Source organism: Aquarana catesbeiana, linkage group LG08 (genome assembly GCF_042186555.1).
Source record: "Aquarana catesbeiana isolate 2022-GZ linkage group LG08, ASM4218655v1, whole genome shotgun sequence".
NCBI lineage: Eukaryota > Metazoa > Chordata > Amphibia > Anura > Ranidae > Aquarana > Aquarana catesbeiana.
In genome coordinates, this window is record NC_133331.1 from 196,594,701 (window position 1) to 196,655,648 (window position 60,948).

The 60,948-nt window shown below is 45.4% G+C and overlaps 1 protein-coding gene across 1 annotated transcript; it reads left to right on the forward strand.

Moving 5' to 3' along the window:
* Nucleotides 1–31,542: 31,542 nt before the first annotated feature.
* Nucleotides 31,543–54,837, forward strand: VDAC2 (voltage dependent anion channel 2). Its single transcript, XM_073596779.1, has 9 exons — nt 31,543–31,698; nt 39,991–40,062; nt 42,928–42,977; nt 48,608–48,760; nt 49,544–49,596; nt 49,684–49,911; nt 52,357–52,507; nt 53,442–53,499; nt 54,222–54,837. The coding sequence occupies exons 2-9, from the start codon at nt 39,996–39,998 to the stop codon at nt 54,311–54,313; spliced, it is 852 nt and encodes a 283-aa protein (XP_073452880.1). The 5' UTR covers nt 31,543–31,698; nt 39,991–39,995; the 3' UTR covers nt 54,314–54,837.
* Nucleotides 54,838–60,948: the final 6,111 nt, after the last annotated feature.

Consider the following 60,948-nt stretch of genomic DNA (forward strand, 5'->3'; position numbering starts at 1 on the left):
TAGACGCCTTTGCCAATCCTTGGCAGTTCAGTCTATGTTACGACTTCCCTCCAGTGAGGCTGATAGCCGTGGTTCTTCAAAAATTTTTGGCAGAATCAACGGACCTCATCCTGGTGGCGCCATTCTGGCCAAGGAGACCTTGGTTTGCCAACCTGAAGAGACTGGCCATTCGTCCCCCGTTATCCCTTCCGGTCAGGAGGACTTGATTTCTCAGGGCCCTATTCTACATCCGCAAATACAAAACCTCAGTCTTACAGCCTGGTATCTGAGGAACAGCTGTTGAGGTCTCAGGGATTTTCAGAAAGAGTGATTAAAACTCTTCTGGAGTGTCGTAAGGCGGTAACAAGGACAATTTATGCCAAAGTATGGAAGAGGTTTAGTTCCTGGTTGCAGGAGCAGGGACTAGAGCATCCTGGGATACCAGCAGTCCTGGATTTCCTTCAGGCAGGTGTAGAACTGGGTCTTTCTATCAGTACTTTGAAAGTTCAAACCGCTGCCTTAAGTGTTTTCCTGCAGACCTCACTTCAGCAGAAACAGTTCGTTAAAAAAAAAATTCAAGGCCCTGGCAAGATCCAGGCCAGTGAGGGTAAGGGCCTGCCATACCTGGGATCTATACTTGGTCCTCAGGGCCCTCACCAGAAGTCCCTTCGAACCCCTGGAAGAAGCAACGCTAAAATGGATGGTGCTTAAAAGGTTTTTTTTTTATAGCGATCACATCAGCCAGAAGGGTGAGTGATCTGCAGGCTCTCTCTATTAGGGAGTCATTTTTGTTGATTTTGGAGGATAGGATCGTACTTAAGACTGACCCTAGTTTCCTCCCTAAGGTAGTATCCATGTTTCATAGAACGCAGGACATTGTCTTACTGACATTTTCTTCCTCCTCAGAGACAGATGAGGAAGGATCTTTGAGTTTATTAGATGTTAAAAAAAAAGTCTTTTATTTTATTTAGAAGCCTTGAGTAGCTTCAGGAAGTCGGATTCTCTTTTTGTTAATTTTGTAAGGGCCCGCGAGGGTTATAAGGCGTCTAAGTCTTCCATTGCTAGATGGATAAGATTGGCAGTTATAAAGGCTTATGAGTTAGAAGGGATGCAAGCACCATTAGTTAAGGCACATTCTACCAGGGCAGTCTCAGTTTCATGGGCAGAGAGGGCCAGTGCCTCTCCGGAGGACATCTGCATGGCAGCAACATGGTCCAGCTACTCTACGTTTGCGAGACATTACCGTCTAGATTTATTGTCTGATAAAGAACAGACATTTGGACGAAAGGTCCTCCAGGCAATGGTCCCGCCCTGACAAAGTAAGTTTCTTGCTTATCATCTCAGAGGCTGTCCTGGAAGACGAAAGGAGAAAACCGGAGTTAGACTTACCGGTAACTCTTTTTTCTAGGAGTCTTTCTGGACTTTCAGAGCCTTCCGGTAGTTCTTGGTTAAACTGAAGAGGGAGGCCTGGAGGACCACCTTTTAACTAATTGGGTATATGTGTTTCCTGTCCCGGAGGGAGGAGCCCTATGTCTGAGGCTGTCCTGGAAGACTCCTAGAAAAAGAGTTACCGGTAAGTTTATCTCTTTTTTTACTCCCCCTCCTAAAAGATTTCAGTTTGTTCTTCAACTGATTTGTACAGTTTATAGGTCACATTAAAGGTGGAAAAAGTTCTGTAATGATTTATCTTTGTCTCATTTTTTTACATTCCAGAAACCTGAGATTTTAACAGGGGTGTGTAGAGTTTTTATATCCACTGTAGGGGTTCAAGATTAAGACCTATTTAGAAAAAAAAACATAAAAACATTTTAAGCAATAGCCAGCATGGATTCATGAAAGACAGAAGTTGACAAACAAATCTGATTTATTTTTATGAGGAGGTAAGTAAAACCTTGGACAGAGGGGTGGCTGTGGACGTGGTATACTTGCATTTTGCAAAAGCGTTTTACACAGTTCCCCACACACGGCTAATGTGTAAGGTAAAGTCTATAGGCTTGGAAATATCACTTTGTAAATTGATAGAAAACTGGCTTAAAGACCGAATTCAAGACCGAGTAGTGGTTAATGATTCTTACTCTGAATGGTCTTGGGTTGTTAGTGGTGTACCCCAAGGTTCAGTGTTGGGACCCTTACTTTTTAATAACTTTATAAATGATATAGGGTCTGGGATTAAAAGCACCATGTCAGTGTTTGCAGATGACACCAAGCTATGCAGTGGAATAACATGCTTACAGGATGTCTCCATCTTACAAGCCAACCTCAATGCACTGTTTAATAGGGCAACTATTTGGCAAATGAGGTTTAATGTTAATAAATGTAAAGTTATGAACTTGGGGGCTAAACATATGCATGCATCATACATACTAGGGGGAGTACAACTGGGGAAATCAATGGTAGAGAAGGATCTGGGTGTTCTGGTAGATCATAAGCTAATAATGGCATGCAATACCCAATTGGTTGCTATGCGAGATAGGCCAAATGCAATATTTTAAATTGCATTATTCTATCTCATGCCGCAGCGTCTCCATAGAATTTACCCTGCGATGGAGCCTACCTGTTGGCAGTGTGGGGAGGCACCTGCTGTTTTCTTTCATTTTTTTTTGGGGGGGGGGTTGTCCCCATATTTAGGAATTTTGGGCTGAGATTGTCTGATTTATTCTTTGGTCAACTACGATAGTTGTCCTCCAAACGGTTGCTGTCGGTCTCCTGGGTTTGGTTAGCAAGTTGGCATTTGCCAGGGCTGCTAGGACCCTACTGGGTTTACTCCTTTTTATGCTTGGAAAGCAATTATGTTAGCCTGGAAGTTGGAGAGGCCTCCTTGCTTACGGTGCTGGAAGAAATTAGTCAATTTGATGGTACCGCTTTATAAAATGACTTGTCTTTCTTGCGCATGCCCTAAGAATTTTCACAAGGTGTGGGACATCTGACTTAAGTCTCCCTCCACTGCTGTAGCCAGATCTGGCACAGATGGCAATATGATGGCATGCAGTAGCGGAACTACCAGGGTCGCAGCAGGTGCACTTGCGACTGGGCCCGGCATTCTGCTACTGTAGGAGGGGCCCGAGACGGCAAGAAGGACAGCTGAGTGAAGAGCCCACTCCGGGCACTCTTAATCTGTGAGGCAGTAGCGGAACTACCAGGGTCGCAGCAGGTGCACTTGCGACTGGGCCCGGCATTCTGCTACTGTAGGAGGGGCCCGAGACGGTAAGAAGGACAGCTGAGTGAAGAGCCCACTCGGGCACTCTTAATCTGTGAGGTGAGGAGGGGGGGTGCGAGGGCTGCACACGGAGCGTCTGGATCTTCTCCTGTCTGACAGCAGAGATTGTTATTTTCACTTGTTTGATTCCCCAACACTGCAGTTCCAGTCACTGAACTTTGCCTTATCTCTCTTTCTTCAACTAGTAATCACTCCCCTCCAGCCCTCAGCATGTTCTCTTCCTGTCACTTCACCTTCTTCTTTGGTCCCATTTGATTCACTCAACTTCTCCAGCAGTCTGCATCTCTCTCTACCTTGTCTGCACAATCATGCAGTAAGTTAGCAGCAATTCTCCTGAAATGTTTTTCCTGTTACCTTTATCCCTTCCCTTCTCCTATCTGCTTAACCCCCCATAAATCTGCACTACACACATCTCTGCAGCAGCTCCCCTCCCCCCCCCTCAGCTCTGGACATTCCACACTCCCATATATCTGACACCCTTTCTATCCCAGTTTACTCCTCTAACTGTACTGTCCCTATATTGAAGCCTTAGCACTTTCTCTGCACTCCTTCATGAACACATAATCTTACTACTTAGACCCCCACATATTCACTATTTTCTTATCGCTAATGCACCTTTTCCACGGGGCGGGCTCTGCCAGAAGTCCACCTGCTCAGCACTTGAGGAGCAGGCAGATGGCTGGTCCGTGTCCAATCTGCTTATGCAGAGCGGCCACAGACACACCTTTTTCTTCTCAATAGGCAGTCGGATGTAAATGGACTGCCTGTCCGTTTAGACCGGGCTGACATGTAATCCCATCCACCAGACGAATGGAGAACTGATCCCCATCCGTCTGTTTTTAGCAGATTGGATTGGATGTAGGCAGATGTAAACAGGCACATGTCTATTTACACCCGCCACTCCATAGGAGGAGAATGGAGGGTCCAGTCGGGTCTGCCTGAAAAACTGACAGTCTGACCCAATTAGTCTACTCATGTGAAAGGGGCCTAAGGCTCCATTCACACTAGCGCGTTTTTTGATGCATTTTGCATTTTGCAGAAATGCACGGGAATTTTTTAACATGGGTTCTATGGAACATGTTCACATCAATGCCTTTTTGTTTCTCTGCATTTTTGGAAAGGGTCAGGGACTTTTTTTCATGCAAAATGCAGCGTTTTGCATGTAATAGAATTCAATGGACAAGCATCAAAAACGCAAGTGCACCGTTTTTGCAGTGTTTTTGGTGCGTTTTTGATGCGTTTTTGCCGTTTTTTTTTTTTTTTGTTTTTTTTTAATTTTTTTTAAGACTGTAAAAAAAAACTAAAAAAAAAAAAAAAAAAACGCAAAACGCGAATCGCGGCAAAAACGCCGCAAAAACGCTGCTCAAAAACGTGGCAAGCATGAAAAAAAAAAACCTCCAAAAACGCTCAAAAGCAACATGCATAGGTGTGAATCGAGCCTCATAGTGGACTCACTCAGTGTGCTGCAGTTTGGGCGCAGTGTGATTGTATGAAAAGTTTACATGCGTTTTCACAAAGGTACATCAAATTCCTACATGCTGCAAATTTGCTGTGCTTTCAGAAAACTCACTGCCTATTAGAATTCAATGGGAGCGCAGCTATAACTCCATCTAAAGCACACATACAATCCCACTGCGGCCAAACTGCAGCACACCGATGTGAGCCCACTATAAGGCCCCTTTCACACTGGGGCGGTTTGCAGGCGTTATTGCGCTAAAAATAGCGCCTGCAAACCGCCCCTAAACAGCCTCCGCTGTTTGTTCAGTGTGAAAGCCCAAGGGCTTTCACACTGAAGCGGTGCGCTGGCAGGAGAAGAAAAAATCTCCTGCAAGCCGCATGTTTGGAGCGGTGTATTCACCGCTCCTAAACCGCTCCTGCCCATTGAAATCAATGGGACAGCGCGGCTATACCGTGGTAATACCGCGGCTATAGCCGCGCTATACGAGGGGTTTTAACCCTTTTTCAGCCGCCAGCGGGGGGTTAAAACCGCACCGCTAGCGGGCGAATACCGCGGTAAAACAGCGCTAAAAATAGCGCTGTTTTACCGCCGACGCCTCCTACCGCCCCAGTGTGAAAGGGGCCTAAGGCTTGTGGTTTTCTTGACACACGCAGAAACACACTGGCCTTTAGTAGACACACAGCAGTGCCATTAATTGTTAAATGGCACCCCAACACATCTGCTAACCCAGGCATTTTCACACGCACCAAACCACATGGAGCCACATGGTGTCTCTATCTCAAAAGTGAGCTATCGGGGGTCTGTTTAGAGCCCTGATGTTTCACCAAATGGCTGTTAAACGTGTAAAAAAAAAAGTCAATAAAAAAATTCTGTTTAAAAAATGTAAAAAAATAAGAGCTTGCTTTGGTCTCTGAAGAGCAATCCACATTCAGATTTCTCTTCATAGATCATTTGACAGATAGTGAGGAGGTGTTGTATTGCCTCTGCACTGCCTGCTTTAACCCTTTAATTCTGCACTAGCATGCCATAACCATGTGCATTGCACGCAGTTGTGGGGCGCTTGCAGAGCAGCACCATTCACTTGAATGGGTCAAGTTAAGCAGGGGGTACAATTCATACTGCATGTCAGTGGGAAGTGCCCTGGGTCCGGAGGAAGGGGCCCCTGGACCGATGGAAAGGGGGGGGCCCTTCATGGTTCTTGCACCAGGGCCTTGAAGGTTCTAGTTACGCCTCTGTCCTGAATTGTTGGGCTACATAGCATAAATACAAATTGAACCTGGGCCAGGGGTAGTACTTGTACTGCCTTTAATAATCGGTGCAGCCCTGCAAAGTGGCATCGTGCTGACAGTGCTATTAACGGCAAAGGCTGCTGATTTTAGGCATGCGATTTGACATGTTGAGTCGCATGCCAAATCACTTCAATATGGATGTGCTATCTCTATTCAGATTTGTTATATTGTTGCACATCAGACATATACAAGAACTAAGGTTGTCTGTCCTTTATGTCTTACATATACTGCCTTATTGGCTGCATATCAGAAGGGACACAGCAAGGTGAACAGTGAAGGTTGCTTGTCCTTTTCTGATTTGTTTTTGCTGCCTCAGCAGGGAGACACATTGAGGATGGTGGCGTCTCTGCTCAGTATTGGTATATTGCTACACATCAGACATACACAAAGATTGAAAATTGTTGTTTGTGTCCTGTATGTTCTATATTGACTGCCTTATCGGCTGCATATCAGAAAGGCACAGCAGTGAGCGGTGTCTTTTCTGTTTCTCATTGTTCTACCTGGCTGCTTCTTAGGGATACACAGCAGGGGGTTGTTGGCTGCACTCCTCCAGGGAGATACAGCATTAGGGACCCCTCGCTTGTTCAACCTGAAAATTGGAAGTTCCCTGCGACCTGTGTAATCTTGAGGTCTGTGGATCCAGAAAGCAGGGTCTGCTTGGTGGCACTGCGACCTGAAGTACCCATTGGAAGCCATAGTGTAGGACTTTTCTCTTGCGTTTTTGTGGTCCCAGATTGGGTCGCACAGGTGTGGGAGCCCTAAGCTTATCTGTCCCTTCTGGTTGAGGTTTTGCTACACAACAGGAATAGACATCATGGAGTTATTGCCTTACTTTGCAGTACACCAGAAAGATCGCAGCTAGGAAGGCTGTCTGTTTTTATGTTGCTGCACAGCAGAAATACTCAACATTGAAGCTTGTTGGTGCTTTCTGTTTCAGATTGCCTTACCTTACTGCACTTCAGAAAAACACAATGCTGCAGGTTGCTTGTGTCCTTTCCGTGTTGGTTCTATGTGACTGCACTACAGAACTGCATAACAGAAAAGATATTGTCTTGTGTGCCATATTGGTCTTATAACTGTATTTGGTGGCTCGTCAGAAATATGCAACATAGAAGTTTGGGTCTTTCTGTCTTATATTTATGGCCTTGCTTTGCTGTACATCAGTAAAACACCACCGTAAAGAGGGTTCCCGTCCTTTCTGTATTTATATCAGTTATGACCTAGCTAGCTGCACTTCAGAAACATGCAGTATTTAGGGTTTGCGTGTGTCTTAATGTTTTTACATATTGGCTGCACATCAGAAAACCAGACTGTGAGGACTGTTTGTCTACATGGAAGTTCAGATTTGGGTATCTCCCATACTTGATATGTTGGTTTAGCTAGCCACACTCGGATACACAACATTATTGTCTATGCTTGTGTCCTTTCTGTCTAAATCTATTGTGCTGTGCCCACAATCTATGATTTTTTTTTTTTTTAAATTTGTGATATTAATAATGCATGTATCACCTTTTGTATTTCAGCCCTCTTTCCCATGGAGGGGCCAGGAGTTCTGGCTGCAGACGTCACATGTCAGAAAGCCTCAGCCCCTTACATTCAGGGATGCTGGAACCATTTCCTAGGGTTGAAGCCCAGTAGGGTTATCGGACACTGGAGGAAGGCGATAAAGAGTTACCCTGTTTAGTAAGAACTTGGGAAGTTCTGTTCAGAGGAGTATTATGGCCTGAAGATGAAGTATAAAGATGTATACCCGACCAAATAGGTTATGGCTCGGTGCATGGCCTTCATCTCGCCCTTCTAGTAGAAATAGGTGTAGCAGTATGAGTGTTCTACTCCTACTATGGACTTTATTCTCCTGAAGTAGGCACTCAGGCGTAAGTAAAGCCACAGAGTGGGCATGCCTTAAACCCAGGGATCAAGCCTCTGTTAATCTATTACCCTTAAGTAAGCTTCCCTTTAGTCTTTGCTGACGTAAAGATAAAAATGTCTGTTAGGGGCCCACCTTCTTCTTCTTCTTTTTTTTTGCAGTTTTAATTCCCTGAACAGGGTAGTGTTAAGACAGGCCCTCTTAGTGATCAATGTATTGTCCTTGTCTTACAACACAGTTATCTGATTAATCTTTAGGGGTTCTAAGTAGCACCTACAGGCACAATAGGCCATGGTTGTTAGATGTGTGAGACAGGCAACTTTGCTAACCTACAAGTTTAGCATGTTTTCTGATTCCATCTTTTGGAGCCCACTCTACCTAGATCCTGCATCCGAAGCGGAGAAGGCAGGGACATTGGTGGAGTAGACCTGCAGATCAGCCGCATGATCCAGCTAAGATACCTTCATCAACCATATGGAGTGGAGGTAAAACTCACTGCAGAACCAAGGTTCGCCAAGAGGGTCTTGCAGTGGTCCCACAGGTAGGCCTGAAGTACTTGATTATCCTCTCAGGTGTGCCGTCCTGGAAGATGACTAAGAGAAAATTGACAGTTACTTACCGGTAACTGTTTTTCTAGGATATCTCCCAGGACAGCAGGCCTACTTCCCACCCGTTGGAGGAGGGAAAATTGTAGAACACTAGAAGGCAAGTGCCTATGAGGAATGATTTCCCTTGTGAACCAGGTTCAGGAGTTACTTCTCTACAAACTGAGGATCAAGGGGAAGGGTGGGGACTTAAAACAGCTGTTGATCGATTGTGTTTCCTGTAGGGAGGAGCCTTTCATCTCAGGTGTGCCGTACTGGAAGATATCCTAGAAAAACAGTTACCGGTAAGTAACTCTCAATTTTTGCCCCTCTTGCTTCCCTTATTTCTCTCTGTTGCCATCCAATCCCCCTTGCACCTTTCGATTCTTCTGCCAGCATGAGCCTAATACAACATAACCAAGACAACCACAATACCAGGTAAGGGCCAACTTTGGGTAAGTAAGAAGATGCGGGAAAAAGAGTGCGTTATTCCCTGACGAGTGTGCTTTCTTGTCTATTGCAGCCCCGGCCACACACACTCCTGCTCTAGGAGCTCCAGAGGCCCTCTGGATCATCAGGATTTTTCCAGGGCAGAAATTGACTCCTTCAGTCTTGGCAGACCCCAGTACAAAGGGTGCAAATGTACGCTTAAGAGAATGCACACAGCTTCTCCTCCAAGGGCTCAGCGCCCAAAAGGCAAATTTTGGTCATGTGGAGATGACCCTATGCCAGGAAAGCTACTTTGCAGCAACTGTTTCAGTCAGCTTGCCAGAGACCAGGAGTATGAGAATCAGCAGGTGTCAACATTGCTCAAGAAAGTAGTCCGTGACTCCCTGGCAGAATTTTCCGGTCGTCTCGGATAACCAGGGACAGAAGTGGATGAACAGAGTGTGGGCCCTGCACCAGGTCTAAACCAAGCCATTCAACCCTCTCTAACTAGAGGGGTACCAGGCACTTCAGGGGTGACTCCAGCCCAACGGATTAGGCGGGCTGTTTCTCCAGACCCAGTATTAAAGCCAATCTTTCAGGAAGAGGGAGAAGATATACCGCCTCCCCCTCGGCAGAGGATCCTGAAGGTTCAGGGTTTGATTTTGCAATGATACCACCATTCATTAAGGCAGTAAAAGCTGCACTGGAATAGGAGGATCCGGAACCACCTCCAAAGATGGAGAAAACTTATTATTCCCACCATACAATCTGATTTTAAATTGTGTGGCAATAGCTGCACAACACGCAGTAGGTGCCTTTATCCTTTCAGGGCACCCCAAATGCGATGCGATTCTGCAGTGATTGTCACGTGGGAGAATGCGTCTTTAAAAACATTGTGCGATGCTTGTCGCCCCTAAATAGGAGCAGGTGCTTCTTTTTGCAGGCGTAGGACAGCCAAGTGAATGGGCCTTCCCCATGCGAGTTGCAACATTGCGTGCAAATTGCTCTTTGAAAATCGCATGGTGGAAACACTTGTCCCATCTATGTGATAATCTCAAATGCCTCTGAAAAGTGAACTAAGCAAAGATCGCTTTTCAGTGTAATAGTAGAGCCTACTGCAAGTGTAAACAAGCCTTTGGGTTTCATAGGAGGAACCTAAAGAAACAGGTAGCTACCTTACCTCTTATGACAGAAATAAAAGGCCTGTTTCAGGAGGAATGGGAGAAGGGGGAGAGAAAATCCTCCTCAACCAACAGGTTGCAGAAGTTGTATCTACTCTCACAGGAGGATCTGGCTCCTCTATCTAACCCACAAACGGTGGATGCGGCGGTCACCAGACTGGCCAAGAATGTGACACTTCCGATGAAAGACTCTTCCTCCTTTCACAATATCCTAGATAGACGCATTGACATGGACTTAACAAAGTTTTACCTCGCGGCAGGTGGTGCTTGCAAGTCTGCCATTGCTTTAACATCCATAGCAAGCCCTATGCAAGTGTGGGCGCAGAACTTGGAGTATGCGATCAAAAACCAGCTTTACAAAAAGAAAACAGAAAAGGGATTCTGCAAAGCAGTTCTTCAACGAGGGCCCACTAACGTTATTTGATTATAAATCTTTATTAGTTATCAAAAAGTTGAACAAATTTAGAAAAAGCAAAATGTATTACAGATAACTCCTCCACACCAGATTACAGCTACCGATAACATATAATTAAAATAAGACTGACGTCTTAAGGGACTTGGGTGGCCACCATACCTATTATACACATCTCACACTATCATCAACCATACACATGCAGACAAAGATTTTAGACCCGGGTCCGATGTATTTTCATTAGTCCAGACAAGCTCTAACTGAAGCGGACATAATTACGGCATCAAATGGGTGTATAGTAGAAACAATTGCCTGCATGAGTGATTTAAGGAGATGGATCAAGAGTCCACTTACAAGTGTAATTCCCAGCTGGGATTGTTTGCAATGCGGTGCCTGAGTTTACAGCCAAACAGCAATTATTTATCTGAACTTCCAAGTATCCCCAAGCATGCTCTGAGGAAGCCTGTGACCAGGTGAAACGCGTAAGCATCGTGCCACCGTGTCTGTGGTGACAGGGACCTCTGGTTGTACACATACACCTTGAACCCTCTCCACTTATTCTTATACTGTGCTATTGCCAGCAGCCGTATAGCGTTAAGCAATTCTGAAAGGACCCTCCCCATCCACTGATCATCCATTGAACCTGGATATTGCTCTCCACAGTGTGCTCCGTATAGCCCCTGAACACTGCTTGGTCTAGGGACGTGAACTCTGCCGCTCACCGTAGGCTGTGAGGCTGAACCAAACAACGCAAGTGCAGTGTCTTTCAGTGAGCGAGGAGACCATGAACGGACGGGAGTCTGCAGCAGGAGAGAGAATCAACTATCCCAGGATCTTCTATGGGTGAGCTTCAAATATATCCCAGTGTTTGGGGAATGAATACATAGTAATCAGTGACATTTAAACTACATTGGGGATACTTGGAAGTTCAGATAAATAATTGCTGTTTGGCTGTAAACTCAGGCACCGCATTGCAAACAATCCCAGCTGGGAATTACACTTGTAAGTGGACTGTTGATCCATCTCCTTAAATCACTCATGCAGGCAATTGTTTCTACTATACACCTATTTGATGCCGTAATTATGTCCGCTTCAGTTAGAGCTTGTCTGGACTAATGAAAATACATCGGACCCGGGTCTAAGATCTTTGTCTGCATGTGTATGGTTGATGATAGTGTGAGATGTGTATAATAGGTATGGTGGCCACCCAAGTCCCTTAAGACGTCAGTCTTATTTTAATTATATGTTATCGGTAGCTGTAATCTGGTGTGGAGGAGTTATCTGTAATACATTTTGCTTTTTCTAAATTTGTTCAACTTTTTGATAACTAATAAAGATTTATAATCAAATAACGTTAGTGGGCCCTCGTTGAAGAACTGCTTTGCAGAATCCTTTTTCTGTTTTCTTTTTTGTAATGTTTGATTAAGCTCAGAGGACAATCACCCCATGTCCGGTGATATTTTTTCCGTTCAATACTGGGGTTGATGAAACATACAGGTGTTTTAAATTTGAGTGGGCAGCAGGTAAGCCCTGAATGAAACTCATATTCACCTCTAGCCAAGAAGGCTCCCTCAGGTACCCAGAAGCCCTTTTAACGCCATGCCCGCCCATGAGGCAGTTGGAGCCAGACTGCTCAAAGGGCCCAGTTCTGGCAAGACCACTGCCAAAATCTGCGGATTCAGTCCACAGTGGCGCAAAGCCATTATTGGCTGTTCAAACGACCACCTCCAAAGCGACCTCAAGGGCTGAATCAATTTATCCAGATAGAGACTCAAAATAGAATCTCTCCATACCATAATCCAGGTTATTCAACTAAGAGACTGGAGGATTTGAGTAGACTTGCAGGATGCCTACCAGCAGATCCTTCGGTCATACCAGTAGTTCCTCAGATTTGCATTGGAGGACAGGTATTACCAGAGCCAGCTGGAGCCTACACAGAATATGATCTACCTAGGTGCCCAATTCAATACTCAGACAGTCACAGTTTCTTTGCCACTTCAGAAACTCCCAAAATTAGGAAGAAGTTCCGACAGGCATTTTCTGCACCAGTAATGTCAGCATCCCAGTGCATTGTCTCGGGACAATGGCTTCATGTATCCCGATGATCCCCTGGAAACTTAGTTTTCCAACAAGGCTTCCTGATGCAGTGGAAGAGAGTTCGTCTAGCCCAGCCAGTCAGGATCACAAACCAAAGTCTCTGGTGGTAGACGAAACAAGGAATGCTAAACGGCATCGTCTATTAGGGCCGAAGCCATGGATCATTGTTACCACAGATTCCAGCGCAGCAGGGTGGGGCGCCACCTGCAAACAACTCAAGATCCAGGGCAGAGGGGAATTTCCCACTTGGGGCCTAGTTTCCAATATTCTGCAACTTCGAGCAGCATACCATGGCGTTGGCCACCTTGCTGCCTCACATACAGGGTTCCTCAATCTTGCTCTGTCTAGACAACATGGCAGCAGTGTCCTACATACAGCAACAAGGTGGGAAGCATAGCCAATCCCTCTTGAGATGTGGAAACGATTATGACACTAGCACAACGATATCTCCCAGATTTGAGGGCCATATATCTTCAAGGCTGTCAGAACTTGGAAGTGGAACACCTATGCAGACAATTCAAGGATCCCAACGAATGGTCCCTTCACCCCGAAGTGTTCAAACAGATCATCCACGAGTGGGGATGTCCACAACTGGATCCTTTTTGCCTCATCAACCAACTACAAGGTGAGCCGATTCCTCTCACGCCACCTTCATCCATTAGCGGAGGGGATGAACGCCTTGACCCATCCTTGGGTTGCGCAACTGGCCTATGCCTTACCTCCAATTTCTTTAATCCTGAGGAGATTGTTGACAGAGAATTTGACAGTCATTACAGTATTACCTTACTGGCCTCACAGACCATGGTTCTCTCTGGCAATGGATCTCAGTGTGTGCCCACCAATCACTCTGCCAGTGACTCCTCCTCTCCTGTCACAAGGAGATATACTACATCCGCAAACCATCACAACTGGCCTTAGTGGCCTGTAGATTGAAAGGCAGGGGTTACAAGAGTTAGGATGTTCTCCAGAGGTTATAAGAACTTTACAGAGTTCCAGAAAGGGGTCAACCAATGCCATCTACTCCAGAATATGGAATAGGTTCACAAGCTTTGCAGCTGGACATCAGTTTGACCCTAGTGACCCAAATGTATCTCAAATGCTGTCTTTCCTGCAATCCGGATTGGATTTGGGGCTCAGCCTAAGTTCGCTTAAGGTGCTTTTTCAGCCATCTCGGCTTTTACCCAAAAGAAAGGGGCAGGGAACCTGCTGGTGGAGCACTTCATGAGAGCAGTACTTAGACTACGCCCTTCCAAGAGAAATAGGTTCCCTCAATGGGACCTGGCAGTAGTCCTCAATTTTCTAGCAAACCCTCCTTGTGCTCCGACAGCCTTAAAAACTGCTTTTCTAATAGCCATAACTTCAGGGGGAAGGGTGTCAGAACTCCAAGAATTAGGGGAAGCCAAACCTTATTCCATGTTCTTCCCAGACAGGGTTGTGCTGAGACCATTGGATCACTTTGTCCCAAAAGTGGCATTGACATTTCATCTCTCCACTGAATGGGTGCTTCCAGCCTTCCCAGCGGAATGAGATGCTGATCTGCACAAGCTGAACATTCCAAAAGTCCTCAAAGCCTATCTCCAGGCTACTTCTACATTCAGATGTTCTGACAGACTTTTCATCATACCTACCGGAAAATTTAAAAAGGAAAGGAGCCTTGGCCAGAACCATCTTGGCCTGGATAGTAAAAACTATTCACTGGGCATATAGAGCAGCTGGGAAGGATCCTCCAGAGGTGGTTAGAGCCCACTCAATCAGGGTGATGTCTTCTTCTTGGGCGGCATGGGCAGGAGTGTCTCTGCAGTCTGCAAAGCGGCTAGCTGGTCATCACATCTTACGTTCTTAACAGTACAGGGTGGATCCAGCAGCTCTTACTACAGTAGAGTTTGGGAGGAAAACTATCCAAGCTTCTATGTCTATTGTCAAATAAAGACTAAGTTTTCAACATTAAACCCTCCCTCTAAAAAGTTCATTATGTATCATATGTATGCTGCCATATTGGCATCAAGAAAATGGAAAATTGTTTTAAATGCTTACCGTAATTTTCCTTTTCTGATGCCAATACATGGCACCATACGAACCCTCCCTCTGATCTTTGTGCCTTATATGGAGAATGGGGGAGGTAGCTCTCAGTCAGACTTTTAAAGAGCTAAACAGTGGTGATCAAATACCACCAACACAAACTTCTATTTGTGTGAAAAAATTATTAAAATTTAATTTGCGGACAGTGTTGCATGACTGTGCAACTGCCAGTTAAAGTAGTGCAGTGCTGAATAGCAAAAAATGCTCTGGTCATGAAGGGGGTAAAACCTTCCGGAAGTCAAGTGGTTAATGTTTGTATGTCTTTGCACATCATGATGCATGTGGCTTCTGGTCAGGTTCTCCCCCTCCCATATGGGGTCTTCCTTTGAGGGAGCCCCACCTAGTACTTGGCCCAGCAGGTCTCCTAAAGAATAGGGTGCGGTCCACCTGCTTTCCTCCGGTGCATCGCGAGTACCCTAGTCCCCGTCGGGAGTCTTGCGCCCTGGGGGACCAGTGTCAGGGTCCTTTCTCTTTAGAGGAGGACCAAGTGTACACCCTGTGCATTTATTTGTTCCTTTTTTTTTTGCACACGGTGTTCGTTTTGAGTGTGCGCACTGCACTGCAGAGCTGACAAAAGAAATCTACTTTAACCGCTTCAATACCCGGCCATAGTTAAATGACGTCCACAGATGGGATCTCCCATCCTGGGTGGACGTCATATGACGGCCTCGGCTTTCCGCCGCTACTGCGGGCCCCCGGGGGCCCGCAGAGCAGTGATCGGGGTACCGTTGTGTCCCTCAGGACACAGCCATTCCCCGATAGGGGTATTGAAGTGGCGGTGGCGGGTGGCGGAGCGTCGGTAACGGCGGATGTCAATGCAGAGCGGCATTGGGAAGTGGCGTGTATTGTGCCGGTTCCGGCGGATGCAGAGCGGTGATCGGGGCTGAGGCTTTTCCCCTGGATACAGCTCAGCCCCGATCACTGTAGCCAGTGACATGGCTCTTCATCACATGACCGGCTGTGTCCAATCACAGCCGGTCACTAATGTAAACAGCACTGTGAGTAACTGCTGTTGCTGGGCTCTTCTCCTCACACACCGATCCAGTGTGAGGAGAAGAGATCAGCTAACAGTGAGTTACCACATATGTACTACTGTGCCCAGATCGCCCCTCCTAAATAAAAAGAGTACCTGTCACCTCAGAGTACCTGTCACCTCAGAGTACCTGTCACCTCAGAGTACCCGCCACCTCATCACCTGCCACCAGAGTACCCGCCACCTCATCACCTGCCACCACAGTACTTGCCACCAGAGTACCCGCCACCTCACCACCAGAGTACCTGCCACCAGAGTACCCGCCACCTCATCACCTGCCACCAGAGTACCTGCCACCTCACCACCTGCCACCAGAGTACATACAGCCAGTCAGCCACTATGTCCAGAAAGGTGTACACCCCAGAAGAGGCATACCAGATACTGAGTCTGACCGATGAGAGCAACGGGGAGCTCTCACCGCTCAGTTCAGATTCTGGTTCTGATTCGGAATATGAGCCCCCCGAAGGCAGGACATCAGGATCCGAATCAGAGGAGGAAGTAGTCCGTCCAAAAAGACGACGGTCTGAACACCAGGCAGCTACCAGCAGTGCCAGCGGCGGTAGACCCCAGGAGGAGGGGCCCAGTACAAGCGCTGCTAGACCCCAGGAGGAAAGGCCCAGCACAAGTGGACGCCAAAGAAGTAGGGCCCAAACCCATCTTCCAGATTTCTTGGCAAACCCATTGTGGCTGCCTTCTACCACAGGGTCAGCCACGATCCCTCCTTTTACAGCACAGCCGGGTGTGCAGGTCAACACTGCAGGATTTTCACAAATGGATTTTTTAAATTTATTTTTCCCTAACAAATTGATTCAAGGCATCGTGGACCAAACTAATCTCTTTGCCCAACAATTTATTGCAACCAACCCCAGCTCCAGCTATGCCCGCCCTTTTGAGTGGAGACCGCTAACAGTAGTGGAGCTAAAATTGTTTTTAGGCCTAACCCTGAACATGGGGCTTACAAAAAAAATGAAATTCATAAGTATTGGTCGACCAAACCCATCCACCATATGCCAGTTTTTTCATCAGCCATGTCCAGGTCCCGATACGAAATCATAATGCGCTTCTTGCATTTCAATGACAACTCACAGTGCCCCCCCCCCCCCCCCCCCGAAATCACCCAAACTTTGACAAACTATATAAAGTTCGCCCCCTAATTCATTTTTTTTTTCCAGAAGTTTGCCGAAGTTTATGTCCCTGAAAAAAACATATCTGTGGACGAATCCCTGGTGCATTTCACAGGCCAGCTGGGAATCAAGCAATATATCCCCAGTAAGAGGGCGAGGTATGGCTTGAAGCTTAACAAGCTTTGTGGAAGTGCCACCGGTTATGTGTACGCATTCCGCGTGTACGAAGGCAAAGATTCCCAGCTCCAGCCCCCTGGGTGTCCCTTGTACATGGGAATAAGTGGGAAAATTGTTTGGGAGTTGGCATTCCCACTCCTCCAAAAGGGGTACCATATTTATATGGACAATTATTATACGAGTTTGCCCCTTCTCCGCCACCTATAGCTCAAACAAACTTTGGCCTGTGGTACAACTAGAAAAAACCGAAAGGGCTTCCCACAGTGTCTTGTCACCACAAACATTCCAAGGGGGCAATCGACAAGCTTGAGGAACGAAGAAGTGTTGGCTGTGAAGTGGAGGGATAGAAAAGACGTGTACATCATGTCCACCATTCACGATGACACCTCGGTGGAACGTCACAGAAGATGCGGTACCGTTCGCAAGCCTACCTGCATCACTGAGTACAATAAATACATGGGGGGGGGGGGTTAAACGATCAGTTGTTGCAGCCCTATCTTTCAACAAGAAAATCCTTATTCTGGTACAAAAAAATCGCAATTTACTTTTTTCATTTGGCCCTTTTAAATTCTTTCATAATCTACCAAAAATCCACAGAAACACCCACCATCTTCATAAAGTTTATTGAAGACATTGTCACTGCCCTGATTTATCAGCAAGTATCCCCCCCCAGAAAGTATTCGCTCCGATTCTGTCAGCAGACTACATGAGCGCCATTTCCCGGACCATATTCCACCAACAGGATCCGGAAGACGACGCCAAAAAAAATGTAGGGTGTGCACCAAAAAAGGAATTAGGAAAGATACCAGCTTCCATTGTACCGACTGTCCCTCCCAACCTGGCCTTTGCATCGGAGAATGCTTCAGGCGATATCACACTCTGGAAAATTATTAGTCCATATTTCTAATACTGCCATTTCCCCGTTTTTAATTTCTGTCCTGAATATTTCCCTTCCTCAACCAACCATATCATTGCCTTCCATGTGAACCGACCCTGGCCTGTTTCCCGACTATGCCTCTGCCTACCGTCTGCATTGTTTTTCCGCCATGTTTTTGCCTTTCACGTGAACTGACCCTGTATCGACTATGCCTCTGCCTACCGTCTATTTCTGCCTTTTACCTGCACTGACCCCGGCCTGTTGACCATGTTTTTGCCTGCCCCTTGGATTGATCTTTCACCCTGCTACACAGGGGTCTCACATATGTGAGGGGCTCCAGAATATTGTTAGGAGTTCAGAAAACCAGTTTTTGGTTTTCTGTGTTTCCATAACAGGGTCTGGTTGCCCGGAGGCTTCAAAGCGATTTGGGTGGGAGAAGCCTCTACCCCTGTCCCTATTCTTTCCTGACCGATGCCCTAAGCTTGATGGTACTGCCTGCTCCCTGGACAAATACTCTGGCTGTGCTGACCATACCTCTGCCTGCTGCATGTACTAACTATGGACAGTATTCCTGCCTGCTGCATGGACGATCCTTTGATCCTTTTGCTGCTGCTGACCACATCCCTGCTGCTATCTGGACTAATGCTTTGGCTGTGCTGACATCTCTACCTGTACTGACTATTCCTGCCTACTGCCTGTTTTGCTGTCGCTGTCCACGTTGCTGCCTGCTGCCTGGACCGATGCTCTTCTCTGTGTACCACTGCACTACTAAAACGGCAGGTAATCTTTTCTTTACCCTTTACTCAGCAGAATGTATTTTGGTTTGTAATTGGTATGTACAGTACATGCTATGTGTTAGAAATATGAAGGGCCTTCAACAATGTGATAGGTTGGCAGGAATTTGTGTGTAATGTATGCTCCTAGAACAACTGACAGTGCTACTTGGATGTTGGGCCTCTGTATGTGGCCAGGCTGTGTAAAAGTCTCACACATTTGGTATCGCCATACTCAGGAGGAGTAGCAGAATGCATTTTGGGGTGTCATTTTTGCTATGTACATGCTATGTGTTGGAAATATCTTATGAATGGACAACTTTGTGTAAAAAAAAAAAAAAAAAAAAAAAAAAAAGAAGCGTTTTCATTTTTTTCCCACAGTTTCCAAAAACTTCGGGAAAAAAATGAACCATTCAAAAGACTAATTATGCCTCATAGATTATATGTTGGGGTGTTAGCTTTCCAAAATGGGGTAATTTTGTGGGCGTTTCCATTGACCTGGTGCTCCAGGGCCTTCAAAAGTGTAATAGGTTGTCATCATATGAGATGTGCAATTTATGCTCGTAAAACGCCTGACGGTGCTAGTTGGATGTTAGACCTCTGTATGTGGCCAGGCTGTGTAAAAGTCTCACACATGTGGTATCACTATACTCAGGAGGAGTAGCAGAATGTATTTTGGGGTGTCATTGCAAGTATGCATATGCTGTGTGAGAGAAATAACTTGTTATTATGACAATTTTGTGCAAAAAAAAAAAAATTTCCAAGAATTGTGGGAAAAAATTATAACTTCAAAAAACTCACCATGCCTCTTACTAAATACCTTGGAATGTCTGCTTTCCAAAAAGGGGTAATTTGGGGGGTATTTGTACTTTCCTGGCTTGTTAGGGCCTCAAGAAATGAGATAGGCCTTCAGTACATCAGGTGTGATCAGATGTGATCATTTTTCAATGATTTGCCCCATAGCTTGTAGACTCTATAACTTTCACAGAGACCAAATAATATACACTAATTTGGGTTATTTTTACTAAAGATATGTAGCAGTATACATTTTGGCCCAAATTTATGAAGAAAAATTACTTATTTGCAAAATTTTACAATAGAAACTAAAAAAAGTATTTTTTTTTTTCAAAAATTTCTCTTTTTTTCGCTTATATTGCAAAAAATAAAAAAACCAGCAGTGATTAAATACCACCAAAAGGAAGCTATGTTTGTGAGAAAAAAATGATAAAAATTTGGTTTGGGTACAGTATAGCATGACTGAGTAATTGTCATTCAAAGTGTGAGAGCGCTGAAAGCTAAAATTTGGTCTGGGAAGGAAGGGTGTATAAAAGCCCTGTATTGAAGTGGTTAAAGCATGGTTCTCTAGCAACAGCTTCCAGTAGGTTGATACTATGTCTGCTCTGCACCCATGTTTACAATGAAGGGGTTAGGTCTCTGAAAAGCCACACTATCTAAGCCACCTCTCAGCCTACTGCCCATAGTTCAAAGAGGAAGGTTTACTTCCATTTTAACTGATATCATCTGCAGATGATCTGTAGATTAATGAACATAATAGATACAAAAGTAACAGTATGCTACACTGTATCTTTCTGTAGTCTGGGCAAGTGTTATTTATAAACACTGTTAGACTGATTTTATTTGACAGCTAAAGTTGCTTACCTGCTGTACACAGCAATGCCTCGCCCCGCTCATGCGTACTGGCAGTGCCGATCCTGACCTCCCTGGGGCCTTAAGCAAAATTCTGCTAAGGGGCCCTCTACCTGACCCGTGATGCCGTGAGCTATGTAAACCATTTGCCATTGCCACACAGTCACACCTGACAGTCTCCCCCTACATCAGGGTCCCCAAAGAGCCTCCCCCTACATCAGGGTCCCCAAAGAGCCTCCCCCTACATCAGGGTCCCCAGAGAGCCTCCCCCTACATCAGGGTCCCCAGAGAGCCTCCCCCTACATCAGGGTCCCCAGAGAGCCTCCCCCTACATCAGGGTCCCCAGAGAGCCTCCCCCTACATCAGGGTCCCCAGAGAGCCTCCCCCTACATCAGGGTCCCCAGAGAGCCTCCCCCTACATCAGGGTCCCCAGAGAGCCTGCCCCTACATCAGGGTCCCCAGAGAGCCTGCCCCTACATCAGGGTCCCCAGAGAGCCTGCCCCTACATCAGGGTCCCCAGAGAGCCTCCCCCTACATCAGGGTCCCCAGAGAGCCTCCCCCTACATCAGGGTCCCCAGAGAGCCTCCCCCTACATCAGGGTCCCCAGAGAGCCCCTCCTTACATCAGGGTCCCCAGAGAGCCCCCCCTTACATTAGTGTCCCCAGAGAGCCTCGCCTCTTACACCAGGGTCCCCAGAGAGCCTCGCCTCTTACACCAAGGTCCCCAGAGAGCCTCCCCTTACATCAGGGTCCCCAGAGAGCCTCCCCTTACATCAGAGTCCCCAGAGAGAGTCCCTCCTTACATCAGGGTCCCCAGAGAGCCTCCCTCCTTACACCAGGGTCCCCAGAGAGCCTCGCCTCTTACACCAGGGTCCCCAGAGAGCCTCGCCTCTTACACCAGGGTCCCCAGAGAGCCTCGCCTCTTACACCAGGGTCCCCAGAGAGCCTCGCCTCTTACACCAGGGTCCCCAGAGAGCCTCGCCTCTTACACCAGGGTCCCCAGAGAGCCTCGCCTCTTACACCAGGGTCCCCAGAGAGCCTCGCCTCTTACACCAGGGTCCCCAGAGAGCCTCGCCTCTTACACCAGGGTCCCCAGAGAGCCTCCCTCCTTACATCAGGGTCCCCAGAGAGCCTCCCTCCTTACATCAGGATCCCCAGAGAGCCTCCCTCCTTACATCAGGGTCCCCAGAGAGCCTCCCTCCTTACATCAGGGTCCCCAGAGAGCCTCCCTCCTTACATCAGGGTCCCCAGAGAGCCTCCCTCCTTACATCAGGGTCCCCAGAGAGCCTCCCTCCTTACATCAGGGTCCCCAGAGAGCCTCCCTCCTTACATCAGGGTCCCCAGAGAGCCTCCCTCCTTACATCAGGGTCCCCAGAGAGCCTCCCTCCTTACATCAGGGTCCCCAGAGAGCCTCCCTCCTTACATCAGGGTCCCCAGAGAGCCTCCCTCCTTACATCAGGGTCCCCAGAGAGCCTCCCTCCTTACATCAGGGTCCCCAGAGAGCCTCCCTCCTTACATCAGGGTCCCCAGAGAGCCTCCCTCCTTACATCAGGGTCCCCAGAGAGCCTCCCTCCTTACATCAGGGTCCCCAGAGAGCCTCCCTCCTTACATCAGGGTCCCCAGAGAGCCTCCCTCCTTACATCAGGGTCCCCAGAGAGCCTCCCTCCTTACATCAGGGTCCCCAGAGAGCCTCCCTCCTTACATCAGGGTCCCCAGAGAGCCTCCCTCCTTACATCAGGGTCCCCAGAGAGCCTCCCTCCTTACATCAGGATCCCCGGAGAGCCTCCCTCCTTACATCAGGGTCCCCGGAGAGCCTCCCTCCTTACATCAGGGTCCCCGGAGAGCCTCCCTCCTTACATCAGGGTCCCCAGAGAGCCTCCCTCCTTACATCAGGGTCCCCAGAGAGCCTCCCTCCTTACACCAGGGTCCCCAGAGAGCCTCCCTCCTTACACCAGGGTCCCCAGAGAGCCTCCCTCCTTACACCAGGGTCCCCAGAGAGCCTCCCTCCTTACAGCAGGGTCCCCAGAGAGCCTCCCTCCTTACACCAGGGTCCCCAGAGAGCCTCCCTCCTTACACCAGGGTCCCCAGAGAGCCTCCCTCCTTACACCAGGGTCCCCAGAGAGCCCCTCCTTACACCAGGGTCCCCAGAGAGCCCCTCCTTACACCAGGGTCCCCAGAGAGCCCGCCCTTACACCAGGGTCCCCAGAGAGCCTCCCCTTACATTAGTGTCCCCAGAGAGCCTCGCCTCTTACATTAGTGTCCCCAGAGAGCCCCTCCTTACACAGGGTCCCCAGAGAGCCCCCCCTCTTACATCAGTGTCCCCAGAGGGCCCCCCTCTTACATCAGTGTCCCCAGAGGGCCCCCCTCTTACATCAGTGTCCCCAGAGGGCCCCCCTCTTACATCAGTGTCCCCAGAGGGCCCCCCTCTTACATCAGTGTCCCCAGAGGGCCCCCCTCTTACATCAGTGTCCCCAGAGGCCCCCCTCTTACATCAGTGTCCCCAGAGGCCCCCCTCTTACATCAGTGTCCCCAGAAGGCCCCCCTCTTACATCAGTGTCCCCAGAAGGCCCCCCTCTTACATCAGTGTCCCCAGAGGGCCCCGTCCTTACATCAGTCTCCCCAGAGGGCCCCGTCCTTACATCAGTGTCCCCAGAGGGCCCCGTCCTTACATCAGTGTCCCCAGAGGGCCCCGTCCTTACATCAGTGTCCCCAGAGGGCCCCCCTCTTACATCAGTGTCCCCAGAGGGCCCCCCTCTTACATCAGTGTCCCCAGAGGGCCCCCCTCTTACATCAGTGTCCCCAGAGGGCCCCCCTCTTACATCAGTGTCCCCAGAGGGCCCCTTCCTTTTGTGTCCCCAGAAAGCCCCCCTGCTTACATCAGGGACCCCAAACAGCTGACTCCCCCTTGCAGAGGTTCCCCTGTACCTGGCTGTTGGAGGTGGGAGGCGGCGATCGGCAGCTCTATGGTGTCCACAGGCAGGGGTTCTCCCTGGGGCTAGTAGTTCTATCTCCGGATGTATACAGCGGAGAGGGGAGGAGCCTCTGACCCGGGCATCGTCAACAGTGTTCAAGCAGAGTGAAAGTGAAACTGATACCTGCCCGGGTCAGAGGTCCCTCCCTTCTCCTCTCCACTGTATTCACTGACACCCGAGAGAGTACTACAAGCCCCAGGGAGATCCCGCCGCCCACACAGGCACCATAGAGCTGCTGATCGCCTCCTCCCACCTCTCCCCACTGCACTCTAAATGGCCAGCCAGAGGTGCAGGGGGATGCTGGGTCTTGGGGGGGGGGGCCCACAGCGGTATAATGAAAGGACCCAGTCGCCCCTAAAGTTCCGCCACTGTATGTTGTAAACATTAATTGAGGTGCTATGACACGAGGGGGAGGTGGGGCCTCGAGTAATTTGCGGGGCCCTACGCAGCTTGCGTAGTGAGCGTATAGGGCGGATCGGCTCTGCGTACTGGCGCAATCTGCGGACACACTGGAATGTGGTGCGCGGTATTGGCCTGCTGTGAGCAGCCCAAATACCAAGTGATTGCTATGTGATCACATGACACCTAGTAAGGGCCCTTTCACACTGAGGCGGTTTGCCGCTAATAATAGCGCCTGCAAACCGACCCGAAAGTGCCTCTGCTTTGCCTCCAGTGTGAAATCCCCGAGGGCTTTCACACTGGAGCGGTACGCTAGCAGGACGGGAAAAAAGGTTCTGCTAGCAGCATCTTCGGAGCAGTGAAGGAGCGGAGTGTATACCGCTCCTTCACCGCTCCTGCCCATTGAAATCAATGGGACAGCGCGGCTATACCGCCGGCAAAGCGCCTCTGCAGAGGCGCTTTGCGGTGGTATTTAACCCTTTCTCGGCCGCTAGCGGGGGGTAAAACCGCCCCACTAGCGGCCGAATACCGACGGTAAAGCGCCGCTTATAATAGCGGCGCTTTACCGCCAGCGCCGCCCCCGCCCCAGTGTGAAAGGGCCCTAAACAACCGTTGTGAATGGAATCCATTCATGACACTATTGTTTACTACTGTTTGATCTATGATTGGTCACCAGTGATTACATGGTACCTGGGCTAATCGCAGCACCTTGTACCATGTGATAGCTGTGGCCAATCACAGCATCACAATAGTGAACAAGGAATCATGAATGAAAGCCACTCATGACAGTTCAAAGGACTGCTGTTACAGTGATCAAGCAATCACAGTGAAAAAAAAAAAATCCTTGATCACCCCCAGAGTAGTAGTGTCACTATGCTGACGCTGAATTACTTTGATGACAGTATGTAAAATAACAATAGTAAAAAAAGGAAAAAAAGAAAATTTTAAAAAATATTTATTTTTTTCATACTGTTACCTGTCAGTATCACTGATCGCCATCACACGTCATATGAGGACACTGTACTACACTGGTGACAATATGTAATAAAAAAAATACAAAAAAAAGCTTTATTTAATTTTTTCATTCAATTTTTTTTACAAGTTACCTGTTTAGAGTTACAGAGGAGGTCTTGGTATAGCATTTTTTCTTTATATATTGAACCGGGATGGAGGAGGGGATTTGAACGCCCCCTATAACCTCATTTAAAGTCCCAATTGCTCTCTTGTTTTTAATCCAATAATTAGGGATGGAGGCACACGGTCGTACTAACAATTATTATGTTCCCTTTATTCCAGTTCGTTGGCTGTTTCTTATTTGTTGTTTAATTTTATTTATTTTTTCAATCATGAATTCGCCCATATACAATCAATTTGATGCCCTATCATCCTATTCCCTTGTATTCTGACTATGCATATTGTGTGTGCGCATTGGTGGTGTTGGCCGTTGTTTGTCCTGGCCGTGCTTCCCTGTCACGTCCCGGAGCTGCGACGCGCACTGGGGGTTCCCCTCCTCCCTGATCCGACACGCAGGGGGGCGGGGTCTCTTCTGCTGTGTGTCGACGTCATGCCCCCCATGCCGGTGTCTTGCCGAGAAAGTTCCCTCGGCGGATAAGTTCCCCCCCGTACTGCGCAGGCGCAGTGCCTGCGCAGTACGAACTACAATCAGCCGCCGGAGATAGCCGAAGCACAAAATCTACAATCAGCTGTACACAGCGCCTGCGCCCTGGGTCCAGGTTCCTTCCCCACCATCCAAGTGGACCTAGAGGGGGAATAAAAAAGAGCCGAGCGAAGCGAGGCTGTGCCCGAAGCGTGGCGAGCAAAGCGAGCCCGCGTGGGGACCTCTTACAGGCGCTGTGTACAGCTGATTTTCCCCTATTCATCTTCGGCTATTTCCGCCGGATCCTACGGGGGGGTCCTTATCCGCTGAGCGGATCTTTCTCGGCAGAACACCGGCTGTTTGGCTTCCTCGTGGCGTACTTATACCAGCTGGCTGGCTCACCATCTCCAGTGCTCGGGGGGCTTGGTATGACGCTTTCAGCTGAGCGGCTTGGTTTGTCCGGCCGCCTTCTTCGTGGCGCCTCCCTCGCCCCCATGGTCCGCTGGTGCAAGACGTTGGGGGCTTGTCTGCAGCAGCGCTCCCTGCTTGAGCCTCCCCTTGTTTTGGGTCCCACAGCTTGGTCTCTTCCAGTCACCTTCCCCCCCTGGAACCACACGCTATATGGCATCCTTGCCTCTATTCACTTTGCAGCAGGTACATTTTTTCCCTTCACTTTCCTCACTATCTCTCTTCCTCTTTTCTCCTTTCTGGCTACTGTTTTTCTTCTTTGGCTTACTCTTTTACTGCCACTGCCTCTTGCACTTTTCTATTTTCTTCTCTCTTTCTCTTTCTTCTTGTTTCACCTTTTTTTCTTTTTTCCCTCTTTCGTCTTTCAGGACAGCACACTTGAGAGACCTCGGCTCCTCCCCTCTTAAGAAACACCGCCTCCACCAGACTTTTAAGTCGCTCCTTCCCTTTAGCCCGTCAGTTTCGGTGTTTCCTCCAGAAGGGAGACATCGCTAGGAACCTGGGCCATATCAGCTGGTGAGGCTGATGCCGGTACGATCGTTTGTAAGGAGAGACAGAGGTCTCTCATTCACAGCAGTTCGGATGGGGAGTCTGGTTACCTGCTGTGGCATTGCGCTCCCTGTCCTCCCTTGGGGAGTGGAAAGGCCTGGGAGTTCGTTTGTCCGCTGCCTGGGGAAGGCGATAGGAAGGTGCCCAGATTCTCCTCACTCTGAGAGTCAGCATGGAGCAAACGCTGAGTCGGATGATGGGCGACGTCATTTCCGACGGGAAGGGCGCTTCCGTTCGGACCGCGGCTTCCAATTCCAGCCGCGGGACGGACAAATGAACGGCGCAGCAGCTGGTGCGGGCTCCATTAAAGCTGAAGTGTCAGACAGAGGAGCATAGAGGCAGACCACTCCCCTGGCCAGAGGGATGTCAGAGACGGATGGTTCCCATTCTGTGCCGGGTGATGCCAGCACCAGCCACACTAAGGTAAGTGGAACCCTGGGGTGGTGTTCCCTTACCTTATTCCCACTTAGCTCCATGAGATAAAACCCCCCTCTTGGTGGTCAGAGGGGAGGAGAGGCATGTCTGGGACCCTGGTGGTAGTTGGTCCTGGGGGGGTACACTCCTGGTGTTGGTCACTTGGTTTTTTTGTTTTTAAAGACCGTTGCTGATGCCGGCGCTTGTTTTGTCATTTCAGGACAAACCTGCGGAAAAGACCAAGCCCTTACATGTGTCCAAAAGAAAGTGCCCATCATGTAGAAGTACTTTAGGAGAGTCTTGGGGGAAGGTTTTGTGCAGTAAATGCATTGAGAGCTTAGTTAAGGAACACTCTATGGAACAGAGCTCTGACCTGGCAGCTTCTGTTAAGGAGCTTTCCAGCACTTTTCTATCTTTCAAAGCATTGTTTGAAAATTTTCAGTCTATACAGCCCCCAGCAGGTCCTCTGCCAGCACAGCAAGATGTCGCACCTGGTCCTTCAGGTCCCTCAGTCAGTGAGGAGTTACCGGGGGTTTCCAGAGAGGCTTTAGAGGATGAATCGGATGGTGCATCCTCACATTCCTCAGGCGAATCAGATGGAGAGAAGGTGGATGGCGAATCCTCCAGAACCTCCCGATTTAAACTCTCCTTGGAGGGGGTGGAGGAGCTCTTGGGAGCAATCCACACCACCCTAGGTATCCAGGAGGAGAAAAAATCTCTGTCTCTACATGACTGAATGTACGTTGGTCTTGGAGAGCAGAAGAAAAGGGTCTTTCCGGTGCATGAGGTCCTAGTAGATGCCATTAAAAAGGAATGGCGGGACCCAGAAAAGAAACCTTTCTTTTCTAGAGCATTAAAGCGAAGATTCCCTTTTTTGGTGGATGAAGCTGCTGTATGGAACAAGTCACCTAGACTGGATGCAGCCTTCTCTCAGGTATCCAGAAAAACAGACTTGGCGTTTGAAGAGATGGGGGTACTAACAGATCCCATTGACAAACGGATGGATTCTCTACTTAGAAAGTTCTGGGATTCCTCTCTAGGCAACCTTAAGCCTGCCATGGCCGTCACAGTAGTGGCACGCAACATGAAGCACTGGCTAACACATATAAAAGCTCATATTGAGGCTGGGACTGCTAAGGAGATGATTCTCTCCTCCTTCCCAATGCTCTTGAAGGGGATTGAATACATTGCTGACGCCTCAGCAGAATCAGTCCGCATGTCTGCTAGATCCTCTGCCTTGGCCAACTCAGCCAGGTGAGCCCTTTGGTTAAAGACCTGGCAGGGGGACAATGCTTCAAAAATCAAGCTTTGCGGAGTCCCTTTCACAGGGGACTTGCTGTTCGGTCCAGATCTGGAGGCGGTTCTTGATCGAACGGCCGATAAAAAGAAGGCCTTCCCCTTGAAGAAAAAGTTGGGAGAACAGCCTAAAAAGAAGACTCGCTCACAAAGGAAGTCTAATTTTCCAAGATCAGAGTCTCAGGAAAAAGTCTGGACCAACAAGGACAGAGGGCGCGGGGGAGCGATTTTTCGCCCTCCTGAACAGCCCCGAAAGCCCCAATGACAGGTTTACCCCGGTGGGAGGAACACTGGGGGCCTTCCTCCCACAGTGGGAGTCGGTTACCTCCAATCACTTTATTTTAGGGATCATAAAGAGATCGGCGGTTCACCTGAAGGGGGAATTAAACCAGAGAGCAGACTTCCTCAGCCGGAGGAAGTTGAGGGAAAGCGATTGGGTCCTCAATCAAGTCATCTACAAGATGATTATCGAGAAATGGGGGATCCCATGTGTGGACCTTTTTGCTTCAGGGGAAGACACAAAGGCCCCCCTCTTTTTTTTTTTTTTTTTTTTCTCCTGGAACCACTGGGACGGGGTGATAGGGGTGGACGCTCTGTCTCAGAGCTAGCATTTTGCCAAATGCTATGCCTTCCCCCCCTCTGGTTCAGTTGCCTGCGGTCTTGAAAAAATTCCAGTTAGAGGACACGACCTTGATCTTGATAGCTCCACACTGGCCCAGGAGGCCATAGTTCTCGGTCCTAAGGAAACTGGCGGTGGAACCACCCTGGATTCTATCGGTCAGGGAGGATCTACTCTATCAAGGCCCAGTCTGCTGCCCTCAGGTGGAGAGGTGGAATACAGAGTGGGGCAGATAAGGGGTTGGCACTTAATACCCTTAAAAGTCAGGTGTCAGCCTTAAGTGTATTCCTTGGACAACAGCTAGCAGTAAATCCCTGGATATCCAGGTTTTTCAGAGCTTTAAGAAGGCAGAGACCAGTCAGCTCTCGCCCCTTTCCGGTATGGGATCTATCCTTAGTACTACAGGCCCTTACAGAAGGTCCTTTTGAACCTATTGAGTCTTGTACGGTGAAGTTTTTAAACCCTCAAGACGGTTTTTCTTAGTAGCCATCACTACTGCAAGGAGGGTCAGTGAGCTACAAGCCCTCTCTAGGAGGGCACCTTTCTTTCAAATTTTTCCGGATAGGATTATTTTTAAAACCGATCTGGCCCTTTTTCCGAAGGTGGTTTCCCAATTTCATAGCAGCCAGGAAATTTGTTTACCCACCTTTTGCTCAAATCCTGTGAAGGAACAGGAACAGGAACAGGTCTTCCACAAGTTAGATGTCAGAAGATGTGCATTAAGGCACCTGGAGGTTACGGAGCAGTTTCAGAAATCCGACTCCTTTTTTTGTTTCCTTTTCAGGGGCAAGGATGGGTTCCAAAGCCTCTAGACACACTATAGCCAGATGGCTAAGATTGGCTATCAGTCAAGCCTATATATAGCAAAGGGGGTGGAAGTTCCGGTAGGTATTAGGGCTCATTCCACTAGGGTTATGGCAACGTCACAAGCAGAGTGGGCTGGTGCTACACCCAATGAGATCTGCAGAGCAGCAACGTGGGATTTTTGTGTTTGTGTTTTTTAGATATTTAATTTTTCATGTATTTGCAAACAAGTCCTTGTTGGAATGTATATCTTGATGAAAAATAGAGTATTAATAGTAGCTATGTGCAATAATACTATGTAAATATATGATCATTTTGAATAAATTAAAACCTGCTTTTTACTAAATTTTTCTATTTGCTCCCGTGGGCCTCATTCTTTGCTCTTTTTTTTCTTTTTTTTTTCTTGGTATAGCATTATTGCTCTTGCTCGAACGTTCGTGGTGATACCTCACATGTGTGGTTTGAATGCTGTTTACACATGTGGGCGTGACGTATGTATGCGTTCGCTTCTGCGTACGAGCTCGCAGGGACGGGGGCTTTTAAAAAAATGTTTTTCATTGTTTTATTTTTATTTTTTTTACACATTCCCTTTTAAAAAAATGTATTTTGATCACTTTTTTTCCTATTACAGGGAATGTAAACATCCCTTGTAATAGGAATAGTGCGTGACAGGTCCTTTTTATGGAGAGATGTGGGGTCAATTAGAAAGCCTGAGATAAAAAAAGAAAAAACAGGACGATCTCAGCTTTCCAGCTGAGTATATGGCAGTATTTACAACATTATGATGTCACGCCCGGGCCTCAGAGTCATAGAGATGACCGAGGACCATCTGTTCCCCAGAAATCTCTATGGTCAACTTCCGGCGCCAATGGATTCCTTCTCCAGCTTGCGGATCACACGGCGTGCCGGTAGAAGCAACGGAGGGCAGCAGGAGGGGGGGCACATCCCCTCCCGCCACCTGTAAGAACAATCAAGTGGCTGAACTGCCGCTATGATTGTTCTTATGGTGCAGGGAATCATCGGCTGAAGAGAATGATACCGGGTTGATGCCTGTAGGTGCAGGCATCATCCCGGTATAACCACTGAAACGGGAGGATGTCCATGTACGCCCTCCAGGGAGGGAAGTGGTTAAAGAGGTCCTGTCATGCTCATTTCTATTACAAGAGATGTTTACATTCCTTGTAATAGGAATAAAAGTGATCCATTTTTTTTTTTCTTTTAAAAGGGACAGTATAAAAATAAGAAGTAATATAAATAGGAAAAAAAACCCCTAAAAAGCCCCGTCCCTCCGAGCTCGCGCGTAGAAGTGAACGCATGCGAACGTCGCGCTCACATATGTAGATGGTGTTCAAACCACATGTGAGGTATCGCCGCGATCGTTGGAGCGAGAGCACTAATTCTAGCCCTAGACCTCCTCTGTAACTCTAAACTGGTAACCTGTAGAAATTTTTAAACATCGCCTATGGAAATTTTTAAGGGTCAAAGTTTGTCGCCATTCCACGAGCGGGCGCAATTTTGAAGCGTGACATGTTGGGTATCAATTTACTCGGCGTAACATTATCTTTCATAATATAAAAAAAAATTGGGCTTTACTGATTTATTTTTTTATTCAAAAAAGTGTATTTTTTTTCCAAAAAAATTGCATTTGTAAGACCGCTGTGCAAATACGGTATGACAAAAAGTATTGCAACGCTCTCCATTTTATTCTCTAGGGTCTCTGAAAAAAATATATATATATTTGGGGGTTCCAAGTAATTTTCGAGCAAAAAAAAAAGTTATTTTAACTTTGGTAACTTAAACAAGTGTGAAAAAAGGCTTGGTACTTAAGTGGTTAATGTGTGCACAGCAGAAACTCGTTTCCATCCGCACATAACAGGTCCTCTTCTCCCACTATATAACGCTGATCGGTGGAGCGCCCTTCCCTGTCAGTAGGAGCCTCATCCAGGGGATTTCCAAACCAATCACAGCGCCCCCTACCGGCCCTTCCTCTCAGGTCACCTCCACTATTACAAGCGCTTGCGCCAGCCGCTCTCCCGCCCTATGAAGGACCCTCAGCCCGGAGAGAGACCGCGCCAAATTCTGCCAGCTTGAAAATATAGCAGCGGCTAGTGAAAAACTTCTCTAAAATGTCACCGTCGGTCCCAACGAGCTCTGAGCGGACACACATGTGATATAAGTGCCATACAACATAGTGTGGTGGCTGGAAGCCGCTCTCCTCCGTACAGGCACGGTACGGGCAGCAGGAGGCGGGTCTGGGTGGGTCGTGTGGGCGGAGCTGGGTAGTGACAGTCTCTGGGTCTCCTTCACTTCGCCCTCCAGCTGCACGCACCGGCAAGGCCGCACACAGCTCTGCACAGGTAAGATGAGGGGACATGGCCGGGCCCGGGGAGGGATGGATGGACTGGGGGAGAATATTGGAGGAGGACTGGGGGGATCCCAGCATACAGTCATTACCTGACCGCACACTGCGGCCTGTCCTAGCCGGCTTCCACTCACATCTCCCGGGGATTCTACTGTCCAATACACCGGGAGCTCCATCATTATCTGACTGCAGGCTGGGAGTTGTAGTCCTCACAAAGGTCACACACTATGGGTTAGAAGGCAATGCTGGGAGTTGTAGCCAGCCACTCCCCCCCCCCCCCCCCCACCTACTGGAAGGTCACAGATGGAGATAGGAAGGCGTTGTAGTCCCCCCTCAGCTAAAAGGTGACAGATTGGGAATGCTGGGAGTCGTAGTTCCCCTCAGCTGAGAGGTGACAGATTGGGAATGCTGGGAGTCGTAGTTCCCCTCAGCTGAGAGGTGACAGATTGGGAATGCTGGGAGTCGTAGTTCCCCTCAGCTGAGAGGTGACAGATTGGGAATGCTGGGAGTCGTAGTTCCCCTCAGCTGAGAGGTGACAGATTGGGAATGCTGGGAGTTGTGGTCCCCTTCAGCTGGAAGGGCAAAGATTGGGAATGCTGGGAGTTGTAGTCCTCCTCAGGTGGAAGTTGGGCAGAGATTGGGAATGCTGGGAGTTGTAGTCCCCTTCAGCTGGAAGGGCAAAGATTGGGAATGCTGGGAGTTGTAGTCCCCCTCAGCTGGAAGGGCAAAGATTGGGAATGCTGGGAGTTGTAGTGCCCCTCAGCTGGAAGGGCAAAGATTGGGAATGCTGGGAGTTGTAGTGCCCCTCAGCTGGAAGGGCAAAGATTGGGAATGCTGGGAGTTGTAGTCCCCTTCAGCTGGAAGGGCAAAGATTGGGAATGCTGGGAGTTGTAGTCCCCCTCAGCTGGAAGGGCAAAGATTGGGAATGCTGGGAGTTGTAGTCCTCAGGTGGAAGATGGGCAGAGATTGGGAATGCTGGGATTTGTAGTCCTCCTCAGGTGGAAGATGGGCAGAGATTGGGAATGCTGGGAGTTGTAGTCCTCCTCAGGTGGAAGATGGGCAGAGATTGCAGTGTTGGTGTCCCCCTGATCTATGTGTGTTCTCCATATACACGAGCGGTCCCAGGAATCAGGACGGAGCTCCCCCTTTGTCTGATGTAGAAGATATAACGGCTGTAATATTCTCCTGTCACTATGTGGAATTCAGTGTGTCGGGCCTGGAGATCATTTCCTGTACAGGGAGAGGAGGGTCTTTCTTTTCAGCCATGTGATTACATGTCCTTCCCTCATTGTCCTCCTCACAATGAACTGTCATTGTTTAGTAATGGTGACCAGTCTTCTGGTGTGCTGAGTCTATTTTCTGCTATGAGATTGGTCTTCATAGCTCTTCCAGGAAGAGTCTTTTCTGGAAGGGTGAGGAGGAGACGGGGTGATTCATGTGAAGGAGAAGAGCATGCTTGCAAGATGGCCGCCCCCATCCCTGGCTGCATGCTGTGTAGCCATACCTATAAATAGGATGTCAGTGTGTGACTTCCAATCCTAGTGTGACCTTAGCAGTGCGGATGTTCCGTGTCTCCAGAGATCTCCTCCTCTCTCACTTCCTTCTCCTTCAATGCACTTTTATAGCTATGTAGGCTTTTCTGCTCAGAACTGGTTGAAGCAAGAATGTGTTTTATAGGCTGCATACTTCACATAATTACTTACATTCCGGATTTACTAAAGTCACCGGCCCTTTGTACAAAAAGTCCCAAGGATTCTGCTTGCATTAGAGCTTTTTATTCTCTAATAAAGTTCAACATTGCCATTCAGTTTATTGGGCTTTTTCCTCTACAGTGCGGATTGTAGTGGAAATCTGCAGCTGAATTTCCTCCGATCACATGCTGGTTCAGGGCCAGTCAATGTAAACCCTATGGAGTCATCACCCAGATCCTGTATACACCTACTGGGCTACCAGATGCATCCATGACCATTGATTCCCTTCATTAGATTTGCCTGGGGCCAGGATCATTCTTTAAGGCAGTTCATTCATGTAGTCTTTATGTCATCCAGATGTGTTACTGTTCTGTTTTTGTTTAATTGACTTTTTAGGGACTCTAGATTATAATAATCAATTCTGACATGACGACAAATAATGAATATTTGGGGTAGTGCTGATAACCGGGGACAATTCAAAGCCCTCCCGGATCAAATATCTATTTCCATCCTTTCACTTTCAGATATAGTAACGTCGGGTATGGCAAGCAGATGAAAGGTCATTGTAGTGAAGCATCAGATGGAATCTGCAGTCCTGATTCCCGGGCTGTAGAGAAGTGTTAGGGGAATAAAGCGGAACTTGCTGAACTTTGCAGGAACTAGTATGGAGCCCATAGGTTTAGTACCATCTGTGGCTTTTCTCACAGGAATTTTGTATTGAGAGACTATTGATCTAGCACACGCTTGTGCTATTGTAAATTGTGAGTTCTACCTCCTTGCTTGGGGGAGTTGCAAATATTTGGTCAAAAACCTGACACCCTTAATACGTTTTGTCTGCCCTCCCCCTCTACATCATGTTATCTGACAGCACAGCTAACAGAGATCTAAGGAGAAGCCTGTACTGTATCATGGAAACAAGTCTTCTCCTACCTAGTTCATACCTACTGAGCTGTCATTGTGTGACAAAGGTGCCACATCCTCTGAAACCTTATAACCAACGTTGTCTTTTGTGGTCCCAATGTGTCTAAAAGAGCCGTTCCCAAACTTTTCACCCCAGATTATCCCTTTAGCTAATTTTCAGGTCTTAAGGAACCCTTCTAACAATTATAGCTATAGCTTATGGTAAATACGTGTCATTAGACAGCGGTGGAAGGCCCGCCCCCCCCCTATTATTTGTGGTCAGCGGTGGAAGGGCCCCCCCTACCATTGGTGGTCAGTGGAGGAGGCCCCTCCACCTACTTTTGATAGCGGAGAAGGCCACACCCCCCTCCCCTTTAAATTGGTGGTCAGTGGGGCATGAGGTGCCTTTGTGGACATTTGGAGGAAGAACATCATCCCTTACATCAGTGAATAGTAGTGTAGGCTCATCCTTTGCATTGGTGGTCAGTGGAGAAGGTCATTCTCTAAAATTAGGGTCATCAGTTTGAATCCCATCCACAGCACTATCTGCATGGAGTTTGCATTTTTTTCCTGTGCCTGTGTGGACTTCCTCTGGATACTCCAGTTTCCTCCCACACTCCAAAGACATGTGGTAGGTTAATTGTCTCCTTTCTAAATTGGCCCTAGTATGTGTATGTATGAATGTGATTGTAAGTTCCTTTAGGGCAGAAACTGATGTGCATATACAATACATATGAAGAGCACTGATTGACTGTGCTATACAAGTAATGGTAATAAATAACATAGTCAGTGGGACGTGCGAAAGACAGATGGATGAAGAATATCCATTACATTTTCTGGTTACAGTAGTGGTCAGTCGGAAACCATAGAGTTCCATTGGACTCTGGCTGAGAAAGGCCAGTCTCATAAATGCGGCTGGGCCTTCTGAATTGCAGGTGAGCTGTTGCGGTGTGTGTGTGTTTATATCTAACAGGAGTAGCCACAGTTGTCACATAAACCACACATGAGCCACGTGCTTATTTTAAGAACATGTCCCTAATTAACAGTAAGTGTTTGTTCTTTGTTGTCAGTTTGGATGTTTATAGCATTTAGTGGTGGTCTTCTGCGAGTGACAGATGTGACCTTGCTGATCGTTTAGCGGTGAGCTTCTTTTACAGCTCCTTGCAGTTCTCTTAAAGGATATTGCATCAGAGAGTGAAGCTGACCGGTTACTCTCATTGTGACGTTTCTCATTCATGGCCCTGCAATATGGGATGTTGATGAGTTTCCACATTCATTTTCACATGTGCATGTATTTTGTATAAACTTCCCTCTTCATGCATTATGCAAAGTGAGAGTGGACCATTAAAAGACATTTCCATAGTTCAGCTGCAATTGGAAATGCCTGCATTTTACATGTTCTCTTTTCTTTTAATTGGTCTATTGAACTGATATGTTTGACACTGGACTGTACAGCAGCATTAGGCTCCATGTACACTGGCAGATCCTAAAGTTGTGGTGTTTGTTTCCCAAAGCTCCGCCTAAATTTAACTCCCATTAAAGTCTGTCCATGTAAACATAGGCTTTTGCGTTTAGGAGCTGCCACGTTTAGGTGAGGTTAAACCTCCCTCTCCTGAACACTGAAAAATGGCATTCAGGATAGGAATGTTTTGGCCGCTATCCGTTGGAAAGTGACAAAACGTGCTGTGCAAGGGGCATTACTCCAAGCAGATGACCTGCCCCTTGCAAATTCTATACCTCTGTAATAGCTACCACCACAGTGAGCATTGGGACAAGTAGGCAGAGAGGAGCTGAGCAGGTCAGTGTGTGCTGCAACACCCCACCCCAGCCTGACCACAGGGAGGCTGGCAGTGCTGCAGTTGCTGAGAGGGACCCTTTAAATGTATTGGTTTAGTTGGTGTAACTGTGCCCCAGATTTAATCTGTTGTGCGACAGGCAGCTAATCTGTCATGTATGCCAACAAGAAATGTTCACAAGATATCTTCCATAGTAGTGTGGAAGATGAACCCTTTCTAAAATTGTATCTGCTATTGACACGTTGTGTGACTCTCATATAAGGGGACATGTGATCCTCGGAATGCAGGTGTACACACCTATAGTTTTGTCCTTCCTGATAGCAGACTGTCAGGGTGTGTTGGGGAGTGGCCATGGAAGTATGCAGACTATCGCAGCTCTAAAGATTTTCTTTGAAATGAAGAGACTATTAATTTTCCTGATGCTAACGCCTAACATTTCCTGTGACATTCTAACCAAACCTGCACCATTGTATTTTAAAGCTGAATTCTGTTAATGCAAACACGCTGAAATTCCATGTTAAAAATAGTGCATGTGTGTATACTAGCAAAACGGTGTGTGTGACTTCTCCCAGAAGGCCTCTCAGCTTCTTTTCAAGCAGCAGTGCAGGATCTGGGATTCTGAGAGGTTGGCTTTAGCTCTGCAAGATTCCCAACCCAGAGGTCACAGGTTTTCCACTCCTCCCTCCCACCATCCCTAGTATGGAATTTCTCTCCTATATTTGTATTGGGGGGGTAGAGGCCAGTACAGAACAGGGTGGCCGATCCTAGTCCTGTCCTGTGCTCTATATTCTCACTCGGTGGTGGCAGCTTCATTCATCCTTTTTTTTTTTTTTTTTTTTTATCTGTAACAAATGGCTTTAAAGAGCAGGAGAGGACTGATTGGGTTAGAAATGTCTTATTACATGCAGAGCTGCTGGCAAGGAATAAAAACCATTGTTCCTCCTCCTTTGAGGGCTTGTTCACACTATAATGTGGTTAGTGATTACCTGCGGTTTTATGCACAAGAACAAGGCAGGTCATTATTGGGGCACAAAATGCAGACATTCTGCATTTTTCAACAGCGCTGCTCACCACACCGCATGTCACTGCAACTTAGATATGAGAGAGTGCCATTTTGTGCGCATTGTGGAACATTTTTGCGTACAGGCTGGTGTGAACCAAAGGCTAAGAGAATGATTACATCGCATCCCTCATATGGTAGCACCCCTTCATCACCTTGTACACCTTTTACAACCACTTTAAGGCTAAGTTCACACTGGCATTGAAAAGGAGCACTAAGGCCTGATACACACCTATGCATTTTGCAGAGTTGCACTACAGAACGTATTCCATAGGAAACCATGTTAAATGGACTGTAGTGCAAATCTACAAACTGCACTAAAAGTGCATAGGTGTGAATCGGCCTTAAGGGGCATTTTTAACACCCCACAATCGCCCATTCAAATGATACACTGGGCAGCACACAGTGGGGTTTTTTTTTTGTGTGTTTATTTTTTCATGCAGCCTGTGGGTGAATTGAAAAAAAGATTCCTCCATTCACATTGATCAGTGATATGCCCTTTATTAGAATACCACCCTGCATCCACCCGCTTCTAATGATGGGCGTACATGCACCGTTTTTGTTCAGCCCATGGCCTGTTGCCCTGTCAGAGCTTATACATCTTGATCCCCATATCTGGCACGCTTGCTGGGAAGATATTGTTTAAAAACGAGACAAACAGAAAATTTAATCAGGGTCTCGTCAATGTAGACATCTTGCTCGGGGATAAACAAGGCTGTAAATTTTACGTTGAAGTGGTTTACGAGGGGCCGAATTTTATTGAGCCAATCATGTTCAGGGTCACCCAAAGGACGACAGAGTTTATTATTAAAATGCATGAACCGCAATATCTGGTGAATTGGGTCAGTGGACCAATGTGACTGCAAGTCACTCTTTTTAGTAATGCCCATGTTAAGGGATAGGCCCAGAAAGGTGCTAAATTCAGGAACCATAATGGGTTTCCAGCCAAATTGTCTGGCAAGGGGTGAATTTGAGTTTTGGGCGATGAATTGACCAGTATATAAATTGCTTTGGTCCACAATAGATCCGTACAGATCTTCCGTGAAAAAGTCTCAAATTCCAGGGGCGTTAAATCTGCTGTTTCCACCTGAATTTCAGGTTGGCCAGTGAATGGGGGAAGTACTGGCACGAATCTGTGGGCTGCCAATCAGGACTTGCAAGCGCAGTGGGAAGGGCACTATGGGCTCTATGGGCATGTGTTCAAACTCTTGGTGGCTGCGGGGGCACCCCAGATTGCACTGCACTTGTATGGGACTCTCCTTATCACCAAGTGATTCTGCAGAGCTGGTTTGTCTACGACCAGGGTGTGCTAGGCTGCTGGTGCTTGCCAGCTCACCAGAAGGTTGAGTGGCACTACTACTGACACTGCTGCATACGAGTTTCATGTGGTTGTTGCACCTCAGCAACAGAACTGGGTCGGGTACGCCTGACCTTAGCAGAGACTCATGCTCCATCACCGGAGCTATCTGTCGTGGTGCCGCCTGCTACAGGTTCAAATACCGAGCCTGAATCTGACAGTGAGGACTCCCCTCTCTCATCTGTCATGCTCAGCAGCCTGTAGGCCTCTTCACTAGTGTACCTTTTGTTTGACATTTTTTGGCCAATAATTTATTGGTAACTAGTGTGACTCACAGGTAAAAGAGCACCTGGTTGTCAGAGGACTGTTTGTACCGCTACAACACAAATGAACTGTTAGTGCTAGCAGGTATCAGGCCTGACTCTGCTAATGCTGCAGTTTTGTTAGTGACAGTGATCTATTGATACTGCACTTGGTGGGGCTGGGTGGAGGGGCTAAACGCAGGTGCTGGCAGGTGTCTGGGTTGATCCTGCTAAAGCTGCATTTTTGGGAACACTGTGCTACTGGGGATGCTAGTATAGATCTGATTAGATCAAAGATATTGATCCATCCAGACACTATTCTAGTAAGGGAGGTATATGGTGTGTGTTAGTGCTACTGGCAATCAAAGGGTTAAAATCTGCCGCTTTCTGGGATTGACGCTAATGCCTAAACTGACTGACGCTAACTAGTCACACGTGACACTAATACAGTGATCAGAAAAAAAATTGTACACTACCAATGCTACTGTGACAGGGAGTGAAAGAGTAAACTGAGGGGTGATCAAGGGGTTAAACTTTTAGGGGATACCCTAAACCTATCGGGGCCTACCACTAACTTCCCTAACGCTGATTAGTGTTAAGTGACGACACAAGTACAGTGATCAATAAATATAAAAACTGCACTTGGTAACACCTGACAGGGAGTGGAAGGGTTAACTGGGGGGGGGGGGGGGGCGAAAATATGTGCCTACATGTACTCGTGGTAGGGTAGTGGTGTTGTACTCACATTTAAGATGCTCCTCTCCCGCATGCTGGAACCGAGAGGACTCCAGGACGGGAGATTGCATCACTTCCTCTGCCTATGTTTATATTATACAGGCAGAGGACGTTTGTCCACTGATCAGCAGGTCCAGGCCATAAATCACTGGCCTGGACCTGTTAAGTGATCGGTTCTGAACTGAATCAGATTGCCACAGTGCGGGCCACATACCTGTACGTGACTGCGCAGCCGGGCCACCATGCTGCAGTATATGTATGTGGGGTGGTCCGGAATTGGTTAAATGTGCATTCATTTTTGCCTGGGTACCTGTTTAATAGATTTCTCTTCAATTTTGCCCCAGTTACCAAAATTTTTGGGGAAGAAGTAAAAAGTCTTTCCTGCGGGGGCACGGTCTGTCGTGCGAACCAAACTGCAGTTTTGACAGATTAACAGCCCGTCTGTTTTTTTTTTATTTTTTTCCTTTAATTCTTGCTTAATATTTTTTTTTTTTTTTTTTTTGCAGTCAAGATGGCCGTTCCTCCTTCCTATGCTGACCTTGGCAAATCTGCTAGAGATATTTTCAACAAAGGATATGGTAAGTCCTTGCTGAACTGAGAGAAATCCATCATTTTGTTTGGTATAGAAAAAGTACTGTAAAGCTTTTGTCGCCATATTCCTATGGGGAATGCTGTAGCATAAAGGATAAGTTCACCTTTGGTAACATGTTACACCTGTTGTATTTAGGGTGTAACATGTTTCCAAAGAGCAACTGCCTGCACGTCTTCGATGCCCTGCTGTGGCAGTGGGCAAGAGATCTATACTCGCACCCGCTGTCAATTTAAAAAGAGCGGGTGTGCGGGCTTTGCCTAGACAGCCACATAATTCATTCAGATGAATGAATGAACTACAACTACTGTCTTACACCACAGCAGACAGTTGGTAGTTCTCAATTAAAGTGTTTGTAACCCAAAAAAAGATCCTGTTCCTTTTTTAAAGCTTTAACAGCACAGTGCTTGTGCTGTGTCATTTGGCCCCTTGTATCACCTGAAATGCCTGGCTGATCCTGCCTGGTTCCGCCCTCCCCCCTGCAAACTGACCACAGTTTATCATGGCTGCTGAGCCCTGACGCCGAGGGCAGTTTACGTGCCTCCGTCATCCACAGCTCTCCTCTGTCTTCCTTTCTCCCCTCCCTCCCTGCCTGTCAGCTCCGTCCGGCCCTCCCCTTCCCTCCCCACCTACTGCCATCATAACTCTGTGTTCTTTCCACCATCCTCTTTGGTATAGTAAATGATGTGCCCCAGTGTACATGGATTAAAAAAAAAAAAATAAGCCGATTCTCAGCCCTTCCTGCTTTGCTGTCAGATCAAGAGAGGAGAGAGATGGCCGGTCACATGCGCGCTGAGTGGCACTATAAAATAAGGGATATAGCGGCTTATTTTTAAAAAGACACATCAGTTACTATAACAGAGGGGATGGAAGAAAGAACCCTGAGTGGCTTAACAACCACTTTAACTGCAAGGGGGCTGGTGAGCGCTCTTATAGTTTCATTGATCTTTCTGTTCTCCTCTGTCTGCCTGTACGGAAGCTACGGGCAGGAGCCTTACATTACACCTGTGATCTGATTGCTGGTGAAATGCCCTACAGGCTCCAGGAAAAAAAAAAATGCTTTTTTTTTTTTTTTTTTTTTTTTTTTCTGCAAAAATGTTTTTATTTTTTGTTAAAGGTGAACTTGGCCTTTAAAGCTGAACTCCGGGTGCAAAAAATTGTATTTAAATATATTCCACAATAGCCGCAAAGGGACTAAATCCACTTTTGTGTGCACCAAAATGCCTTCACAAACCCAGTTATTACTTAAAAGCAGTGACATTACTGTGCTGTACATAGTCTGAGCAGAGCTGAAGAAAGGGCCCAGCAGGCCCCACCCCCCACAGATTCAGAAAATTACAGGAGGGGCAGATACAAGACCAGCCACCCTGCACAAGGGGAGAGCAGCAGTGACTGGTCTTTATTACAAGAAGCTCCTACAGAGTAAAAGCTTTATGCAGCATTGCTGCATGGATCTGGAAGAAATACACAAAGCACACCAAGATTCGGTTAATTAGAAATGCACCTATACATTTAGACACTATACATTTTGCATATCTGGGTTCAGCTTTACAAGTGGTCTTCTGCTAACTTAAGGACTTCCTAAGAAAACCGAGGGTTGGGGAAGGTGTTGGCAGTAGAGAAATAACTCCATGCTCAGCTCCAGCCAAAATCGAAAACTGAAGATTGTGGAGTATCTATTTTGATATGTTGTACAATATGCATACAGAATTCTAAATGCGTTGTTGAAATGTGTGAAATTCTTTACCTGCCCAAATATTTGTAATTAATAAATTGTGATTTGCACTGTCCTGCCTCACTAGATTGCCAGGAGAAAGTGCCATTCACGTATGCCTTTGCCATGTCCTAAAGTCTAGTCCAGCCTCTCTTGACCTTTTCAACACAGAGGAACCCTTGAAATATCTTTTTTGTCTCAGGGAACCCCTGCTAAAAAAAACTCCTATATCTACAACTCAATGATACATTGGTGTGATGGTCAGTGGGAGGAATGCTCCTTACACTTGTGGTCATTGGGAAGAATTGGCCTCTTACGGATAGCTGGAAAGATCATTGGTGTCAGTGAAAACTTATTTGAGAGGCAGAATTTTAATTGCTCAAAGAGCCCCCAGCAACCTTCTGAAAGAACCCTGCTTGAGAAACCTTGAACTAGTCTGTTCACTAGTGTGGTCATCCTTCCTTTGGTCCTCTCCCGTTCCTGTAAGCCTGCCCAAATATTTAGGACTATCTGCACACATCAGATATCCAATCAGGTTTGAACGATTTTCTTTGATTTCCCTCTTACCTGGGCATTTGAAATGAATGCAGACCTGGGTTAAATTTTTTTTTTTTTTTTTTTTTTTTTTTTTTTTTTTTTTTTTCACAGTCGGCCTAATTGGAAGTGAGCAGGTGATTGTTGGGAACAGGGCTAAGTATTTTCTGGTGGTTGGAAACCACTTACCAAATTGTATAGCATTTTCCTGGTGTTTGGCAAATGGTCGATTACGTCCAGGCATTCTAAATGCCTACTAAACACAGAAAAGAGAAGAAATGGTAGGGAAAGGGGTTGAAACATGAAAATAGTCTACTGATCACTTCTGTTAGCTGAATACAGGGCATTTGAGGTGAACATGAGTGGCAGATGGCCATGAAATGCTGCATTCCACTGACTGGTCCCGTTTATTTTGCAGTTTAGGCTTGAAGCTGCACACTCAGCAACCAGCACTGTTCTGTATTATCCAGATATAGTATGCATTAAAGATAGATGGTACTTGTATGTGACTTATTTTATTTGCTCACAATGTGACAGTTTTTGTAAATTTGAGATCGACTTTAAAAGTTGTTTATAAAAACATGTTCTTTTGTGGTGTTTGTACAGGTTTTGGGCTGGTGAAACTTGATGTCAAGACCAAGTCTGAAAGTGGAGTGGTGAGTTTATGCCCTTGTTCCTGACTACTATATGAAAAAAAGTTAACTGGGCTTTATTCCTCTAATGCAGGGTGTTAGATTTTGTATAGCTTCTTTTGGTCTGCCCACCTGCTGTAATTGTCAGGGGAGAACTTAGATGATGAGACAAGAAGCCTTCATCAGTTGCAGGTCTCATCGCAGCATAGAACATTTCAATAGAAGACTAGGTAACGGATGCAAAAGTCTATTCTACTCATGCATTCTTCATTGAAATTCCCAGTAATGTCATTTCCTGGCAGGAAGGGAGAAACTTACAAGTGCCTTGGGTAACATTGAGCCTTCAATAAAAGGCACACTGCTAAGATGTTCATGCAATCCACTGAGCGTGGTTTCTATTCTCCTCTATGAGCAGTGTATTCACAGTGTAAATATGTGCTGATCTGATATGTGCTGATAATTCACCCAGTTGTGTCCTGTTACCTAAAGTGTGTGTGTGTGTGTGTGTGTGTGTATCACATAAATAAGCATCACATAAATATTGTCCCATAAACCTAAGCACGCCATTGACAAAATCTAAAACTTTACCCCATGCTAATGACACTTGTAATCCTAACACATGAATTTTAAAAATTCAAACTGTATAGATGAAGAAACATGCATGCAGTACATAGACTTTTCTTGTGGCAAACTGGTCCTTCATGTCATGGATGGCTAGTTTGAACTTTGACATGTTTTCTCTGGTGGTAGTCCCTGAGCTTTTTCCCCCAATGCTTTTACTTTTAAATAGCTGAGTTTGTTTGGCTTACTTCATAAAAAGTCCAGGAATACAGTAGCTCCACATAGAGGCGAACAGTACTGGAATATAAAATAGATGTTTGGGACATCATGATCCACGGCTTGGAGCTTACTGTGACTAAACGGTTCGCCTGTCACGATATGCTCTCTGGAAAAAATGTAAAACTTCTCCCAGGTGTCAGGGCTTATCACTGTGCCTGTTCTCAGGATCCTTCATCCAGCTCTGACCATCCACCTCTTCACAGTAGAAGACTGCAATATGTGGCTCATAGAAATAAAGCTATCCTCGTGCTTTCTGCTTAAATAATAAATACACTCTCACCTCGGACAGTGCACTGTAATCTGGTGCACCACAGTATAAAAACGTGTTGCCCCTTTTTTGAGGAGATTTCAGATCAGCTACTTCGTTTAACCAATGCCTCCACTTCTGGGTTTATGTGTTGGCATCATAGGAAGTCAAAATATGGGAGAGCTCTGAATGCTAATTATAGCTCTAGAACTTGGTAAAATGTTAAACTGGATGCATTAGACAACCTACACATTAAAGGGGTTGCAAAGCCAGAATGTTTTTTATCTTAATGCATTAAGATAAAAAGCCTTCCGTGTGCAGCAGCCCCCTGATATTTATCTGAGCCCCATCTCTATCCAGCGATGTCCACCAATTCCTCAATCGTCCAGGCCTCCCTCTCCTGATTGGATGAGACACAGCAGCGGCGCCATTGGCTCCCGCTGTGGTCAATCAAACTTGGCTAATCAGAGAGGGGGGCGAGGCCAAATGGCAGCTCCGTGTCTGAATGGACACACGGCGCTGCAGCTTGGCTCGGGTGCCCCCATAGCAAGCTGTGACCTTGGAAAAGTGTGCGCTACTCAGGCTCGGTAGAGAGGGGGTATGTAGACAGTGCATCCACAGCTGCTGCTACAGTGCTGACAGGTGATGGAGCCCGTCCTGGCTCCTGTAAGGTACAAAAAAGGAAGGGTGACCCCTGGAAGTCTCACATCTATGGTGTCCTGCTGCAGTGGGGTGGCAATCTCAGCCTGGACTCTGACCAGGCCATACCCCCAAAGTGCCCCCATAGCAAGCTGCTTGCTTTGGGGGCACTTGACATGAGGGAGGGGCCAGGAGCTCCAGCCAGGCACTTGAGAAAAGGAGGCTCTGGGCTGCCCTGCGCAAAACCACTGCACAAAGCAGGTAAGTATAACCTGTCTTGTTTTAATAATAAAAATAAATAAAAATGTGTGTGTGTATGTATATGTATATATATATATATATATATATATATATATATATATATATATATATATATATATATATATATATATATATATATATATATATATATATATATATATATATATATATGCATACATATGTCGAGGCCCCTAATTTACCACAAAAAACTGGGAAAAACTTATTGACCCGAGTATAAGATGAGGGTGAGAAATGCAGAGGGTCAACAATGCCCATCTGCAGCTGCATACCTCCCTGTGGCGATCTCCATCCTCAGACGGCGGCCGGCGTGTGATGATACTGTTCGGCGGCCATTCCACAGTTCAAACGCCGCGCCTCCTCCACGTCTGTGATAGGCTGACTGCCTATCACGGACATTCTCTCTCTCATCCTCGTCCGTGGTATGAGAATGAATGTCCGTGATAGGCTGAACAGCTGTCAGTGTACAGCCTATCACAGACGAGCAGGAGGCGCGGCTTTTGAAAGCTGGAATAGCCTCCGAACACTATCATCACACGCCGGCCGCCGTCTGCCTGCATGACACGCTGATCATGCAGACAGACGGCGGTGACTCGAGTATAAGTCGAAGGGGACACTTTCAGCCCAAAAAAAGGCTGAAAAATTCGACTTATACTCGAGTATATACGGTAATCTCCATCTATCTATCTATCTTGTTCAACCAGCATCTTGAATGGGGGGGGGGGGAAAGACCCGATTCCCATTCACACACTCGATGTGAATGGAATCGTTCCCGGTGAGTTATTGTATCCTGGGAGCGGGGAGCCTTTCCTGTCATCAGAATACACAGATCAGTACTGCCAGCTATAGTCGCCTGCACTGATCCATCAGGAAAAACCTGACAGAATGGTTGTACAGAAGTTGACTAGTAGATGGACTTGTGCACAACCAGCTTGCCCATACATGGATTGAAATTCATCCGATCCCTGCTGAACTTTGCAAATTTCAATCCACGTATGGCCGCCTTTACATTCAGGAGAAGCTGGTATGAAAATCTACAGAAGGTGAAAGTTTACAGGAGTGATGCCAGTTATGCAAAAGTTACTACAGGACAAAACCAACTTGCCGATCTTTTTGCTGTGTGTTTTTTTTTTTTTGTTTTTTTTTTTTGTTTTTTTTTGTTTTAAGATAATCATGCAGTTTAGTTTGTGTGATAAATTTTATTAGACCTTTCCCATCTGATAATAATTTTCTTGGTTCCAAAGGAGTTATTCTTGATTCTAAACATAATGTCATTGACAATTGTCAAAGTGAAGGAAATGATGCTCTGGGCCAGTCACCCTCCAGAGTATTCAGATTTCTAGGTGATTGGGGGGGGTTAGCCCGGATTAAATTAAATCTGAGATTGTTTGTATCATTCCTAGGACTCTTTGAAAGCTATGATTTTATGTGGCAATACAGATTAGTAGATGGCCATTGTAAATGATCTCGGTGTCATCTGCTGATCTTTTGCTTGCAGGATGCGGTGCTGCAGTCACAAAGTAGTTAGTAGTAACCAGCATGGATTTATGAAAGCTCATTCCTGCCAGGCCAATCTAACATTCCATGAGGAAGTGAGCTGTCATTTACATAGAAGGCTTGTTGATGTGGTGTAACTGGATTTTGTCAAGGCGTTTTTTATATAGTTCCCCATGAACGCCTAATTTTACAAATTGGGGCCTGTTGCCCAGAGGGTAGTGATAATAGCGTATCTTCTAAATGTTTTTGAGTTTGCGGCAGACAAATCTGACTCCAAGTGACACTTTTTTTGGGGACCAGTGACATTGATCAGTGCTATAAAATGCACTGATCAATGTATAAAGGACACTTGCAGAGGGAAGGGGGTTAACATTAGGGGGCGATCAAGGGGTTAACTGTTCCCTGGGTGTGTTCTAACTGGGGGCTGGGCTGCCTGGGACATCAAAAAGTTTGCTGTTTCACTAGGAACAGCAGATCTCAGTGTTGTCCCCTGACAGAATGGGGATCCGCCTTGTTTACCTAGGCAGAAGAGGAATCTGCCTCTCCTCACCGCGATTGCGGGTGGCCGGCGGACATCGAGTCCGTGGCTCCCGTGGTGTGCAGCGGGCGTGTGCCCGCAGTTTAACATGCACGGACCGACGTACAGGTACGTGGGTTTGCGCAGGAGAGCCAACCTGCCACCGTGTGTATATATACAGTGGCTGGTCGGCAATGGTTAAAATGCAACATATTTTACTGCATGAAAAAAGAGCCAGGTTTCATAAAAAGGAATACATGAACACAACTGTTTGTTTTTTAATTGCATGGTCATTGAGGTGACAAAATGCTTTGGACATCAAACTTGTTGAGATTTTATATGTATGGTTTTAATAACTTTTTGTTTTTGCTTTTCAATGCATTGAAATACTTCATTTTTATTTTTTCAAAAGCCAGTCTTGGGCTGGCCATACATTGGGACCTCTTCCTAAATGCCCCATCTACAGTGTTGCTGCGGGAATCCTGTTTGCTGGGCCGTTGTCTTCTCCCAGTGGCGGAAGCTGTCCCCGCCAGGAGAAGACTGTGATTATCACTAGCGGCTATAGCAGCTGCTTGTTATAATCCGTAAGCAAATCCGGCAGGCTGGTTGTATCCAAGCTGATTGATCAACCAACTTGGTACGTTTCAGCCTGCCTATTAACGGTTTGAATCTTGGCCAGTTCCTGCTGAACTTGCTGAGATTCGAACCGTGTATGGCCGACCTTAGAGGAAATGTTTGGATGGGGAGTGGTAGTGTCTGAGAAGCTACATTAAACAGGCTGACCATTTTTAGATCGACCTTCAATCCAAGTAGAAAATTCAAGGTCCGCTACAATTCTCTAACCAGACAAAGCGGGACTAAAGGTAAATAATAGAAAAACAGAAGGCAGGCAGCTCTTCTGCAATCAACACCTGCCTGCTTGCATTCTTCTATTGAGTGCACACTTGAGCTGCGCATGTACTGCTCAGCATGCATTCCTGGCAGACTCCAGCAATGGCATGCAATGTCAAGCTGCTGCAAGCAAAGCGAACAGAATATTGGCATTAACTCCAGAGATAAAACGATCATGCTCCCACTCCACTCTGAACTTGTTCTCTCTGGAGAAGAGACACTTGAGAGGGGAAATGATTTCAATTTACAAATACTGTACTGGTGACCCCACAATAGGGATAACATTTTTTTTGTGGAAGGGAGTTTAACAAGACTCGTGGCCACTCATTCAAATTAGAAAAAAAGAGGTTTAACCTTAAACTACGTAGAGGGTTCTTTACTGTAAGAGCGGCCAGGATGTGGAATTCCCTTCCACAGGCGGTGGTCTCAGTGGGGAACATTGATAGTTTCAAGAAACTATTAGATAAGCACCTGAATGACCGCAACATACAGGGTTATACGATGTAATACACACACATAGGTTGGACTGGTGTCTTTTTTCGACCTCACCTACTATGTAACTATGATCTGACCTCCGTAGTATCCTCCACCCCACCAGGGTCCTACTGGCCTTTTAGGAACCCCATAGGATTTTTGGTAAATGTGTTCAAGGATTATAGAATATAAATGATGGTGTGTGTGTGTGTGTGTGTGTTTGTGAGATCAAATTATGCTTACCACTAACCTTGTCTAATTTTCTGCCAGGAATTCACTACATCAGGCTCCTCAAACACAGATTCTGGTAAAGTAAACGGCAGCTTAGAGACCAAATACAAATGGGGAGAATATGGCCTGACTTTCACAGAGAAATGGAACACTGACAACACCTTGGGGACTGAAATTACCATTGAAGACCAGGTATTTATACATTTATATTATACATTTTAATTGTTTCTAACGGCCTAAAGGACCAATTCTGGGCTCTCATGTAGCAGAAATGTGTGATCTCCTGTGATAGAGGGAGTCACCACTGAGCCCTCCCCACTATTGGTGGCTTATGAGTCCTTGTTACCTTTTGTACAGGCGTAATTTCGCATAAACTACTCAGAAAACAGAGCAAGCATTCCATATATGCTTGATATTCCATTTTTATAAAATGTATCCATATTTTATATGTTTTTTGTGTCGGGTTAGGGTGGTTCCCAGCAGCTATTTTATCTGTTTTAATAGTGGCTGAGAGTGTACAGATTATACACGTAAATAATTTAGATAAAGCCAGCTATTCAGAATAGCTTGATGCAGTTTGTAGTAAATGGCTGTTTATATCTATAAACCAGCAGTTTGGTTCCATAATTAGCTCAGGGGCATACAAGAATGACTTGCATGACCCCACCCACTATACTAAAATGAGGAATATATCGTATTTTTTTTGCATTTGGGATAGAAGTGAGACAGGCAGATACTTTCTATTAAAAAGCCCCTAATGTGTATTACACTGTTGGGAGGGGGGGGGGGCTTTTTGGTTCCATTTAGTATCTTGCATAATCTAGACATTTACCCTTACACAGCTATACCGTGTTTGTCAGTGCATTTCTTGGGGTATATTTAGATGTTGGCTTGCAGTTTGTATTGAATGAAAACTTTTGGTGATTTAGAGATGTCTTTGGAGGTGGTATAACTTGTTCATGTCTTCTTCTTCAGATTGCAAAAGGCCTTAAGCTAACATTTGACACAACCTTTTCACCAAACACAGGGTGAGTAACTGTCCTGAGCCCCTTGTTTAGTGTGAAGTACATAGAATCCAAAGCCCACCAATTACAATGTTTGCTTTCTTCTCTTAGGAAGAAGAGTGGGAAGGTTAAGGCTGCTTACAAACGCGAGTTTGTAAACCTGGGTTGTGATGTGGACTTTGATTTTGCTGGTCCAGCCATTCATGGCTCAGGGGTGGTAGGTTATGAAGGTTGGCTAGCTGGTTATCAGATGACCTTTGACAGTGCCAAATCCAAGCTGACCAAGAATAACTTTGCAGTTGGTTACAAGACCGGGGACTTCCAGCTCCATACTAATGTGTGAGTATATGCTATAATTTTGTATGATTGTTAGCTTTTTTTTAAAATTATTTATTTATTTTTTTTGCCTTTCTCAACATACTTTTCTATACAGCTCTGCAAGAAAACTGGTTTGCACATTAAACACAACACAGGGTTTATAGAGGATTTACAACTTTTATATAGCGTCCCTGAAATGAGTGTTTTATATAACTATGCCCACCAGTTAGTGCATTGACTACTTGCCGTCTGCCCCATAGCAGATCTACTATTTATAGATTTAGGCCTCTTGCACACTGCAGCTTGAAAAAGTTTTTTTGCTCAGAAAAAAAAAAAAAAAAAAATACAGGCCATTTAATTGTAATGTGCCCATGCAAAAATTATGCTTTTTTTTTTTTTTTTTTTTTTTTTTTTTTTTTAGTCCGTAATTTATGCTTCATGCGCGTGAATGCACGCAAATGCTCATTTACATATTGTGCAGAAGGAGAACACAGGAATACGTTTTTGCACGAGTGCGCGCATATATGCGGAAAATACGCGCATACAAAAAAAAAAAAAAACACATCTGAAGTAGATGCTCAAACAGGAGTATCATATTCAAGAGGCCTTAAGCGGGATACACTATACAATTTTTTTCTTTTAGACTTTTTACATTTAGATTTACCAAAACCATATAATATGAGGTCAAAGCTTAATAGTTTCAATTTGTATGCAGTTAGGCAGGCCCTTGCACTACATGGTTTTGGTAAATCTAAAGGAAATCGAAAATCCAAAAGTTGTATAGTGTGTATCCAGCTTTACTGTTGCAGACTGCTCCTGTTCAGGATCACGTATTCTGCACTTCTGCCTGCAGGGGGCACGCTCACACCTCCGGCGGGCCTTTTCTACTGTGATTATTCATAGCAGAAGCTGATCTGCTGAACACTGGAGCACCGGCACCTGCTAAACGTTGGTGAAACACACAGAACTGCTCTGTTCTGACAGGGGAAGGGATGGATTGTGTTCCTGCAAAGCAGGGGGAAAAGCACCTAAGTGCACAAAAACACACTGGCTAGGCATACAATTAACCTTTGATCGCCCTAGATGTTTAACCTCTTCCCAGCCAGTGTCATTAGTACAGTGTCTTTTTTTTTTTTTCTACATTTAGCTGTCAGCGGGGAAGCCCACTGACAGCTGATGACTCATCGGTTGTTAAGGACGCGCCAGCCGGCTTCCCGGCCCCTCCTTGGCAACCAGTTATATACAGTGTAAAAAAATTGCGCAAAATTGTTATAAAAATGCAGTACTTGCGTTTTGGATGCAGGTCTATTGAAGTCTATTACATGCAAAACGCCAACTTTTGTGGGGGGGGGGGGGGGAGGAGTCCCTGACCCTTTTCAAAAATGCATTGATGTGAACGTGTTCCATAGGAACCCATGTTAAAAAAAAAAAAAAAAATTCCCTGCATTTCTGCAAAATGCATCAAAAACTCAGTGTGAATGGAGCCTAAATGTCAATCTGTATCACATGCTGGCTATGCTTTTTCTTTGCTGTTTTTGTACCTACAATATGCTGCTGTTCACTCTTCACTACAGAGACTGTGATACCTGCTGTACCTCTGTGTTCTGTATTGCTATTTCTTTGCTGTGAGATTTACTGTCTTGCTTGCATATGCAAAAAAAATGTAACTTAGAAAAAAAAAGATCTTACATTAGTACAAGCGAATAAAACATATTGAAAAGTTTCCATTAGCAGACAGTTACAATGTCTATGAAATCTCGCTGTTCTATAAGAAATGTCAAAACCTCTTAGTATAAACGTGAGCAGGCAAGGCCTGTATGGGAACAGTACTGAGGTTAACACCTGTCGCTATATGAGCATAGATGTAGTAATGTATTAGGAAGGTCCTGTGACTAGGGCAAAAGGCCGGGCCGCTAATCAAAAATCCAAACCAAATTGGAGGTCATTGCATCGGTAAAAGAATAAGTGAGCAATTGCACAACAACAGGTGTAAACAAGAAGAGGAAATGATGCCGTTGCTGGCGTTTATAGCATATGCTCTTGACCAGACACAAGGTACCATTGGGGTAGATGTGGCTAAATGAGTTTGTCAGGTTCCAATGAGTAATACATCTGACCAGATGTCAACAAATCTGCTGCTCTGTGTTTACTAGTACTGTAAGACCCATCTATCTGCCTCCATGATCCTCTTCACTTCTCTTTGCTCATCTGATTAAGTTTTTACCTTGATACGGGGGATTCTGCTTGAAGCCACCACCCCCTGTCCAGTGAAGGAACATTAGTGGCCGTAAAGGTCTTGGTTATTGGGCTGTGTGTAGAGATGGCTTTGATTCAGTAGTAGAAATGTGAAACTAAATCAGCAGATCAAAAATATATATTAATAATAATAATATTATTTATTCGTTATTATTGATTTATTATTATTGATTTTTTCAAATAACATTAATGTTATTCCCCCCTCTTTAGCAATGATGGATCAGAATTTGCTGGTTCTATCTACCAGAAAGTCAGTGACAAACTGGAGACAGCAGTTAACCTGGCCTGGACAGCTGGCAACAATAGCACCCGCTTTGGCGTTGCTACCAAATATCAGCTGGATTCTAATGCATCCATCTCTGTAAGTATTACACAGGAAAAATAAGTTGATGTCACCATTGCTGGCTGGATAATTTATTTATTTTTTTTAAATTTTTTTTTTTTTTCCCTCTAATGTTCAAAAACACTACATATTAAAGAAAACTTGGGGTTAATATCGCTTTGAGGGTTGATAATCTGCAATATATTACGATTATTATTTTTTTTTCTTCTTTTTGGTTAAATACTGCTTTTAATACACCCTGCACTAAAAAAAACAAAACCATACCTTCACAAATAATGTAATCAGACGCACAGATATAGATATTTATTTACAAACTATATTTCCACAAACGCTGGAGAATTATTTTTGGGGGGCATCATTTTTGTATAATCCTGAATAGATGTAGTAAACTTTTTTTTTTGGCAAAGTTCTGTGCGGTTTTCATCTATTTATTGTGTTTTTTTTGTTTTTTTTTCACTGTTTAAATGTCTTTTAAAGCTGAAGTCAAGGAAAATATATAATGTATATAATTTTTTGGGTGGGTTAGATGTGCTTTAAATGTACTTGTGGTGTGTGGTCTTCCTTTTTTTTTTTTTTTTTTTTTTTTTTTTTTTTATAGAGATTGTGCAAAGTTGGCAGAATTAGTAGGTCCTAGGTATAAAAAAAAAAAATAATAAAGATAGATATCTATCTTGGCTAAACCATCTGAGGTGAAAAATTGGAGGCAGTAAAGGGTTTGGACCGCTTTTGAGTGCCCCAGTCCTGAATTTCAGGCAGCCAATTTTTTTCTGCTCTTGCACTGCTGACTTGAGGTTGAGGGAACCTGGGTTGTATAAAACATTTTACAGGTACCTGAAAACGAAGCTAGGTGTGTGGTAGCGCTCTGGAGTGCTTGTATTTCCGATTGGTGCGCTTTACAGTAAAAACTATTCTGAAAACAGACTTTTTTTTTTTTTTTTTTTTTTTTATTTAGGCAAAGGTGAACAATGCCAGTCTTATTGGTGTAGGCTACACCCAGACCCTCAGGCCAGGTAAGTACTTTAATCACAAGTCAAAAATAAAGGATTGCCCCATACTTTCCTTGTCTCTGCAGTCATTGTTTAGTATTAATTTAATCACATTTTGAACTCCTTTTAATACCTATGGGATGTGCTCCCCCCCCCCCCCGAACCCATCAAAAGATACAAGATATGAAATAATGCTTGATACCAAATTTGAACTGTGGTTATTTACCATGGAATCCATGTGATCTCTAAAAGTGTCATAACTTTTTAGAGGTTATGTGATAGGTTAATCTATTAACTTGTGTACAACCAGTCTGTCAGATTTTACATGTGATTATTGCAAGCGGCTGATATAGCTTCTAGCAATAATCGTGGTCTTTTCCCAGTGGGGACAGCACTCCCCCAGCCCCCCCAAGAATACAATGGCTAGGTGGGAGGGATTCCCCCTGTCAACACTGGTTGCAGAAAAAATGTGCTCAGTCTATGACTGGTCTTGGCATTACTGGGCGCACACTTGCAGACACAGAAGCTTAAATACACATTTGATGCAGAAAAATAACATGCTCTTCTATTTTCTATTCTGCATTATATGGATTATCCTGTAATCCTTTTACTATCTGTTGTTAAACACCTATTTGAAATCTGAGGAAAAGGAGAAGCCGAGAGAAATGTCCAAACATACCAGCTTTTGCTCCTTAGTCTTATGTTCTTCTATCGGCTGCTGACTGTTTTCTTGTTTGTTTACTCAGGGGTGAAATTGACGCTCTCTGCGCTGGTAGATGGAAAGAACATTAATGCTGGTGGCCACAAACTTGGCATGGGTCTGGATCTAGAGGCTTAGGCACCTTCTTTCTACTGCCTGCAAGCAATGCCAAGGGATATCCAGGAAATCGGCCTTACCTACATCTTTGTTTTCAGTACCATAACCAGCAACTCTTATATTTTGCCTCCCTCTGTTTGTCCCCAATCCATTTCTGACATAGGACAGGAGCTATTTCAAGGTAGCAGTTGATATCTGGATGAGCCTAGTTACATTTGCCTGGTAACCCTCCTCTATGGGATCCTACAGATCAAGAAGCACTCCCCCTTACACGTTATTTAAATGTGTATTTAACTATTTTTGTAGTGCTTCCCATCATGGTGACCTAGACCTCTGATTTAAGGGAAACACAAAATTGTACATGTGTATGCATGTTTGTTTTTATGTTCCTTTTTAACATTTGATAAAGCAAAGTTCTCAGCAGTATCGGAGCCGTAGATAAGATCACACAGAGGGACCGCAGTTTTCAGTAAATCACCTTTATTTTGTGAGGATTTTTGATATCCCATACTGTAAGAATCATGAATAAAAAAAACTTACATGTGCTAGTTGTTCTGGTGTCGTTTTTTTTTTTTTTTTTTTTTTTTTTTTTTTGTGTTTAGTTTCTACTTTCAAATACTGTATTTATAGGCGTATAACACGCACTTTTTCCCCCCCCCTTAAAATCAGGGGAAAATTGTGAGTGTGTGTTATACGCTGATCCCCCGCTGTCTGTCTGAGGGGAAAAGAAGCGTCGCTGACATAGACCGAGCCAAGTGTACTCGCTGAGGCTTGGCTCCGCTTGCAGTTGCGCCCAGTCCTGCCTCCTAGCATTTACATCCTGCCATTGGACCGGTGAGTGTCAATCATAGGAGCCAGTCCAAGGGGCGGGACTGCGTGAGGAGCCATGTAAACAGGACATCCGGCTCTGTCTCTCGGCGGCGCAATTTAAAAAACGATCATGCTGCAATTTTGTACAAGGCTGCAGATGGACACCATTGGGCAAGGCTGCAGATGGACACTGATCATTCTGCAATGATGGGCATTTAAATTTTATTTTTTTTTTTCCCCCTTAAACTTCCCTCCTAAACTTGGGGTGCGTGTTATACGCCGATAAATACGGTACATAGTTATTTTAAAGGCTACCTAAAAATAAGTCATGTTCTCAGCATGGCATTTGCAGTTTCTCCCTATGGAGGGCTCTGTAATTCAGACAATGCAATTTGTATTTTTTGCTGAAAAATTGCTATCAAAAAGTCAATAACAAATGACTATATTGTGCTGAATAAAACATGTGGAGTAGTCAGTCCAGAGACTCTGAAATAGCAGGAGTGGTATGCTGGACAAAGGAGGGAGCGCATTGCATAAATGTAAGTGTGTGTGTGTGTGTGTATATGTGTATGTATATGTATGTATGTATGTGTGTGTGTGTATGTGTATATATATATATATATATATATATATATATATATATATATATATATATATATATATATATATATATATATATATATATATATATATATATATATAAATTTATATTTTACACACAGTGGGACGGAAAGTATTCAGACCCCCTTAAAGCGGAGCGCCGCCGAAAATTTTTTTTTAAAAGTCAGCAGCTACAAATACTGCAGCTGCTGACTTTTAAAACATGGACACTTACCTGTCCAGGGCGCCCGCGATGTCGGCACCCGAGGCCGAAGCGTCTCTCCGTCCTCGGGTGCTGCCGCCTCCATCTTCGGTAAGGGAATCAGGAAGTGAAGCCGTGCGGCTTCACTTCCCGGTTCGCTACTGCGCATGCGCGAGTCGCGCAGCGCAATACGAATGGTCCCTGCTGCCTCTGGGACCCGTGTGTTTCCCAGCAGGCAGCGGGGAGGGAGCAGGAAGTGGCGTAAATAACCGCAGATTCTGTGGCTATCTTTGCCGGAAGTGGGTACAGATACCTGTAATATACAGGTATCTGTACCCCCCTCCCCCCTGAAAGGTGCCAACTGTGTCACCGGAGGGGGGGAGGAATCTGATGAGTGGAAGTTCCACTTTTGGGTGGAACTCCACTTTAAATTTTTTACTCTTTGTTATATTGCATCTTTCCCAAAAAGACTCATGGCTGTATTAGATCAAAAGGGTGCTTCTACTAAATACTGAGCAAAGGGTCTGAATACTTAGGACCATGTGATATTTCAGTTTTTCTTTTTTAATAAATCTGCAAAAATGTCAACAATTCTGTGTTTTTCTGTCAATATGGGGTGCTGTGTGTACATTAATGAGGAAAAAAAATGAACTTAAATGATTTTAACAAATGGCTGCAATATAACAGAGTGAAAAATTTAAGGGGGTCTGAATATTTTCCATCCCCACTGTGTATATATAGTAAACATTATCTACATGTGCAGTAGTATGAAAAACGTGATTGGTCACAGAGTCTTCTGGGACCTGTTATATGTCCCAAAGGACTTCAGAAGGGATTGGGGAAGGAGAACATCTGCTTTCCGATTGCATAAGGCAGTGATGGTGAACCATGGCACCCCAGATGTTTTGGAACTACATTTCCCATGATGCTCCACTACACTGCAGTGTGCATGAGGATCATGGGAAATGTAGTTCCAAAACATCTGGGGTGCCAAGGTTCACCATCACTGGCATAAGGTAATCGGAGCAGAAGTGGGAGTGGGCACCCGCTCCCCAAAAGCTCAATTTCACAAACGGGACCCAGAGAGGGGGCCTTAAATCTGGACTTCCCCTTTTGGGTGAAGCTCCGCTTTAAGGAAAATTGCACTTGATCTTTATTTTGGTAGCAGATTTGAATACATCTGTTTTGGTGACTGGAATTTACAAGTGCTTGGGCTATGCACATTCATTTTTTTTTCTTCTTCTTAACAAACAGTAAAAGAGGCTTAAAACAAGCCATCATTCACTTCTCTAGCTATTTGTACTGTGAAATGATTCAATCTCAAAGGACAATTGAGATTTTTGTTCCTCTAGTCAAATTTGAAAATGATTTTCCTCACAATGCTTATAGCTACAGATGTGAACAAGGGCTTGTTTTTAAAGAACTTTTACTTCTTGTTGAGAAAGATGGAAATGCTTATACTGTGTCTGGGCAAAGGTTCACTTTCACTGGGAAGAAGCAGGAAAAAGTAGAATATAAATAAAATGCATACTCGCGTGGTATCCTTGTAAGAACAACAACTGTAAGTTAGAAAAGTTTTAAAGGAGGTGGGACTGCGGCTCCAAGGGAACGTTAATCCACTTAATGTGGGAATGTAAATGTTTGAGGAGTTTCTGGAACTCAATATTTTCCCTAATAGAGTCTGTCACTGGAATTATCTCTCCCCCCAAACCCACTTCAGCCTTACTTAACCTTGGCATTGAAGGCATACCTATACAATATCGATGTATAGTTACCCACGTTCTCATAGCAGCACGCTTAACTATTGCCTCATTCTGGAGGACAGCTAATGAACCCGATGTAGTAAGCAGTTAAAACCCAACACCTTTATGAAAGGTACTTTGTTCAATCCTTTACTCCAGTTTCAAAATTTTCTGACAAGTGGATTTATGGGTCGCAAGATTTCCAGAGTCTTCTCCATGAATAATTATGTTTATTGATGTTCAACAAACGAATGGGTTAAGTTCGATTTTTTTTTTTTTTTTTTTTTCTTTCCTGTTTTGTACTCTCTTGATTTAATTTCTTTTTGGTTTTGACCTCCTTTAGCCATACATGTTTTAACTTTATTGCTACCTTCATTTTGTGATCATAATTTAATGATGCAATGCAGTCTAACACAGGCCAGCATTTTATTATACAGTGCTGTGAAAAGTAATTGCCCCCTCCCATGCTGAATCATGAATGAACTGTGATAAACCACATTTTTTTGGAAAGCTGAGTTAAATTTCACTTGCCACACCCAGGCCTGATTACTGCCAGATCTGTTGAATCAAGAAATCACATAAATAGAAGCTGTCTGACTAAGTGAAGCACGCTAACAGATCACAAAAAGCCACAGTGGTGAACCTTCCCAGGAGTGGCCGGCCTACAAAAATTACTCCAAGAGCATGTTGATGACTCATCCAGGAGGTCATAAAAGAACCAAGAACAACATCTAAAGAACATCAGGCCTCACTTTCCCCAGGGAAGATCAGTGTTCTTTATTCAACAATAAGAAAGAGACTGGGTAAAAATGGCATCCATGGGAGAGTTCAAAGGCCACTGCTGACTAAAATGAACACAAAGGCTCATTCATCTCACATTTACAAAAAAAATCTGGATTATTCCCAAGACTTTTAGGCAAAGATTCCGTGGACTGATGAGACAAAAATTTTATTTTTTGGAAGGTGAGTGTCCCGTTACATCTGGCATAAAACGAATACAGCATTTCATAACAACATCATACTAACAGTCAGACATGGTGGTGGTAGCGTGATGGTCTGGGGCTGCTTTGCAGCTTCAGGACCTGGGCGACTTACCATTATTGATGGAACCATGAATTCTGAGCTCTACCAGAAAATTCTAAAGGAGAATGTCCGGCTATCAGTTTGTGACCTAAAGTTTAAGTGCACTTGGGTTATGCAGCAGGACAATGATCCGAAACACAACAGCAAGTCCACCTCCAAATGGTTCAAACAAAGCAAAGTTTAGGTTTTGGAGTAGCTTAGTCAAACCCCGAACTTAAATCCAATTGAGATGCTGTATCATGACCTTACACAGGCCGCTCATGCTGGAAAATCATCCAATGTGGCTGAACCAAAACAATTCTGCAAAGAAAAGTAGGCCAAAATTGCTCCACAGCAATGTGAAAGACTCATTGCCAGTTATCACAAACGCTTGATTGCAGTTGTTGCTGCCAAGGGTAGCACAACCAGTTATTAGGTTTAGGGGACAATTACTTCTTCACATAAAGCCAGGCAGGTTTGGACAGCTTTTTTGCCTTAATAAATGAAACCATCATTTAAAAACTGCATTTTTTATTTACTCGGGTTATCTTTGTGTAATAATAAAATTTGTTTGATGATCTGAGTCATTTAAGTGTGACAAATATGCAAAAAAAAAAAAATCAGAAATGGAGCAAATACTTTCACACAACTGTATTATATATCTACCTATAAGGCCTTGAGCCTCCAAGCTGTGTTCGGCAACTGTTTTATTGCCATATATGATCGGATATTGTCAAATGTCTTTTACCATTTTGTTAAAACTATACTCTTTAACTGCTTCAGCCCCGGAAGATTTTACCCCCTTCCTGACCAGAGCACTTATTGCGATTTGGCACTGCGCTGTTTTAACTGACAGTTGCGCTGCGCTGCACCCAAACAAAATTGACATTCTTTTTTCCCACAAATAAAGCTTTCTTTTGGTGGTATTTGATCACCTCTGCAGTTTTTATTTTTTGCGCTATAAACAAAAAAATAGCGACAATTTTGAAAAAAAAGCAATACTTTTACTTTTTGCTATAATAAATATCCCCCAAAAATATATAAAAAAAAACACATTTTTTTTCTCAGTTTAGGCCGATATGTATTCTACATATTTTTGGTAAAAAAAAAAAAAAAAATTTGGTTTGCGCAAAAGTTATAGCGTCTACAAAATAGGGGATAGTTTTGTCATTTTTATTAATTTTTTTTTTATCAGTAATGGTGGCGATCTGCGATTTTTATCGTGACTGCAACATTATGGCAGACACATCGGACACTATTTTGGGACCATTGTCATTTATACAGCGATCAGTGCTATAAAAACGCACTGATTACTGTGTAAATAACACTGGCAGGGAAGGGGTTAAACACTAGGGGGCGATCAAGAGGTTAAGTGTGTCCTAGGGAGTGATTCTAACTGTGGGGGGGGGCTTCCACTCACATGACTGCGATCTCTACTCCCGATGACAGGGAGCAGTAGATCTCTGTTATGTTACTAGGCAGAACAGGGAAATGCCTTGTTTACATAGGCATCTCCCTGTTCTGCGGCTCCATGACACGATCGCGGGACACCGGCGGTCGAGTCCGCGGTGACGCGCGCCACCCGCCAATTAAAAGGGGATGTACAGGTACGCCCATTTGCCCACCGCTGCCATTGTGCCGACGTATATCGGCGTGCAGCGGTCGGCAAGTGGTTAATAAAAAATAATTGAATGAAAAGTTTTAAAGGATAAGTTGACCTTTTAGAAAAAAATAATAAATGCACATTTTTTTGCAGGTAAGAAAATATGCATTTATTTATTTTTTTTCTTTTGGAGTCTGTAAAGCATTGCACCAGCGATCAGCAGATCTCCTTCAGGTCTGTCAGTTTATCTGTGTGCCTGTACATCTTGTATGGGCAGGCAGATACACTGACAGGAAGAAATTGACCTATTGAGAACTACAAGCCAACAACCGCAAAGGATGTTGGGGTTTGTAGTTCATTCACACACACACAGCTGTGTGAATGAATGACGCGGCCGTGTGGGTGGAGCCCTGCACGGCCACGCTAATTTTAAAAAGTGACAGCTAGTACAGAAAACTTGGTGGTGTGTGTTTCTTTTCTCCAAACAGCTGTCAGAGTTCTCATCCCTGAACTCTGCAGAGTGTAATATCAGCCCCGCCCCCTCCCTTCCTTTTTTTTTTCTGAACTTTTTGACAAGCTTTATAGATTCTGGACTTTAAACAGATGTAGATAAACAGGTACAACTTATGTAGGGAGA

Bases quoted from the DNA above. Each gene is read 5' to 3' on its own strand.
- VDAC2 (XM_073596779.1), top strand. From the start codon at position 39,996: ATGGCCGTTCCTCCTTCCTATGCTGACCTTGGCAAATCTGCTAGAGAT. The intron at 40,063-42,927 runs GTAAGTCCTTGC...GTGTTTGTACAG, and splicing joins TATTTTCAACAAAGGATATG to GTTTTGGGCTGGTGAAACTT. The intron at 49,912-52,356 runs GTGAGTATATGC...CCCCCTCTTTAG, and splicing joins TTCCAGCTCCATACTAATGT to CAATGATGGATCAGAATTTG.